Raw genomic sequence first — 61,965 nt, 5'->3', positions numbered from 1 at the left:
GAACATGCAACGTTTAACACTAGACCTCAATTGTCACCTCGTAATGTCATGTGTGTGTTGAACTTCTTTCACGCCGCACGTAGCCCGTGATCTTACATCTTCGACTCGTTTGCTCGCTCTCGTGGAGAATGAGAACGATTCGGAGGAGTGGAGGAGGAGGAATCACAGACGAGCGGAAAGGCAGCAGCAGTCAGCCACGCGGCCTCAAATTATTACACAAGCTCTGCGGTCCTCCACATATGGAGGCGGCACGCCGGGGCCACAGCGCGCCCCTTCCATTCCATCTCCTGACGCGGCAGTTCAATGAAGGGGGCACGCTTCTCAAGTCCCTCCCAACGCAGTCTACGCTCGGCAGTTCGCATGAGGTGGGGTAAAGTGTGGGTACTGCGACGCCTTCCAAGAGGCCAACTTTCTAGAGGGGCTCCCTGGAGCTCCTCTCTTCCCCGCAGGTCGCCCCCTGCTCGTCCGAACCCCAGCAGCTCCGACTGGGGTCCGGCTCCGGGGGGGGGGGGGGAGGGTGCTTGGGGTCCGCGGGGACTTTCGCCCCCTCTGGCGGGCCATGGAGAGACGAGATGAAGAAATGAGAGGATGATGAAAAATACGAGATATGGAGAGACGAGACGGAGAGATGAGATACATGAAAGATAACGAGATGTATGAAGGGAGAGATGGACACAGAGATGGAAATATAGATATTGAAGACGCTAGATGGGTAGAGATGGAATGAGAGAGGTTCAAGAGATGGAGAGGGTTCCGAACATTGCTCGGTCTCGTGTGGGAAATTCCCCCACACCCCAAACAGTGAATCGTGAAGTCCTCGCGATGACTCTGAGCCACTCTCTCCGCCTCTCTCCCTCCCTCTCTCTCCCTATCTCCTTCCCGCTCTCTCTCCCTCCCTCTCCCCGCTATTGCCCCTCCTCTCCCTGCTTCTTTCTCCCCTCCCTTTCCCCATCCCTCTCCCCGCCTCTCCCCTCCATCTCGCTCCCCTTTCCTCCCGCCCTCTCCCTGCTTTTCCCTCCCCCTCTCCCTCCCCCTCTCTCCCTCTGCCCCACCCTCCCCCCCTCCCCCTCTGCCCCGCACTCTCCCTCCCCCCTCCCCCTCTGCCCCGCCCTCTCCCTCCCCCCCACCCCCTCTGCCCCGCCCTCTCCCTCCCCCCCACCCCCTCTGCTCCGCCCTCTCCCTCCCCCCCTCCCCCTCTGCCCCGTCCTCTCCCTCCCCCCCTCTTCCTCTGCCCCGCCCTCTCCCTCCCCCCCTCCCCCTCTGCCCCGTCCTCTCCCTCCCCCCCTCCCCCCCTCTTCCTCTGCCCCGCCCTCTCCCTCCCCGCCCTCCTCTCGGCGGCGCTGCTCCGGAAGCGATCTCCGCCGTCGCCCCGGCACCGGACGACGAGGAGAAGCCGCGAGCCCCACACAGAGAGACAGAGAGAGCGGAGAGACGAGGACGAGGAGCAGCGGGAGACGAGGACGAGGAGAGACGAGAGACCGGGAGACGAGGAGGAGCAGTGGGAGACGACGAGGAGGAGGAGGAGATGGCTGAGGAGGCACTCGCCTCCTTCATGGCGGTGACCGGCGCGGACGAAGCGCGGTCCCGGTTCTACCTCGAGCTGTCGGGCGGGGACCTGCAGGTGACCAGCAGGACGCGGGGGGCCTGGAGGATTAGGGGGGTCTGGGGGGAAGAGAGGGGGCCTGGGGGGATGAGGGGATACTGGTTAAGGGAGACGAGGGGACGAGGCACCCCAATTCCTGACTCATTGTGGCCTAGCGTGAGACGCGGGCGTCCGTTGTGCTTGGGGGGGGAGTCACCTGAGTTCGATGCCAACACCAGTGGATAGCGATCGTCCTGCAACGGTCGTCTTAAGCCTTCCCCTAGGTCGACTCGGCCTCTAAACGAGTACCTGGTCCGGCGTGTAAAAAACATCGCCTCTGGGGAGACAAAGGCGGCCGGGAGTGGTGTTGGCCACCCTCCGCCGGCCTTCATAGGCGCTCTCGAACAGCACTGGGCCCCAACAATCTGTTACAGGCCACGCGGGGGGGGTGGGGGGCATCTTTGTGTTGTGACTGTGAAGGGGTTTTCCACCGATTGTTCAAAGCCCCCCAATAGCCGTGGTAGTCGAGCTTGTGGATAGGACCACACAGGTGCCTCCCGTGTACGGCTTTTACATTTGCCAACAAATCTGCCGCATCATGCCCCAGGCATCATCAGTCAGTCGGTGCGTGCCTTTATTAGCATATCCCACTAACTCCCAGCGGCATGGCTCTCAAAACCCCTAATCCTGACCACAATAACCCGCAAACCGTCTACGCCTGCTGTCAGAAGTGGCGTGGGCCAAGCGACTCTAGCTGGACGTGCCAATGAACACGGTGGCGACAGCATTAGAGATGCAACTGTATAGCATGCTTGATTGTCAACAATGTGCGACGGTGATATCGTATTAATTGAATAAGCATATACTTGCTTTTTATGTAATCATTTATAACCTGGGCTTGTAACGCTCTGCCATGCAGTATTTCCTTACTCTCGGAATCGAGAGCGAGAGAACGACTCGGAGCAATTACAGACGCGGGAAGGCGGTAGCAGCCAAGTGGTGACTAATAGTTGCCCAACCTCTGCGTTCCTCTATTTGCGAAGATGTTTCAAGTAATTTAAAGCGTGTTATACGTCTATATATATATGTTGAACTTTCGCACCGTACAAAAGCGATATTTGTGTGATCCACCAACCCTCGCTGCCTCCACAGTGCCGGATTACAGAAAGCCACGTGCAGCGTAACCACCAGCACCCAGCTGGTGCGCGGACGTTTCAAACCTTGGCGTTAAACTGGAGGCTGACCTGGGAGATGTAAAAATAGGGACATAGTCGGTTCTATTGAGGTGACGAAAGAGGCAATGCGCAAAATCATTTGATTCGAGGCAGAATCTTTAGCAGAATCTTTATTTAGACTGGGGGGGAAGAATCCGATTAGCTACCAAGCTCTTTACTTCAAAGATGTCCAGCAGGGCCCGGGTCAGTAAGTTACAACAGCAGTCGAAAACAAGTGGTGGCCTTTTAATCTGTCGAGTAAAGAGTTGACAGTTTTCGTACGTGGGGGGCGCAATTATGGGGATGGGGGGATGGCAGCGTTATGCAACGTATAGGGACACAGTGGGCAGAAAGGGTGCCCCGAATCAACAGATAAACACTGGTACAAACATGTTAAGTACAATTATTCAAACAAAAAAATATTCCAACGATTAACCGTAAATGCCCAAAAAACATTGTTACTAATGAGAGAAGAATATTTCTGAAAAAAAGACCTCGTGTAAAATATAGTGGTAGCGCTACTGCTGGTGTTTGTTACTGAACACCAGGCTTGTATGCTAACTGACATGCGCATGAAAGCAAGATGCATGATAACTTAATTGTGAGTATTGTTACCTTGAAATATTTTTTATTAATACTTTCACCGTGAGACTGTCTTCCTCTAAACCCAATACATGTTGCAACCAAAATAAAATTAGTTATAGCCTTCATATAATTATATACGGGTTAAAAACATCCGTAGCCATTTAAGTAGAAGTGAATCTGGAAAAAGGAGGGCCCCCACAGTCGTATCTTGCATAGCCCCCCCCATTAAACGTTTCGCCCCTGTGGAGGTGTAGATTGTTTGGTCTCTGAGCATCAAACATGGAGGTGTAGGTTCCAAAGGGGAACTAAAAACAGGTCGCTGAAGCCACATTAATAAATATACCTCGCATGTAAACCCCAACAAGCCATGCAGGTGTGAACAAGTCAACCGACATTTAAATCAACGCAAAACATACCACACACTCACGGTGGGAGACTTTAATTACAAGGGCAAAAACAAACGGAGTGAGAGTGATGGGAGGGTAATTGGTGAACTCGGCATAGGAGAGGGGAGACATCAGTTAGATCCTGCAACCGGCACGGCCTGACGATAATCATCACGTCGTTTTTTTTAAAGGAGTGAGCCAAAATCGAAAACCCACCGCTCCCTCAACGGTGGATTTCTCCTTGCGTAACGGCAGACTCGGCACCAAAAACAGCACTCTCGTTGCCTAACAGCAGCCGTCACATGAGAACAGCAGACTCGCAGCAGCAGACCTGTCAGGAACACCAGCAGTGGGCCCTTGCCCAGACTTTGTCTTGGCTCGGTGACAGGTGATGCTTCTTCATCGGTGTTGAGCCCACAGAGAAACCTGTCAGGATGCAATCTGCATTTTGTGACCGGTAGCCTGCGATGTTCAAGCTGTTTGATTTTTTTTGTTAGTTTTACAACATAGTGATGATTAACCAGGTGAGAATTCAGGGGAACAGGAGAGTCTCATTTGCAAGTGACCTGTGTCACCAAAAACTCAGGTGTGTGTGTATGAATTCCACCGTGGGGAGCTGTAGCGATGTGGTTGGCGTATTGAGCTATGTATCTGGCAACTCAAGTTCGATTCTTGCTCTCACAGCCAACATCCGTGAAGAATATCTGAACTGGTACTGGGCTCCCCCGAGGTCAACGCACCTTTAAATGAGTACCTGGCACTGGGGAGACAAAGGCGGACAGGCGTGGCGTTGGCCACGCACCTCCTTGTGCGCCGTGCCAGCATTTGTAGGTGTTCGTTAACAGCGCTTGCCTCAACAGCCTGTTAAAGGCAACATGCGGGAATCTTTGTCTTTGTGTGCTGCTGCTTGTGCTGTGCAGATGGCCCTGGCGAGTTTTTACGAGGAAGCAGATGAGGGGGAGGTGGTGGTCCCCCCCGCTCCTCCTGCAGGCGGTGGCAGCAGCAGCAGCGGTAGCGGTGGAGGTGGTGGTGGTGCTCCTCAGCCGGCGCCTGTTGTTGCGTGAGTTACCTCTGCATGGCACAAGCGCACAGGATTGGGCACGAGACGTCACGGCTCGACGGGAGGATGGCCAGTGGTCGAGACTTAACGACGGAGTTGCAGCAAAGGAGGAAACGTGCCCTGGAGGACTTCCACCGCGGAGATGGAGACGATGAAATCGTCTCGTGTGCAGGAGCCAGAATGTGTTGTTACCTGGCTTCATGGAGCAGTGGATAGAGCTTGATGATCTGTGTGGCATATATACTGCACAATGTGATTGCCTGCTGAAATTAACATGTCTGTGGTGGTCATCACGGTGGTGAGATCTTAACTGCTAACTACCTCGTCTGGTATACAGGAGGTCGTGGGTTCGATCCTGATCCTGACGCCTGTGTGTTTGCAGTTTGCATGTTCTCCTCATGGTCGTGTGTATTTTTCTCCGGATCCTCCGGTTTTCCCTCCACATTTGGAAACATGTGTTTTAGAGTATTTTGCTGATAGAAATTTCCACGTGATAAGCCACTTCGTTGAGCTATTATTTGTGCCCAGGTCGCTTCTGAAAAAGAGCTACATAGCTCAGTGGGCCTTACCTGGTAAAATAAAAAGTTTAAGTTTAGGCTTGTTTACAGACTGTGGTGGGGGTGAGTTTTTCGAAAGGATAACCACTGGTGCTTTTCCCTCAACGTGGTACCGATTTTATATGATTCCGGAGGGATGATTGTCCGAGTTAAACCCAAAACAGACTTTAAACTTGGCAACCATCCGATTACGAGCCGCTCGCTCTACCACTCAGCCACCAGGTCTGAAATACGTAGAGATTTCATTAAATTGGACGCTGGATATAGCTATATATAGTGGAAACAGGTGGTGTCTTGGATTGTCTGGCCGATGCGTATGTGTGTGCACTGTTGTCTGCGTGTGGTTGTCTGTGGGGAGCGGTAGCATAGCGGTTAGCACGTTCTGCTATGAATCCGGCGACCCGAGTTTGATTCCCACTCGTGGCCATCACCAGTGACGATTATCTGAACTGGTCATGGGCCTCTCCTAGGCAGACTGAGCCTCAAATGAGTACCTGGTGTGCTGTGTAAACATCGCCACTGGGAAGGCAAAGGCGGTCGGGCGTGGTGCTGGCCATCCACCTCCTTTGTGGGCCGTGCCGGCCTTTATAGGTGCTCGCTAACAGCACCATGGGGGGGCATGTTTGTCTGTATATGTCTTCTGTGTGTGCGTGTTGTCCACTTGGTTGACTGCGTGTGTTGTTTGTGTGTGGTTGACTGTGTGCTTTGTGTTGTCTGTGTGGTTGTCTGTGTGTGGTTGACGGCGTGTGTTGTTGTCTGTGTGTTGTTGTTGTCTGTGTGTTGTTGTCTGTGTGTTGTTGTCTGTGTGTTGTTGTCTGTGTGTGGTTGACTGTGTGGTTGACTATGTGTGGTTGTCTGTGTGTTGTTGTCTGTGTGTTGTTGTCTGTGTGTTGTTGTCTGTGTGTGGTTGTCTGTGTCTGTGTTGTCTGTGTTGTTGTCGTTGTTGTCTGTGTTGTGGTTGTCTGTGTTGTTGTTGTCTGTGTTGTTGTCTGTGTTGTTGTTGTCTGTGTTGTTGTTGTCTGTGTTGTTGTTGTCTGTGTTGTTGTTGTCGGTTGTTGTTGTCTGTGTGTTGTTGTCTCTGTGTTGTTGTCTGTGTGTGGTTGTCTCTGTGTTGTTGTCTGTGTGTGGTTGTCTGTGTGTTGTTGTCTGTGTGTTGTCTGTGTGTTGTTGTCTGTGTGTTGTTGTATGTGTGTTGTTGTCTGTGTGTTGTTGTCTGTGTGTGGTTGTCTGTGTGTGGTTGTCTGTGTGTTGTTGTCTGTGTGTTGTTGTCTGTGTGTTGTTGTCTGTGTGTGGTTGTCTGTGTGTTGTTGTCTGTGTGTTGTTGTCTGTTTTTGTTGTCTGTGTGTTGTTGTCTGTGGTTGTCTGTGTGTTGTTGTCTTTGTGTTGTTGTCTGTGTTGTTGTCTGTGTGGTTGTCTGTATGTGGTTGTCCGTGTGTTGTTGTCCGTGTATTGTTGTCTGTGTGTTGTTGTCTGTGTGTTGTTGTCGTTGTTGTTGTCTGTGTGTTGTTGTCTGTGTGTGGTTGTCTGTGTGTTGTTGTCTTTGTTGTTGTTGTCTGTGTGTTGTTGTCGTTGTTGTTGTCTGTGTATTGTTGTCTGTGTTGTTGTTGTCTGTGTTGTTGTTGTCTGTGTGTTGTTGTCTGTGTGGTGTTGTCTGTGTGTGGTTGTCTGTGTTGTCTGTATGTTGTTTGTGTGGTTGTCTGTGTGTTGTTTTCTGCGTGTTGTTGTCTGCGTGTTGTTGTCTGCGTGTTGTTGTCTGCGTGTTGTTGTCTGCGTGTGGTTGTCTGCGTGTGGTTGTCTGTGTTGTTGTCTGTGTTGTCTGTGTGTGGTTGTCTGTGTTGGTGTCTGTGTGTTGTTGTCTGTGTGTGTTGTTGTCTGTGTGGTTGTCTGTGTGTTGTTGTCTGTGTGTGGTTGACTGTTGTCTGTGTGTTGTTGTCGTTGTTGTCTGTGTGTTGTTGTCTGTGTGTTGTTGTCTGTTTTTGTTGTCTGTGTGTTGTTGTCTGTGGTTGTCTGTGTGTTGTTGTCTTTGTGTTGTTGTCTGTGTTGTTGTCTGTGTGGTTGTCTGTATGTGGTTGTCCGTGTGTTGTTGTCCGTGTGTTGTTGTCTGTGTGTTGTTGTCTGTGTGTTGTTGTCGTTGTTGTTGTCTGTGTGTTGTTGTCTGTGTGTGGTTGTCTGTGTGTTGTTGTCTTTGTTGTTGTTGTCTGTGTGTTGTCTGTGTGTTGTTGTCGTTGTTGTTGTCTGTGTATTGTTGTCTGTGTTGTTGTTGTCTGTGTTGTTGTTGTCTGTGTGTTGTTGTCTGTGTGGTGTTGTCTGTGTGTGGTTGTCTGTGTTGTCTGTATGTTGTTTGTGTGGTTGTCTGTGTGTTGTTTTCTGCGTGTTGTTGTCTGCGTGTTGTTGTCTGCGTGTTGTTGTCTGCGTGTGGTTGTCTGCGTGTGGTTGTCTGTGTTGTTGTCTGTGTTGTCTGTGTGTGGTTGTCTGTGTTGGTGTCTGTGTGTTGTTGTCTGTGTGTGTTGTTGTCTGTGTGGTTGTCTGTGTGTTGTTGTCTGTGTGTGGTTGACTGTTGTCTGTGTGTTGTTGTCGTTGTTGTCTGTGTGTTGTTGTCTGTGTGGTGTTGTCTGTGTGGTTGTCTGTGTGTTGTCTGTGTGTTGTTGTCCGTGTGTTGTTGTCTGTGTCTTGTCTGTGTTGTTGTTGTTGTTGTTGTCTGTGTGTTGTTGTCTGTGTGTTGTTGTCTGTGTGTGGTTGTCTGTGTTGTCTGTGTGTTGTCTGTGTTGTTGTCTGTTTGTTGTTGTCTGTGTGGTGTTGTCTGTGTGTTGTTGTCTGTTGTCTGTGTTGCCTGTGTGTTGTTGTCTGCGTGTTGTTGTCTGTGTGTTGTTGTCTGTGTGTGGTTGTCTGTGTGAGGTTGTCTGTGTGTTGTTGTCTGTGTGTGGTTGTCTGTGTTGTTGTCTGTGTGTTTTTGTCTGTGTGGTTGTTTGTGTGTTGTTCTCTGTGTTATTGTCTGTTTTTGTTGTCTGTGTGTTGTTGTCTGTGGTTTTCTGTGTGTTGTTGTCTGTGTGTTGTTGTCTTTGTGTTGTTGTATTTGTGTTGTCTGTGTGTGGTTGTCTGTGTGGTTGTCCGTGTGTTGTTGTCTGTGTGTTTTTGTCTGTGTGTTGTTGTCTGTGTGTTGTTGTCGTTGTTGTTGTGTGTTTGTTGTCTGTGTGTTGTTGTCTTTGTTGTTGTTGTCTGTGTGTTGTTGTCTGTGTGTTGTTGTTGTCTGTGTGTTGTTGTTGTCTGTGTGTTGTTGTCTGTGTGTTGTTGTCTGTGTTGTTGTTGTCTGTGTGTGGTTGTCTGTGTTGTCTGTGTTGTTTGTGTGGTTGTCTTTGTGTTGTTGTCTGCGTGTTGTCTGCGTGTTGTTGTCTGCGTGTTGTTGTCTGCGTGTTGTTGTCTGGTTGTCTGTGTTGTTGTCTGTGTGTGGTTGACTGTGTTGTTTGTGTGTTGTTGTCTGTGTGTTGTTGTCTGTGTGTTGTTGTCTGTGTGTGGTTGTCTGTGTGTTGTTGTCTGTGTGTGTTGTCTGTGTGTTGTTGTCCGTGTGTTGTTGTCTGTGTCTTGTCTGTGTTGTTGTTGTTGTTGTTGTCTGTGTGTTGTTGTCTGTGTGTGGTTGTCTGTGGGTGGTTGTCTGTGTGTGGTTGTCTGTGTTGTCTGTGTGTTGTTGTCTGTGTTGTTGTCTGTTTGTTGTTGTCTGTGTGGTGTTGTCTGTGTGTTGTTGTCTGTGTGTGGTTGTCTGTGTTGTCTGTGTGTTGTTGTCTGTGTGTTGTTGTCTGTGTTGTTGTCTGTTTGTTGTTGTTTGTGTGGTGTTGTCTGTGTGTTGTTGTCTGTGTTGCCTGTGTGTTGTTTTCTGCGTGTTGTTGTCTGCGTGTTGTTGTCTGTGTGTTGTTGTCTGTGTGTGGTTGTCTGTGTGTGGTTGTCTGTGTGTTGTTGTCTGTGTGTGGTTGTCTGTGTTGTTGTCTGTGTGTTTTTGTCTGTGTGGTTGTTTGTGTGTTGTTCTCTGTGTTATTGTCTGTTTTTGTTGTCTGTGTGTTGTTGTCTGTGGTTTTCTGTGTGTTGTTGTCTGTGTGTTGTTGTCTTTGTGTTGTTGTATTTGTGTTGTCTGTGTGTGGTTGACTGTGTGGTTGACTGTGTGTGGTTGTCTGTGTGTTTTTGTCTGTGTGTTGTTGTCTGTGTGTTGTTATCGTTGTTGTTGTCTGTGTGTTGTTGTCTGTGTGTTGTTGTCTGTGTGTTGTTGTCTGTGTGTTGTTGTCTGTGTGTTGTTGTCTGTGTTGTTGTTGTCTGTGTGTGGTTGTCTGTGTTGTCTGTGTTGTCTGTGTTGTTTGTGTGGTTGTCTGTGTGTTGTTTTCTGCGTGTTGTCTGCGTGTTGTTGTCTGCGTGTTGTTGTCTGTGGTTGTCTGTGTTTTGTCTGTGTGGTTGTCTGTGTTGGTGTCTGTGTTGTTGTCTGTGTGTTGTTGTTGTCTGTGTGTGGTTGTCTGTGTGTTGTTGTCTGTGTGTTGTTGTCTGTGTGTGGTTGTCTGTGTGTTGTTGTCTGTGTGTGGTTGTCTGTGTTGTCTATGTTGTTGTTGTCTGTGTTGTTGTCTGTGTGTGGTTGTCTGTATGTGGTTGTCCGTGTGTTGTTGTCCGTGTATTGTTGTCTGTGTGTTTTTGTCTGTGTGTTTTTGTCTGTGTGTTGTTGTCTGTGTGTGGTTGTCTGTGTTGTCTGTGTGTGGTTGTCTGTGTTGTCTGTGTGTTGTTGTTGTCTGTGTTGTTGTCTGTGTGTGGTTGTCTGTGTGTTGTTGTCTTTGTTGTTGTTGTCTGTGTATTGTTGTCTGTGTTGTTGTTGTCCGTGTTGTTGTTGTCTGTGTGTTGTTGTCTGTGTGGTGTTGTCTGTGTGTGGTTGTCTGTGTTGTCTGTGTGTTGTTTGTGTGGCTGTCTGCGTGTTGTTTTCTGCGTGTTGTTGTCTGCGTGTGGTTGTCTGCGTGTGGTTGTCTGCATGTGGTTGTCTGTGTGGTTGTCTGTGTTGTTGTCTGTGTGTGGTTGTCTGTGTTGTTGTCTGTGTTTTTGTCTGTGTGTGGTTTTCTGTGTTGGTGTCTGTGTGTTGTTGTCTGTGTGTGTTGTCTGTGTGGTTGTCTGTGTGTTGTTGTCTGTGTGTGGTTGTCTGTGTTGTCTGTGTGTTGTTGTCTGTGTGTGGTTGTCTGTGTGTTGTTGTCTGTGTGGTGTTGTCTGTGTGTGGTGGTCTGTGTTGTTTGTGTGTTGTTGTCCGTGTGTTGTTGTCTGTGTCTTGTCTGTGTTGTTGTTGTTGTTGTCTGTGTGTTGTTGTCTGTGTGTTGTTGTCTGTGTTGTCTGTGTGTTGTTGTCTGTGTTGTTGTCTGTTTGTTGTTGTCTGTGTGGTGTTGTCTGTGTGTTGTTGTCTGTGTTGCCTGTGTGTTGTTTTCTGCGTGTTGTTGTCTGTGTGTTGTTGTCTGTGTGTTGTTGTCTGTGTGTTGTTGTCTGTGTGTGGTTGTCTGTGTTGTCTGTGTGTTGTTCTCTGTGTTATTGTCTGTTTTTGTTGTCTGTGTGTTGTCTGTGGTTTTCTGTGTGTTGTTGTCTTTGTGTTGTTGTCTGTGTGTGGTTGTCTGTGTGTGGTTGTCTGTGTGTGGTTGTCTGTGTGTGGTTGTCTGTGTGTGGTTGTCTGTGTGTGGTTGTCTGTGTGTGGTTGTCCGTGTGTTGTTGTCCGTGTGTTGTTGTCTGTGTTTTTGTCTGTGTGTTGTTGTCTGTGTGTTGTTGTCTGTGTGTTGTTGTCGTTGTTGTTGTCTGTTTGTTGTCTGTGTGTTGTTGTCTTTGTTGATGTTGTCTGTGTGTTGTTGTCTGTGTGTTGTTGTCTGTGTGTTGTCGTTGTTGTTGTCTGTGTGTTGTTGTCTGTGTGTTGTTGTCGTTGTTGTCTGTTTGTTGTCTGTGTGTTGTTGTCTTTGTTGTTGTCTGTGTGTTGTTGTCTGTGTTGTTGTTGTCTGTGTTGTGTGTGTGTTGTTTGTGTGGTTGTCTGTGTGTTGTTTTCTGCGTGTTGTTGTCTGTGTGTTGTTGTCTGGGTGTTGTTGTCTGCGTGTTGTTGTCTGCGTGTTGTTGTCTGTGGTTGTCTGTGTGTTGTTGTCTGTGTTGTTGTCTGTGTTTTTGTCTGTGTGGTTGTCTGTGTTGGTGTCTGTGTTGTTGTCTGTGTGTTGTTGTTGTCTGGGTGTGGTTGTCTGTGTGTTGTTGTCTGTGTGTGGTTGTCTGTGTGTGGTTGTCTGTGTTGTCTGTGTTGTTGTCGTTGTTGTCTGTGTGTGGTTGTCTGTGTGTTGTTGTCTGTGTGTTGTTGGCTGTGTGTTGTCTGTGTGTTGTTGTCCATGTGTTGTTGTCTGTGTCTTGTCTGTGCTGTTGTTGTCTGTGTGTTGTTGTCTGTGTGTTGTTGTCTGTGTGTGGCTGTCTGTGTGTGGTTGTCTGTGCGTGGTTGTGTGTGTTGTTGTCTGTGTGTTTTTGTCTGTGAGTGGTTGTCTGTGTTGTTGTCTGTGTTGTTGTCTGCGTGTTGTTGTCTGCGTGTTGTTGTCTGCGTGTGGTTGTCTGCGTGTTGTCTGCGTGTGGTTGTCTGTGTTGTTGTCTGTGTTGGTGTCTGTGTTGTTGTCTGTGTGTTGTTGTTGTCTGTGTGGTTGTCTGTGTGTTGTTGTCTGTGTGTTGTTGTCTGTGTGTGGTTGTCTGTGTTGTCTGTGTGTTGTTGTCTGTGTGTTGTTGTCTGTGTGTTGTTGTCTGTGTGTTGTTGTCTGCGTGTTGTTGTCTGTGTGTGGTTGTCTGTGTTGTTGTTGTCTGCGTGTTGTTGTCTGTGTGTGGTTGTCTGTGTTGTTGTCTGTGGGTTTTTGTCTGTGTGTGGTTGTCTGTGTTGGTGTCTGTGTTGTTGTCTGTGTGTTGTTGTTGTCTGCGTGTTGTTGTCTGTGTGGTTGTCTGTGTGTGGTTGTCTGTGTTGTCTGTGTGTTGTTGTCGTTGTTGTCTGTGTGTTGTTGTCTGTGTGTGGTTGTCTGTGTGTTGTTGTCTGTGTGTTGTTGTCTGTGTGTTGTTGTCGTTGTTGTTGTCTGTGTGTTGTTGTCTGTGTTGTTGTTGTCTGTGTGGTGTTGTCTGTGTGGTTGTCTGAGTGTTGTTTGTGTGGTTGTCTGTGTGTTGTTTTCTGCGTGTTGTTTTCTGCGTGTTGTTGTCTGCGTGTTGTTGTCTGCGTGTTGTTGTCTGCGTGTGGTTGTCTGCGTGTGGTTGTCTGCGTGTGGTTGTCTGCGTGTGGTTGTCTGTGTATTGTTGTCCGTGTGTGGTTGTCTGTGTTGTTGTCTGTGTTGTTGTCTGTGTGTTTTTGTCTGTGTGTGGTTGTCTGTGTTGGTGTCTGTGTGTGGTTGTCTGTGTGTTGTTGTCGTTGTTGTCTGTGTGTTGTTGTCTGTTTGTTGTTATCTGTGTGTGGTTGTCTGTGTGTTGTTGTCTGTGTGGGGTTGTCTGTGTGTGGTTGTCTGTGTGTTGTTGTCCGTGTGTTGTTGTCTGTGTCTTGTCTGTGTTGTTGTTGTTGTCTGTGTGTTGTTGTCTGTGTGTTGTTGTCTGTGTGTTGTTGTCTGTGTTGTCTGTGTTGTCTGTGTTGTTTTCTGCGTGTTGTCTGCGTGTTGTTGTCTGTGTGTGGTTGTCTGTGTGTGGTTGTCTGTGTTGTTGTCTGTGTGTTTTTGTCTGTGTGGTTGTCTGTGTTGGTGTCTGTGTGTTGTTGTTGTTGTGTGCGTGTTGTTGTCTGCGTGTTGTTGTCTGTGTGTTGTTGTTGTTGTCTGCGTGTTGTTGTCTGCGTGTTGTTGTCTGCGTGTTGTTGTCTGTGTGTGGTTGTCTGTGTTGTTGTCTGTGTTGTTGTCTGTGTGTTTTTGTCTGTGTGTGGTTGTCTGTGTTGGTGTCTGTGTGTTGTTGTCTGTGTGTGTTGTTGTCTGTGTGGTTGTCTGTGTGTTGTTGTCTGTGTGTGGTTGTCTGTGTGTTGTTGTCTGTGTGTTGTTGTCTGTGTGGTGTTGTCTGTGTGGTTGTCTGTGTGTTGTTGTCCGTGTGTTGTTGTCTGTCTTGTCTGTGTTGTTGTCTGTGTTGCCTGTGTGTTGTTGTCTGCGTGTTGTTGTCTGTGTGTGGTTGTCTGTGTGTGGTTGTCTGTGTGTTGTTGTCTGTGCGTGGTTGTCTGTGTTGTTGTCTGTGTGTTTTTGTCTGTGTGGTTGTTTGTGTGTTGTTCTCTGTGTTATTGTCTGTTTTTGTTGTCTGTGTGTTGTTGTCTGTGGTTTTCTGTCTGTGGTTTTCTGTGTGTTGTTGTCTGTGTGTTGTTGTCTTTGTGTTGTTGTATTTGTGTTGTTGTCTGTGTGTGGTTGTCTGTGTGTGGTTGTCTGTGTGTGGTTGTCCGTGTGTTGTTGTCTGTGTGTTGTTGTCGTTGTTGTTGTCTGTGTGTTGTTGTCTGTGTGTTGTTGTCGTTGTTGTTGTCTGTGTGTTGTTGTCTGTGTGTGGTTGTCTGTGTTGTCTGTGTGTTGTTTGTGTGGTTGTCTGTGTGTTGTTTTCTGCGTGTTGTTGTCTGCGTGTTGTTGTCTGCGTGTTATTGTCTGCGTGTTGTCTGCGTGTTGTTGTCTGCGTGTGGTTGTCTGTGTGTTATTGTCTGTGTTGTTGTCTGTGTTTTTGTCTGTGTGGTTGTCTGTTTTGGTGTCTGTGTTGTTGTTGTCTGTGTTGTTGTTGTCTGTGTGTTGTTGTCTGTGTGTTGTTGTCTGTGTGTGGTTGTCTGTGTTGTCTGTGTTGTTGTTGTCTGTGTTGTTGTTGTCTGTGTGTGGTTGTCTGTATGTGGTTGTCCGTGTGTTGTTGTCCGTGTATTGTTGTCTGTGTGTTGTTGTCTGTGTGTGGTTGTCTGTGTTGTCTGTGTGTGGTTGTTTGTGTTGTCTGTGTGTTGTTGTCGTTGTTGTTGTCTGTGTGTTGTTGTCTGTGTGTGGTTGTCTGTTTGTTGTTGTCGTTGTTGTTGTCTGTGTGTTGTCTGTGTGTTGTTGTCGTTGTTGTTGTCTGTGTATTGTTGTCTGTTTTGTTGTTGTCCGTGTTGTTGTTTGTCTGTGTGTTGTTGTCTGTGTGTGGTTGTCTGTGTTGTCTGTGTGTTGTTTGTGTGGTTGTCTGCGTGTTGTTGTCTGCGTGTTGTTGTCTGCGTGTTGTTGTCTGCGTGTTGTTGTCTGCGTGTTGTTGTCTGCGTGTTGTTGTCTGCGTGTTGTTGTCTGCGTGTTGTTGTCTGCGTGTGGTTGTCTGCGTGTGGTTGTCTGCGTGTGGTTGTCTGCGTGTTGTTCTCTGCGTGTGGTTGTCTGTGTTGTTGTCTGTGTTGTTGTCTGTGTGTTTTTGTCTGTGTGTGGTTGTCTGTGTTGGTGTCTGTGTGTTGTTGTCTGTGTGTGTTGTTGTCTGTGTGGTTGTCTGTGTGTTGTTGTCTGTGTGTGGTTGTCTGTGTTGTCTGTGTGTTGTTGTCTGTGTGTTGTTGTCTGTGTTTGGTTGTCTGTGTGTGGTTGTCTGTGTGTTGTTGTCTGTGTGTTGTTGTCTGTGTGTTGTTGTCGTTGTTGTTGTCTGTGTGTTGTTGTCTGTGTTGTTGTTGTCTGTGTGGTGTTGTCTGTGTGGTTGTCTGAGTGTTGTTTGTGTGGTTGTCTGTGTGTTGTTTTCTGCGTGTTGTTTTCTGCGTGTTGTTGTCTGCGTGTTGTTGTCTGCGTGTTGTTGTCTGCGTGTGGTTGTCTGCGTGTGGTTGTCTGCGTGTGGTTGTCTGTGTATTGTTGTCCGTGTGTGGTTGTCTGTGTTGTTGTCTGTGTGTTTTTGTCTGTGTGTGGTTGTCTGTGTTGGTGTCTGTGTGTGGTTGTCTGTGTGTTGTTGTCGTTGTTGTCTGTGTGTTGGTGTCTGTTTGTTGTTATCTGTGTGTGGTTGTCTGTGTGTTGTTGTCTGTGTGGGGTTGTCTGTGTGTGGTTGTCTGTGTGTTGTTGTCCGTGTGTTGTTGTCTGTGTCTTGTCTGTGTTGTTGTTGTTGTCTGTGTGTTGTTGTCTGTGTGTTGTTGTCTGTGTGTTGTTGTCTGTGTGTGGTTGTCTGTGTTGTGTGTTGTTGTCTGTGTGTGGTTGTCTGTGTTGTGTGTTGTTGTCTGTGTGTTGTTGTCTGTGTGTTGTTGTCTGTGTTGTCTGTGTTGTCTGTGTGTTGTTTTCTGCGTGTTGTCTGCGTGTTGTTGTCTGTGTGTGGTTGTCTGTGTGTGGTTGTCTGTGTTGTTGTCTGTGTGTTTTTGTCTGTGTGGTTGTCTGTGTTGGTGTCTGTGTGTTGTTGTTGTTGTGTGCGTGTTGTTGTCTGCGTGTTGTTGTCTGTGTGTTGTTGTTGTTGTCTGCGTGTTGTTGTCTGCGTGTTGTTGTCTGCGTGTTGTTGTCTGTGTGTGGTTGTCTGTGTTGTTGTCTGTGTTGTTGTCTGTGTGTTTTTGTCTGTGTGTGGTTGTCTGTGTTGGTGTCTGTGTGTTGTTGTCTGTGTGTGTTGTTGTCTGTGTGGTTGTCTGTGTGTTGTTGTCTGTGTGTGGTTGTCTGTGTGTTGTTGTCTGTGTGTTGTTGTCTGTCTGTGTGGTGTTGTCTGTGTGGTTGTCTGTGTGTTGTTGTCCGTGTGTTGTTGTCTGTCTTGTCTGTGTTGTTGCTGTTGTCTGTGTGTTGTTGTCTGTGTGTTGTTGTCGTTGTTGTTGTCTGCGTTGTCTGTTTGTTGTCTGTGTGGTGTTGTCTGTGTTGCCTGCGTGTTGTTGTCTGTGTGTGGTTGTCTGTGTGTGGTTGTCTGTGTGTTGTTGTCTGTGCGTGGTTGTCTGTGTTGTTGTCTGTGTGTTTTTGTCTGTGTGGTTGTTTGTGTGTTGTTCTCTGTGTTATTGTCTGTTTTTGTTGTCTGTGTGTTGTTGTCTGTGGTTTTCTGTCTGTGGTTTTCTGTGTGTTGTTGTCTGTGTGTTGTTGTCTTTGTGTTGTTGTATTTGTGTTGTTGTCTGTGTGTGGTTGTCTGTGTGTGGTTGTCTGTGTGTGGTTGTCCGTGTGTTGTTGTCTGTGTGTTGTTGTCTGTGTGTTGTTGTCGTTGTTGTTGTCTGTGTGTTGTTGTCTGTGTGTTGTTGTCGTTGTTGTTGTCTGTGTGTTGTTGTCTGTGTGTGGTTGTCTGTGTTGTCTGTGTGTTGTTTTCTGCGTGTTGTTGTCTGCGTGTTGTTGTCTGCGTGTTATTGTCTGCGTGTTGTCTGCGTGTTGTTGTCTGCGTGTGGTTGTCTGTGTTGTCTGTGTGTTGTTGTCTGTGTGTGGTTGTCTGTGTGTTGTTGTCTGTGTGTTGTTGTCTGTCTGTGTGGTGTTGTCTGTGTGGTTGTCTGTGTGTTGTTGTCCGTGTGTTGTTGTCTGTCTTGTCTGTGTTGTTGCTGTTGTCTGTGTGTTGTTGTCTGTGTGTTGTTGTCGTTGTTGTTGTCTGCGTTGTCTGTTTGTTGTCTGTGTGGTGTTGTCTGTGTTGCCTGCGTGTTGTTGTCTGTGTGTGGTTGTCTGTGTGTGGTTGTCTGTGTGTTGTTGTCTGTGCGTGGTTGTCTGTGTTGTTGTCTGTGTGTTTTTGTCTGTGTGGTTGTTTGTGTGTTGTTCTCTGTGTTATTGTCTGTTTTTGTTGTCTGTGTGTTGTTGTCTGTGGTTTTCTGTCTGTGGTTTTCTGTGTGTTGTTGTCTGTGTGTTGTTGTCTTTGTGTTGTTGTATTTGTGTTGTTGTCTGTGTGTGGTTGTCTGTGTGTGGTTGTCTGTGTGTGGTTGTCCGTGTGTTGTTGTCTGTGTGTTGTTGTCTGTGTGTTGTTGTCGTTGTTGTTGTCTGTGTGTTGTTGTCTGTGTGTTGTTGTCGTTGTTGTTGTCTGTGTGTTGTTGTCTGTGTGTGGTTGTCTGTGTTGTCTGTGTGTTGTTTTCTGCGTGTTGTTGTCTGCGTGTTGTTGTCTGCGTGTTATTGTCTGCGTGTTGTCTGCGTGTTGTTGTCTGCGTGTGGTTGTCTGTGTGTTATTGTCTGTGTTGTTGTCTGTGTTTTTGTCTGTGTGGTTGTCTGTTTTGGTGTCTGTGTTGTTGTTGTCTGTGTGTTGTTGTCTGTGTGTTGTTGTCTGTGTGTGGTTGTCTGTGTTGTCTGTGTTGTTGTTGTCTGTGTTGTTGTTGTCTGTGTGTGGTTGTCTGTATGTGGTTGTCCGTGTGTTGTTGTCCGTGTATTGTTGTCTGTGTGTTGTTGTCTGTGTGTGGTTGTCTGTGTTGTCTGTGTGTGGTTGTTTGTGTTGTCTGTGTGTTGTTGTCGTTGTTGTTGTCTGTGTGTTGTTGTCTGTGTGTGGTTGTCTGTTTGTTGTTGTCGTTGTTGTTGTCTGTGTGTTGTCTGTGTGTTGTTGTCGTTGTTGTTGTCTGTGTATTGTTGTCTGTTTTGTTGTTGTCCGTGTTGTTGTTTGTCTGTGTGTTGTTGTCTGTGTGGTGTTGTCTGTGTGTGGTTGTCTGTGTTGTCTGTGTGTTGTTTGTGTGGTTGTCTGCGTGTTGTTGTCTGCGTGTTGTTTGCGTGTTGTTGTCTGCGTGTTGTTGTCTGCGTGTTGTTGTCTGCGTGTTGTTGTCTGCGTGTTGTTGTCTGCGTGTGGTTGTCTGCGTGTGGTTGTCTGCGTGTTGTTCTCTGTGTGTGGTTGTCTGTGTTGTTGTCTGTTGTTGTCTGTGTGTTTTTGTCTGTGTGTGGTTGTCTGTGTTGGTGTCTGTGTGTTGTTGTCTGTGTGTGTTGTTGTCTGTGTGGTTGTCTGTGTGTTGTTGTCTGTGTGTGGTTGTCTGTGTTGTCTGTGTGTTGTTGTCGTTGTTGTCTGTGTGTTGTTGTCTGTGTGTTGTTGTCTGTGTGTGGTTGTCTGTGTGTTGTTGTCTGTGTGGTGTTGTCTGTGTGTGGTTGTCTGTGTTGTTTGTGTGTTGTTGTCCGTGTGTTGTCTGTCTTGTCTGTGTTGTTGTTGTTGTCTGTGTGTTGTTGTCTGTGTGTTGTTGTCTGTATGTTGTTGTCTGTGTGTGGTTGTCTGTGTGTGGTTGTCTGTGTTGTCTGTGTGTTGTTGTCTGTGTGGTGTTGTCTGTGTGTTGTTGTCTGTGTTGTCGGTGTTGCCTGTGTGTTGTTTTCTGCGTGTTGTTGTCTGTGTGTTGGTGTCTGTGTGTGGTTGTCTGTGTGTTGTTGTCTGTGTGTGGTTGTCTGTGTTGTTGTCTGTGTGTTTTTGTCTGTGTGGTTGTTTGTGTGTTGTTCTCTGTGTTATTGTCTGTGTGTTGTTGTCTGTGTGTTGTTGTCTGTGTGTTGTCGTTGTTGTTTTCTGTGTGTTGTTGTCTGTGTGTTGTTGTCGTTGTTGTCTGTTTGTTGTCTGTGTGTTGTTGTCTTTGTTGTTGTCTGTGTGTTGTTGTCTGTGTTGTGTGTGTGTTGTTTGTGTGGTTGTCTGTGTGTTGTTTTCTGCGTGTTGTTGTCTGCGTGTTGTTGTCTGGGTGTTGTTGTCTGCGTGTTGTTGTCTGCGTGTTGTTGTCTGTGGTTGTCTGTGTGTTGTTGTCTGTGTTGTTGTCTGTGTTTTTGTCTGTGTGGTTGTTGTCTGTGTGTGTTGTTGTCTGTGTGTGTTGTTGTCTGTGTGGTTGTCTGTGTGTTGTTGTCTGTGTGTGGTTGTCTGTGTGTTGTTGTCTGTGTGTGGTTGTCTGTGTGGTGTTGTCTGTGTGGTTGTCTGTGTGTTGTTGTCCGTGTGTTGTTGTCTGTCTTGTCTGTGTTGTTGCTGTTGTCTGTGTGTTGTTGTCTGTGTGTTGTTGTCGTTGTTGTTGTCTGCGTTGTCTGTTTGTTGTTGTCTGTGTTGTCTGTGTTGTCTGTGTTGCCTGCGTGTGGTTTTCTGTGTGTGGTTGTCTGTGTGTTGTTGTCTGTGCGTGGTTGTCTGTGTTGTTGTCTGTGTGTTTTTGTCTGTGTGGTTGTTTGTGTGTTGTTCTCTGTGTTATTGTCTGTTTTTGTTGTCTGTGTGTTGTTGTCTGTGGTTTTCTGTCTGTGGTTGTCTGTGTGTTGTTTTCTGTGTGTTGTTGTCTTTGTGTTGTTGTATTTGTGTTGTTGTCTGTGTGTGGTTGTCTGTGTGTGGTTGTCTGTGTGTGGTTGTCTGTGTGTGGTTGTCCGTGTGTTGTTGTCTGTGTGTTGTTGTCTGTGTGTTGTTGTCGTTGTTGTTGTCTGTGTGTTGTTGTCTGTGTGTTGTTGTCGTTGTTGTTGTCTGTGTGTTGTTGTCTGTGTGTGGTTGTCTGTGTTGTCTGTGTGTTGTTTTCTGCGTGTTGTTGTCTGCGTGTTGTTGTCTGCGTGTTATTGTCTGCGTGTTGTCTGCGTGTTGTTGTCTGCTTGTGGTTGTCTGTGTGTTATTGTCTGTGTTGTTGTCTGTGTTTTTGTCTGTGTGGTTGTCTGTTTTGGTGTCTGTGTTGTTGTTGTCTGTGTGTTGTTGTCTGTGTGTTGTTGTCTGTGTGTGGTTGTCTGTGTTGTCTGTGTTGTTGTTGTCTGTGTTGTTGTTGTCTGTGTGTGGTTGTCTGTATGTGGTTGTCCGTGTGTTGTTGTCCGTGTATTGTTGTCTGTGTGTTGTTGTCTGTGTGTGGTTGTCTGTGTTGTCTGTGTGTGGTTGTTTGTGTTGTCTGTGTGTTGTTGTCGTTGTTGTTGTCTGTGTGTTGTTGTCTGTGTGTGGTTGTCTGTTTGTTGTTGTCGTTGTTGTTGTCTGTGTGTTGTCTGTGTGTTGTTGTCGTTGTTGTTGTCTGTGTATTGTTGTCTGTTTTGTTGTTGTCCGTGTTGTTGTTTGTCTGTGTGTTGTTGTCTGTGTGGTGTTGTCTGTGTGTGGTTGTCTGTGTTGTCTGTGTGTTGTTTGTGTGGTTGTCTGCGTGTTGTTGTCTGCGTGTTGTTTGCGTGTTGTTGTCTGCATGTTGTTGTCTGCGTGTTGTTGTCTGCGTGTTGTTGTCTGCGTGTTGTTGTCTGCGTGTGGTTGTCTGCGTGTGGTTGTCTGCGTGTTGTTCTCTGTGTGTGGTTGTCTGTGTTGTTGTCTGTGTTGTTGTCTGTGTGTTTTTGTCTGTGTGTGGTTGTCTGTGTTGGTGTCTGTGTGTTGTTGTCTGTGTGTGTTGTTGTCTGTGTGGTTGTCTGTGTGTTGTTGTCTGTGTGTGGTTGTCTGTGTTGTCTGTGTGTTGTTGTCGTTGTTGTCTGTGTGTTGTTGTCTGTGTGTTGTTGTCTGTGTGTGGTTGTCTGTGTGTTGTTGTCTGTGTGGTGTTGTCTGTGTGTGGTTGTCTGTGTTGTTTGTGTGTTGTTGTCCGTGTGTTGTCTGTCTTGTCTGTGTTGTTGTTGTCTGTGTGTTGTTGTCTGTATGTTGTTGTCTGTGTGTGGTTGTCTGTGTGTGGTTGTCTGTGTTGTCTGTGTGTTGTTGTCTGTGTGGTGTTGTCTGTGTGTTGTTGTCTGTGTTGTCGGTGTTGCCTGTGTGTTGTTTTCTGCGTGTTGTTGTCTGTGTGTTGGTGTCTGTGTGTGGTTGTCTGTGTGTTGTTGTCTGTGTGTGGTTGTCTGTGTTGTTGTCTGTGTGTTTTTGTCTGTGTGGTTGTTTGTGTGTTGTTCTCTGTGTTATTGTCTGTGTGTTGTTGTCTGTGTGTTGTTGTCTGTGTGTTGTCGTTGTTGTTGTCTGTGTGTTGTTGTCTGTGTGTTGTTGTCGTTGTTGTCCGTTTGTTGTCTGTGTGTTGTTGTCTTTGTTGTTGTCTGTGTGTTGTTGTCTGTGTTGTGTGTGTGTTGTTTGTGTGGTTGTCTGTGTGTTGTTTTCTGCGTGTTGTTGTCTGCGTGTTGTTGTCTGCGTGTTGTTGTCTGCGTGTTGTTGTCTGTGGTTGTCTGTGTGTTGTTGTCTGTGTTGTTGTCTGTGTTTTTGTCTGTGTGGTTGTCTGTGTTGGTGTCTGTGTTGTTGTCTGTGTGTTGTTGTTGTCTGGGTTTTTTTGTCTGTGTGTTGTTGTCTGTGTGTGGTTGTCTGTGTGTGGTTGTCTGTGTTGTCTGTGTTGTTGTCGTTGTTGTCTGTGTGTTGTTGTCTGTGTGTGGTTGTCTGTGTGTTGTTGTCTGTGTGTTGTTGGCTGTGTGTTGTCTGTGTGTTGTTGTCCATGTGTTGTTGTCTGTGTCTTGTCTGTGCTGTTGTTGTCTGTGCTGTTGTTGTCTGTGTGTTGTTGTCTGTGTGTGGCTGTCTGTGTGTGGTTGTCTGTGCGTGGTTGTGTGTGTTGTTGTCTGTGTGTTTTTGTCTGTGAGTGGTTGTCTGTGTTGTTGTCTGTGTTGTTGTCTGCGTGTTGTTGTCTGCGTGTGGTTGTCTGCGTGTTGTCTGCGTGTGGTTGTCTGTGTTGTTGTCTGTGTTGGTGTCTGTGTTGTTGTCTGTGTGTTGTTGTTGTCTGTGTGGTTGTCTGTGTGTTGTTGTCTGTGTGTTGTTGTCTGTGTGTGGTTGTCTGTGTTGTCTGTGTGTTGTTGTCTGTGTGTTGTTGTCTGTGTGTTGTTGTCTGCGTGTTGTTGTCTGTGTGTGGTTGTCTGTGTTGTTGTCTGTGTGTTTTTGTCTGTGTGTGGTTGTCTGTGTTGGTGTCTGTGTTGTTGTCTGTGTGTTGTTGTTGTTGTCTGCGTGTTGTTGTCTGTGTGGTTGTCTGTGTGTGGTTGTCTGTGTTGTCTGTGTGTTGTTGTCGTTGTTGTCTGTGTGTTGTTGTCTGTGTGTGGTTGTCTGTGTGTTGTTGTCTGTGTGTTGTTGTCTGTGTGTTGTTGTCGTTGTTGTTGTCTGTGTGTTGTTGTCTGTGTTGTTGTTGTCTGTGTGGTGTTGTCTGTGTGGTTGTCTGAGTGTTGTTTGTGTGGTTGTCTGTGTGTTGTTTTCTGCGTGTTGTTTTCTGCGTGTTGTTGTCTGCGTGTTGTTGTCTGCGTGTTGTTGTCTGCGTGTGGTTGTCTGCGTGTGGTTGTCTGCGTGTGGTTGTCTGTGTATTGTTGTCCGTGTGTGGTTGTCTGTGTTGTTGTCTGTGTTGTTGTCTGTGTGTGGTTGTCTGTGTTGGTGTCTGTGTGTGGTTGTCTGTGTGTTGTTGTCGTTGTTGTCTGTGTGTTGTTGTCTGTTTGTTGTTATCTGTGTGTGGTTGTCTGTGTGTTGTTGTCTGTGTGGGGTTGTCTGTGTGTGGTTGTCTGTGTGTTGTTGTCCGTGTGTTGTTGTCTGTGTCTTGTCTGTGTTGTTGTTGTTGTCTGTGTGTTGTTGTCTGTGTGTTGTTGTCTGTGTGTTGTTGTCTGTGTGTGGTTGTCTGTGTTGTGTGTTGTTGTCTGTGTGTTGTTGTCTGTGTGTTGTTGTCTGTGTTGTCTGTCTTGTCTGTGTGTTGTTTTCTGCGTGTTGTCTGCGTGTTGTTGTCTGTGTGTGGTTGTCTGTGTGTGGTTGTCTGTGTTGTTGTCTGTGTGTTTTTGTCTGTGTGGTTGTCTGTGTTGGTGTCTGTGTGTTGTTGTTGTTGTGTGCGTGTTGTTGTCTGCGTGTTGTTGTCTGTGTGTTGTTGTTGTTGTCTGCGTGTTGTTGTCTGCGTGTTGTTGTCTGCGTGTTGTTGTCTGTGTGTGGTTGTCTGTGTTGTTGTCTGTGTTGTTGTCTGTGTGTTTTTGTCTGTGTGTGGTTGTCTGTGTTGTTGTCTGTGTGTGTTGTTGTCTGTGTGGTTGTCTGTGTGTTGTTGTCTGTGTGTGGTTGTCTGTGTGTTGTTGTCTGTGTGTTGTTGTCTGTGTGTTGTTGTCTGTGTGGTGTTGTCTGTGTGGTTGTCTGTGTGTTGTTGTCCGTGTGTTGTTGTCTGTCTTGTCTGTGTTGTTGTTGCTGTTGTCTGTGTGTTGTTGTCTGTGTGTTGTTGTCGTTGTTGTTGTCTGCGTTGTCTGTTTGTTGTTGTCTGTGTGGTGTTGTCTGTGTGTTGTTGTCTGTGTTGTCTGTGTTGTCTGTGTTGCCTGTGTGTTGTTGTCTGCGTGTTGTTGTCTGTGTGTGGTTGTCTGTGTGTGGTTGTCTGTGTGTTGTTGTCTGTGCGTGGTTGTCTGTGTTGTTGTCTGTGTGTTTTTGTCTGTGTGGTTGTTTGTGTGTTGTTCTCTGTGTTATTGTCTGTTTTTGTTGTCTGTGTGTTGTTGTCTGTGGTTTTCTGTCTGTGGTTTTCTGTGTGTTGTTGTCTGTGTGTTGTTGTCTTTGTGTTGTTGTATTTGTGTTGTTGTCTGTGTGTGGTTGTCTGTGTGTGGTTGTCCGTGTGTTGTTGTCTGTGTGTTGTTGTCTGTGTGTTGTTGTCGTTGTTGTTGTCTGTGTGTTGTTGTCTGTGTGTTGTTGTCGTTGTTGTTGTCTGTGTGTTGTTGTCTGTGTGTGGTTGTCTGTGTTGTCTGTGTGTTGTTTGTGTGGTTGTCTGTGTGTTGTTTTCTGCGTGTTGTTGTCTGCGTGTTGTTGTCTGCGTGTTGTTGTCTGCGTGTGGTTGTCTGTGTGTTATTGTCTGTGTTGTTGTCTGTGTTTTTGTCTGTGTGGTTGTCTGTTTTGGTGTCTGTGTTGTTGTTGTCTGTGTGTTGTTGTCTGTGTGTTGTTGTCTGTGTGTGGTTGTCTGTGTTGTCTGTGTTGTTGTTGTCTGTGTTGTTGTTGTCTGTGTGTGGTTGTCTGTATGTGGTTGTCCGTGTGTTGTTGTCCGTGTATTGTTGTCTGTGTGTTGTTGTCTGTGTGTGGTTGTCTGTGTTGTCTGTGTGTGGTTGTTTGTGTTGTCTGTGTGTTGTTGTCGTTGTTGTTGTCTGTGTGTTGTTGTCTGTGTGTGGTTGTCTGTTGTTGTCGTTGTTGTTGTCTGTGTGTTGTCTGTGTGTTGTTGTCGTTGTTGTTGTCTGTGTATTGTTGTCTGTTTTGTTGTTGTCCGTGTTGTTGTTTGTCTGTGTGTTGTTGTCTGTGTGGTGTTGTCTGTGTGTGGTTGTCTGTGTTGTCTGTGTGTTGTTTGTGTGGTTGTCTGCGTGTTGTTGTCTGCGTGTTGTTGTCTGCGTGTTGTTGTCTGCGTGTTGTTGTCTGCGTGTTGTTGTCTGCGTGTTGTTGTCTGCGTGTTGTTGTCTGCGTGTGGTTGTCTGCGTGTGGTTGTCTGCGTGTTGTTCTCTGTGTGTGGTTGTCTGTGTTGTTGTCTGTGTGTTTTTGTCTGTGTGGTTGTCTGTGTTGGTGTCTGTGTGTTGTTGTCTGTGTGTGTTGTTGTCTGTGTGGTTGTCTGTGTGTTGTTGTCTGTGTGTGGTTGTCTGTGTTGTCTGTGTGTTGTCGTTGTTGTCTGTGTGTTGTTGTCTGTGTGTTGTTGTCTGTGTGTGGTTGTCTGTGTGTTGTTGTCTGTGTGGTGTTGTCTGTGTGTGGTTGTCTGTGTTGTTTGTGTGTTGTTGTCCGTGTGTTGTCTGTCTTGTCTGTGTTGTTGTTGTTGTCTGTGTGTTGTTGTCTGTGTGTTGTTGTCTGTATGTTGTTGTCTGTGTGTGGTTGTCTGTGTGTGGTTGTCTGTGTTGTCTGTGTGTTGTTGTCTGTGTGGTGTTGTCTGTGTGTTGTAGTCTGTGTTGTCGGTGTTGCCTGTGTGTTGTTTTCTGCGTGTTGTTGTCTGTGTGTTGGTGTCTGTGTGTGGTTGTCTGTGTGTTGTTGTCTGTGTGTGGTTGTCTGTGTTGTTGTCTGTGTGTTTTTGTCTGTGTGGTTGTTTGTGTGTTGTTCTCTGTGTTATTGTCTGTTTTTGTTGTCTGTGTGTTGTTGTCTGTGGTTTTCTGTGTGTTGTTGTCTTTGTGTTGTTGTCCGTGTATTGTTGTCTGTGTGTTTTTGTCTGTGTGTTGTTGTCTGTGTGTTGTTGTCGTTGTTGTTGTCTGTTTGTTGTCTGTGTGTTGTTGTCTTTGTTGATGTTGTCTGTGTGTTGTTGTCTGTGTGTTGTTGTCTGTGTGTTGTCGTTGTTGTTGTCTGTGTGTTGTTGTCTGTGTGTTGTTGTCGTTGTTGTTGTCTGTTTGTTGTCTGTGTGTTGTTGTCTTTGTTGTTGTTGTCTGTGTGTTGTTGTTGTCTGTGTTGTCTGTGTGTTGTTTGTGTGGTTGTCTGTGTGTTGTTGTCTGTGTGTTGTTGTCGTTGTTGTCCGTTTGTTGTCTGTGTGTTGTTGTCTTTGTTGTTGTCTGTGTGTTGTTGTCTGTGTTGTGTGTGTGTTGTTTGTGTGGTTGTCTGTGTGTTGTTTTCTGCGTGTTGTTGTCTGCGTGTTGTTGTCTGCGTGTTGTTGTCTGCGTGTTGTTGTCTGTGGTTGTCTGTGTGTTGTTGTCTGTGTTGTTGTCTGTGTTTTTGTCTGTGTGGTTGTCTGTGTGTGGTTGTCTGTGTGGTTGTTTGTGGTCTGTGTTGTTGTCGTTGTTGTCTGTGTGTTGTTGTCTGTGTGTTGTTGTCTGTGTGTGGTTGTCTGTGTGTTGTTGTCTGTGTGTTGTTGTCTGTGTGTTGTCTGTGTGTTGTTGTCCGTGTGTTGTCTGTGTGTTGTTGTCCATGTGTTGTTGTCTGTGTGTGTTGTTGTCTGTGTGGTTGTCTGTGTTGTTGTCTGTGTGTGGTTGTCTGTGTTGTCTGTGTGTTGTTGTCGTTGTTGTCTGTGTGTTGTTGTCTGTGTGTTGTTGTCTGTGTGTGGTTGTCTGTGTGTGGTTGTCTGTGTGGTGTTGTCTGTGTGTGGTTGTCTGTGTTGTTTGTGTGTTGTTGTCCGTGTGCTGTTGTCTGTCTTGTCTGTGTTGTTGTTGTTGTCTGTGTGTTGTTGTCTGTGTGTTGTTGTCTGTATGTTGTTGTCTGTGTGTGGTTGTCTGTGTGTGGTTGTCTGTGTTGTCTGTGTGTTGTTGTCTGTGTGGTGTTGTCTGTGTGTTGTTGTCTGTGTTGTCGGTGTTGCCTGTGTGTTGTTTTCTGCGTGTTGTTGTCTGTGTGTTGGTGTCTGTGTGTGGTTGTCTGTGTGTTGTTGTCTGTGTGTGGTTGTCTGTGTTGTTGTCTGTGTGTTTTTGTCTGTGTGGTTGTTTGTGTGTTGTTCTCTGTTATTGTCTGTTTTTGTTGTCTGTGTGTTGTTGTCTGTGGTTTTCTGTGTGTTGTTGTCTTTGTGTTGTTGTCCGTGTATTGTTGTCTGTGTGTTTTTGTCTGTGTGTTGTTGTCTGTGTGTTGTTGTCGTTGTTGTTGTCTGTTTGTTGTCTGTGTGTTGTTGTCTTTGTTGATGTTGTCTGTGTGTTGTTGTCTGTGTGTTGTTGTCTGTGTGTTGTCGTTGTTGTTGTCTGTGTGTTGTTGTCTGTGTGTTGTTGTCGTTGTTGTTGTCTGTTGTCTGTGTGTTGTTGTCTTTGTTGTTGTTGTCTGTGTGTTGTTGTTGTCTGTGTTGTCTGTGTGTTGTTTGTGTGGTTGTCTGTGTGTTGTTTTCTGCGTGTTGTTGTCTGCGTGTTGTTGTTTGCGTGTTGTTGTCTGCGTGTTGTTGTTTGCGTGTTGTTGTCTGCGTGTTGTTGTCTGTGTTGGTGTCTGTGTTGTTGTCTGTGTGTTCTTGTTGTCTGTGTGTGGTTGTCTGTGTGTTGTTGTCTGTGTGTGGTTGTCTGTGTGTGGTTGTCTGTTGTCTGTGTTGTTGTCGTTGTTGTCTGTGTGTTGTTGTCTGTGTGTTGTTGTCTGTGTGTGGTTGTCTGTGTGTTGTTGTCTGTGTGTTGTTGTCTGTGTGTTGTTGTCTGTGTGTTGTCTGTGTGTTGTTGTCCGTGTGTTGTCTGTGTGTTGTTGTCCATGTGTTGTTGTCTGTGTCTTGTCTGTGCTGTTTTTGTCTGTGTGTTGTTGTCTGTGTGTTGTTGTCTGTGTCTGGTTGTCTGTGCGTGGTTGTGTGTGTTGTTGTCTGTGTGTTTTTGTCTGTGTGTGGTTGTCTGTGTTGTTGTCTGTGTTGTTGTCTGCGTGTTGTTGTCTGCGTGTTGTTGTCTGCGTGTGGTTGTCTGCGTGTTGTTGTCTGCGTGTGGTTGTTTGTGTTGTTGTCTGTGTTGTTGTCTGGGTGTGGTTGTCTGTGTTGGTGTCTGTGTTGTTGTCTGTGTGTTGTTGTTGTCTGTGTGGTTGTTGTCTGTGTGTTGTTGTCTGTGTGGGGTTGTCTGTGTGTGGTTGTCTGTGTTGTCTGTGTGTTGTTGTCTGTGTGTTGTTGTCTGTGTGTTGTTGTCTGCGTGTTGTTGTCTGTGTGTGGTTGTCTGTGTGTTGTTGTCGTTTTTGTTGTCTGTGTGTTGTTGTCTGTTGTTGTCTGTGTGTTGTTGTCTGTGTGGTGTTGTCTGTGTTGTTGTCTGAGTGTTGTTTGTGTGGTTGTCTGTGTGTTGTTTTCTGCGTGTTGTTGTCTGCGTGTTGTTGTCTGCGTGTTGTTGTCTGCGTGTGTTTGTCTGCGTGTGGTTGTCTGCATGTGGTTGTCTGTGTGTTGTTGTGTGTGTATTGTTGTCCGTGTGTGGTTGTCTGTGTTGTTGTCTGTGTGTTTTTGTCTGTGTGTGGTTGTCTGTTGGTGTCTGTGTGTGGTTGTCTGTGTGTTGTTGTCGTTGTTGTCTGTGTGTTGTTTGTTTGTTGTTATCTGTGTGTGGTTGTCTGTGTGTGGTTGTCTGTATGTTGTTGTCTGTGTGGTGTTGTCTGTGTGTGGTTGTCTGTGTGTTGTTGTCGTTGTTGTCTGTGTGTTGTTGTCTGTTTGTTGTTATCTGTGTGTTGTTGTCTGTTTGTTGTTATCTGTGTGTGGTTGTCTGTGTGTGGTTGTCTGTGTGTTGTTGTCTGTGTGGTGTTGTCTGTGTGTGGTTGGCTGTGTGTTGTCTGTGTGTTGTTGGCCGTGTGTTGTTGTCTGTGTCTTGTCTGTATTGTTGTTGTTGTCTGTGTGTGGTTGTCTGTGTTGTCTGTGTGTTGTTGTCTGTGTGTTGTTGTCTGTGTGTTGTTGTCTGTGTTGTCTGTGTGTTGTTTTCTGCGTGTTGTCTGCGTGTTGTTGTCTGTGTGTGGTTGTCTGTGTGTGGTTGTCTGTGTTTTTGTCTGTGTGTTTTTGTCTGTGTGGTTGTCTGTGTTGGTGTCTGTGTTGTTGTCTGTGTGTTGTTGTTGTTGTCTGCGTGTTGTTGTCTGTGTGTTGTTGTTGTCTGCGTGTTGTTGTCGTTGTTGTCTGTGTGTTGTTGTCTGCGTGTTGTTGTCTGCGTGTTGTTGTCTGCGTGTTGTTGTCTGTGTTGTTGTCTGTGTTGTTGTCTGTGTTGTTGTCTGTGTGTGGTTGTCTGTGTGTGGTTGTCTGTGTGTTGTTGTCTGTGTGTGGTTGTCTGTGTGTTATTGTCCATGTGTTGTTGTCTGTGTCTTGTCTGTGTGTTGTTGTCTGTGTGTTGTTGTCTGTGTTGTCTGTGTGTTGTTGTCTGTTTGTTGTTGTCTGTGTGTTGTTGTCTGTGTGTTGTTGTCTGTGTGTTGTTGTCTGTGTTGTCTGTGTGTTGTTGTCTGTGTTGTCTATGTGTTGTTGTCGTTGTTGTTGTTGTCTGTGTGTTGTCTGTGTGTTGTTGTCTGTGTTGTTGTTGTCTGTGTGTGGTTGTCTGTGTGTTTGTCTGTGTTGTTGTCTGTGTGTGGTTGACGGAGTGTGTTGTTGTTTGTGTGTGATTGACCGTGTATGTTGTAGTGGGGGAGGCCGCGGATCACGAATCGCCGGGCTACGCGATTTGCAGCAGCAGCAGGATGACGATAGTGACGAGGAGGAGGGACAGAGGTGACTCCACATCCACCAATAAGTGTCCACTCTACTTTACTTCATCAACATATTTAACTTGGATAATCCCTTGGGAGCACCTCACTTGTGTAGTGAGTCCAACTGAGTCACAGACGTTGTCTTGGGAGCAACACTATTTATTACATCAACTCAACACAACATAACGTAACCTACACTCGGGTGTTGAACGCCCATCTAAACACGCTACGGCAGAACTAGACACGGTCCCGCTATCCCAGTCCGGACCATGAGCTGGGTCCCGTACCGCGTGGCTAGAGGCTTTTCAACCCGACGTGGATCTTCTTCACCAACAACCCGAAGAACCCCGAGCCCCTCACGGGGCCCCCGTTATGTCGGCCTGGGCTGGGGCTGGCTCCGCCCCTCGCCCCGCCCACCTTCTAGATCTCTAGAGCTCTTTCCCGAAGGCTCCCGAGAGCTCCTTTATACCACGTGACTGCCCAGGGCCCCCCCGTCCACCGGTGGTCCCCCTCCAATATCAGCCGGTCACGTGTCGGCAGGTCAACCATCGTATCATACCCCAACGTAACCCTGGCTGGCTGACACTCTCTCTCGCTCCCTCACCGGGAGCCCGCACCGCACACTGTACGTGGTGCTATTGCGCTAACCAGCGCTCACCCAAGCCCCGCTAGGGCTGTTACGACGCCCAGTAACCGGGCTGCACATAATGACAACACATTATCTGCCGTGGCCTCGCAAGCCCGGCACCACACAGTGACATTCACAGTCACTACACTTGGGTGTCAAGTGACACCACGCTAATGACACATCTGCAAACGTTTCAAATTGAACAAAAAGTCTTAGGGATTTTCTGCTCTAATGGGCATTGAAGGGGTGATCATCTCCCGTTTACAGTCCTGAACCGGTGGTAGAAATTCCACATTCCTATGGTGGGGGCAAGTGATCCAACAGATAACCACTGTTGACTTGCCCACAAAGTGATCACGGAATCTTTAACGTCTACCGTGAAGGAGACAGCGCCTGGCGTTTTGCGATTAATGCACCCGTAGAATTTACCGGGGCAGCCCAACCGGAACTCAGGAGCCGCCGCTTTTGTTGGTGCCAGGTTTTATGCCGGCGGGTCGGAGCACAGTGGGCAGCAGATCGTTGGGCCGCCTCGCAAGCGGAACCCCAACGAGATCGTGGAGAACCTCTTCAAGGAGGCGAAGGAGCATGGCGCGGTGCCCGTGGACAGCGCCGCGCGGGGCGGCGAGCCCAGCGGCTCCCGGGTGAGGGGGGCCGCCGCTGCCGTGCACCACTCTCACATGCGGGGCGCGGGCGACCAGAGGGTTGGCCAAGAGTTGGAACGCCACTGATCGTTAATTCCATGGGTCTGTTGTTTCTTCTCTAGCTCATCCCACGACCCCTTAATCTCCTTCCCCTTTTAATCACTACCGTTCCTGTTCCTTTTTCATAATCTTCTCCCCATGGCTCAGTCCCCCATCCATGCAATCCGTTATTTATAAAGGACTCTCGTATTCACCACGTACATTGTGGATTTTAAATACTGATTTTTTTGTTTAACGAATTAGTAAAAGATGGCTCTTGTTTTTTTTGGTTTCGAATATTTGGCTGCTATAAACTTTCACACGATAAGCTAGCACTTTGTTGAGCTATCATTTGTGGCCAAGTCGCTTCTGAAAAAATCTATATAGCTCAGTGGGTCTTACCTGGTAAAAAAATAGAAATATGTCCAATTAATACTGCTAATGTAAGTCCAGCAGCATTTTCAATGATAGATTTTTTTGGGGTGTAGATCGCGTAAATATAAATGTGTTGTTAAACCTGCCACCACCCGACACAGCCAATTAGTATGGTTTGTAATGTAAACAAAACATGCAAATGAGTTACTAGTTCAGCACACCGCTTGTGTGTTGTAGAGTAAACATTTGCCAGTATGTGGCCAGCTAATGCTGGCACGTGCTCGGTGCCGATGTGCTTTGGCTACTGTTGCTGTGCCACTGATCGCTTTGTTTGCCGTCAGCTACAGGCTTTCTCTGGGGGCGGCTATCGTCTTGGGGCGTCTGGCTCGGAGGAGTCGGCCTATGTGGCCGGGCAGAACCGTGCTGAGGCCGCGCAAGACGTGAGTGGGCGGCGCTTCCCCCCCCTCCCCGCACTCCGCTGCGTTTCCACACCGCGGGCGTGCAGCGAGGCGTGCGATCGTTTTGAAAACATCGAGCGTCACGTTTGAACCAGTTTTTTCGCCGTTGGAATTGACTTCGGAAGTGATTGGCAATCTTGATTTAAAGCTTCCGTGACTGCAGGAATCCATACTCTTTGGTTCTTTCGATCAGGTGAGCCTTCTTGTCTCAGAGTCTGTTAAAAGCTCTAACAGATATGTGGAAACCCCCCCCCCCCCCGTAGAGGCGGTTCAATCTTGATTTGAAGCTTTCGTGACAGCAGACCATGCTTTCCCACCTGATGACGGACGCTTGTGTTGCACCCGAAACGTCGTGATTTATTTTATTACATACCCACGTGACTTTACCGAAAGAACCAAAGAGTAAGTGACGGGCACTCGTGGACATCTTGGCGAGCGCGAACTGCCATTTGCTCCCCACAGGTGAACGTGGTGCTCAAACTGTGGAAGAACGGATTTAGCATCGACAACGGAGACCTCCGTGACTACGGAGACCCCGCGAGCGCACAGTTCCTGAGCGCGATAAAGAGGGGGTACATCTCTGCGCACACATGCACGTTCAGATCGGCGTTGAGCAATACACTGCGTCTGTCCACTCACACTGTACGATATACACAGTGCTGGAGCCAGTTAACACTTTGTGTAGTATTAGGTGAGAACAAATTGTGAGATTGTTTATAGCCTTCAAAGCGAGTAGTACATAAAACTTAGACAAAAAAGCTTATACCATTGTCATGAAGCAACCTACCAGATGCCATCTTGGTAACATGTACTGTCAATACCATCACATCAATTATCACCACCATAACCGTGTTGTCTCTGACCCATAGGCAAATGCTCACATTGCAACTGTGGGGGTAACTGCGTGCATGGCTACATCACCAGTCGTAGCTAAAGTCACCTCATTCCACTCGGTCTCCGCAGACCCCAAAAGTCAAACAATGAATTAGGAGTGGGAATACATCAAGAGGGTAAATGTTACCGAGTACAGATGTGTGATGCTCACAGATTGCGACTCTGCAAACCGCTTGCTGTGGTCCAGGTGGATTGTCAAGCAGCAGCAACAGCAGCTTTCCGGTTAATTAATTTTTAGTTAACGTACGAACTTTAATCAAGGCTGTGGAAGCCTCAGGTGAACACCGTGTTTTCCTGCACACAGCCAACCACCCCGTGATGTTCAATGCCCTCTTTATTTATGAGACATGTCTGGGCTCTTTGGTTAAACAAAGTCTCACACTCGTTCTCCACTGTCGGGGCACAGGGAGATCCCGCTGGAGCTGCGACGCATGGCCCGCGGAGGGCAAGTCAACTTGGACATGGAGGACCACAGGGATCTTGACTACGTGAAGCCCAAATCCAAGTTCAAAGCCTTTGGTGGAGAGGGCCAGAAGTTGGGGAGGTGAGCAACGCGGCGGCACGCGTGAGTCGGAGAGAGCAGCCGTGGGGTTGGCAGGGAGGCGCCCGCGTGGAAGTGTGCCGGGTCGGGGCGTCACGGAGATGGCTACGTGGGAACACAGGAGCCAGTGGGAGATGCAGCGGGCAAAGCTGGGCTCTTTTCCCTTAAATAAATGTAAACATTTTTTTGTTATTAGGGCCCCATAGTGCAAAGGCTTTTTTTCTTTGAGGAAGACAAAGACAAACAGAGATGAGACTGTGGGTGTGTGTGTGTTGCTTGCGTACGTGTGTGGAGTGGTGGGGTACGCTGCAAATCCGATGCCCACATTCGATTTCCAGGCAAATGTCAGCAGTGTGTACACATCAGCACTGGGGAGACAAAGGCAGCCAGGCATCATGCTGGCCAAACCAACTGCTTGTGCGTTGTGCCTGCCTTCATGTGCTACTCGCTAGCAGCACTTGCCCCAGCGGTCTGTTCAAGGCTACACAGGGGATCTTTGTCTCTGTGTGTTGCAGCCCTACCCCGCACGTGGTGACCGCGCCAGCGGGGGCGCAGCCCGTGGCTGCGACGGCAGCGGCGGCGGCCGACACGGAGAGCGACGCGCCGCTTGTGCAGGTGGATGAGACGGCACCCACCACCAGCCTACAGATTCGCCTGGCCGATGGGGGGCGGCTCCTGCAGAAGTTTAACCACACGCACAGGTGACCCCCCACCACGGACCGTGCTCGCACGTGTCCAGTGGTTCCCGTCTCCCGGTCTGTAACCCCTCCCCCCACTCACCCACCCCCTGCACCTTAACCCACGGAGTAGGCGTTCTCAGCGGAGCCATGCAGGTATGTCGTGACCGCCAGCGCATGCTGCTGTGGGTTGAGGTTGCCCACGAGGGTCTCCTCTTGGTGGCTTCAAGTTGAGTTTGTGTGACGAGGTGAGGACTGCGGGGCGTTGAAACGCGCATGCTTGCGTTTGCCTAGCCATTAGTGATGAATGTGCCGATTAGATTTGATCGTTTTTTCCTTTTTTGTTTCGTATCGAATTGCACCCTTTTGTTTTCGTTTTAAAAGCAGCGGCAATTGCTGGCCACGACAACAACAAAAAACGCATTTTGACGTGAAAACGACGGGACGCTGGGACGACGCGGCGACGTTGAACGGTGCGAGGGAAAGGTTCGTTTTTATTTGGTCCGTCATTCTGATGCCACTCTGCGCCGGCGCGCCACAGGCTACGTGATGTGCGGCAGCTCATCGTGCAGTCGCGCCCAGCCATGGCGGCGTCGCCCTTCGTGCTCATGACGACGTTCCCGAGTCGGGAGCTGACGGACGAGGAGCAGACGCTGGGGGAGGCGAACCTCCTCAACGCCGTCATCGTGCAGCGCATCAAGTGACTTCCGCACCGGCCGCCTTGGGGGAGCACCGCGTCGCTACGGGCGTGCCACGCCGTGCCAGGTGCCGTGTCCCGCGGACCGCAGTGGGCGCCCCCCATCAGCGTCGCACCGCCTCTCGGTGGCACGGCGCGGCGCTACCATCGCTCGTCACCCAGCGGCGTTCCGCGGCTTGGGTTCGCTTCACACAACAAAAAACCCTGTGCGGCCTCTTCGGGCGCATGCGCACACACACAGCACACAGGTTGACACAGACCACACATGTTGTTACACACAGTTGGACACGCAGTTTAACACACACAGCACATAGCTGGACACACACAGACCTCACAGGTTGTTACACAGACCACAGATTGTTAGACGTACACATCACAGAGGTAGACGCACGGAGCACACAGAGGTTGACACACACACACACCACACACACCACACAAGGTGCGCCCTAATTATAAGCAGTGAAATGTGCCACGTTTGAGGATTGTTGGCTAGGAAAGGCCGATATGCTTCCAGATGCTCGCAGTTTCCATGTAGGCAGTGCAGGTGCATTGTGTAGCAATTGCCCACACTTCACACACCAGCACCCTCTCATTACTTACCTGCATCTGGTTGCTTCTTTGGGTTAATGCTGAGTTAATAGTCGTAGATTCACAAAGGGAAGCATTTTTCTCTACCCAGTTTGAAAAAAGCCTGGTTACGCAATTTTGCGAAATCAGAAGGAGAAAAAACACTGGTACCGTTCAAATTATTTCTCTTCCCGTGCTAGATTTAACAATGAATTGTGGAGCATGTGTTTCGGCAGTGCCCACTGAAGGTTGATGTGATCTATTGTATGGTTCATGTTTCACACGTGACCTCGTTCCCCATTGCTCTGCCCGACACTAACATTACGAAATAAGTAACGAGGCATGACCATTCATCGCGTCAATCTCGGAAATAAATTGGCGAAACAATTTTGTCGTCGTGGTCTTAATTCGTTTTTGCATTCGTGAGGAAGGTGCCTGCGTCATCGTACGACAGCAGCAGTGCGGTGTCGTCGATCCGTCCGTCCTGCCCTCGCCTCGTTTGCCTCATGCGAGTTCTTTGATCGGATGTGGGGCAAAGCGTTGTCTGCTTGCGGCGATGCCCGCCCGAAACTTCTATTTGGTCAGATTCCCAACACTGGCAAAACACTGCAGGAGCCCGACCCCTGCCAATGCCGTATCCCCTCAGTGTGGATTTGCCGTCACACAGAATAGCGCAGTGTTGCAGGTGCAGCAGCTCCTCTTTGGCCCCTATGTATTGGTCCTTGTTTCACTGTTGCCTGTTGGGATGGCCACAATTTCCCCTCTTACTGATCGAGAGTGGTGGTGGCTCGGAGACCCGATCATGGAGCTGACACCGCTGAGACATAGGTTACGGTCCAGATAGCCGTCTGTGATGAAACCGATTACTCCACCAAAGAAAAATTATCACTGAGCCACCCACCACCTCTCAATGTTTTTTTATTTATTGTTGATGACTGCTATTTTTATTGTCCAAGAAAGCGATCTGCACTGGTGACAGGTCAAACTTTTCTATCCATCGAGTGACATCCGTGACTTAATTTCGGCCTGCTTTTCTCATACGACCAAATATTGCAAGGTGCTCGGTGAATTCGGTTTGCAAGTGGGTTGGTGAATAAAGCTGAGCGTTCGGCCAACTCGGGTGAGAGGCTGCGGCGATAGCGAGCTCGCAACTGCGATCGTTCGTACACTTATAACCTTTTCCTGTTCTGAGAGGACTGCAAGTTGCAGGGTGGTTCCCGGTCATCGCTGAATCTCGGAACGCACGAGCGGTTCGGCGTTAATTTTATTTAGAGAGGTGTAGCGCCATTTTTAAAGGCATTGTACTCACCGCAGAGAACTGTAGCGACGCAACCGCACTCTTCGATAGCCGGTGCCAAACTGTGCCACATGCCCCCCCGCATGGCCTTGTACGTACCGATAAAGATATCTTATATATTTTTTTCTGACATACACGTACGTCATCAGAATGGCAAATTATTCATTCGTGGCTCTCGCTTGTCCTGGTTTTTGATGTAGCTGCTCACCTTGAAAATGTATGAAGTCTGCTCTGGGCTTTTATTATAATAAAATTAACAAATAGACTATTACTACACCACTCTGAACAAAGCATTTACACGAGGGTCACAACGTTTCACGCAAACCAACCTGGATACGTTCATCTTGTGATAAAGTTGAAGACGATACCGATACCAGAACACCGGTGTCGATTCCCACACTGGGGGTAACACGAATTTTGAGCCTCTGGGCCTCTGTGCTCCGCAGCTGTGATAAAAAATTATCTCGCTGTCGAGTTAGATTTGGGATCTGTGAAGTTCTGACAAATGTGGTAATAAGGTTTCCAAATTGGCAGAACATTTCTTTGAGGTTTTTTTTCCAAAGTTTGCACCGATTTTCAAAAACGACTATTGTGACGACACGAAGCAGAGGCCCTTCAGTGTAAGGACTCTGTGGATGTGACCGACTTGAAGGTTGGGGGTGAGCCCCCTCTCTGTTGGTTCGCGTGTTCTCACGGTGAAGCATTTTAAAATCGGCAGGGAGCATGTGAGGCAGAGTGGTGGTGCAACGGTTACTGCCACGACCTTCAGCCAGGGCCTGCAATATCCAAACCAATTCCAGATGCTCCCTTCACTTCACCTGCACTGGCCTCATCTCGCAGTGGATTGACAAAGCTGTCACTTATAATAATTATGATGGGGCACATATATAAACCACATCAAACGTATAACGGTGCACCAATACTGGAGTGGCAATGCCAGCAGCCTTGGATCACTCGCCATGGCGAATCATTGGATCATCACCAGAGCAGACGTAAATAATCATTCAACATTACAGGGACTCCTCTACTTACGAACGAGTTAGGTTCTCATGATATTGTTTTTTCCGAGACTAAGGTGCTCTGCAAACCCTCTGGCTACCATCAAAGGTTTGTACACGAAGCCATTCAGATATACAAACACCGACATAATTTCAACCGTGATGATGGGTACAAACTTGGTAATCATTGGAAAGATGTTATTAACCATGTAAAAAAGATTTCACTACACATTTTTGGACCATCTTATCTGACAAGCACTATTTTACTTTACCGAATGTCAACATCCCCAGTGTTTAAAAGTACTCTCTTTATTGTCAGCCAACACTGGTATAAACATGGGCATTTTCGTTCTTTTCTATCATGTGTATCAACAGGTGCTTGTACATAGACATGTCCACGTACACTTGCACCCCGTACTCTCTTTTAGCCCCCCCCCCCTCGTCCAATACGTTAGCATGTGCAACAATAGTTACTTGCGCACAAACACGTCCACGTCGTCGACGCCTACGAGCACTTCGTGCCTTCTTTTAGCCCCCCTCTCCTCCCCCCTCAACTTGTATTTAAGGGCTTGCATCTTTAATCCCTGCCTCACTTGATGCAGCAAATCTGGCTGTGACGGTCCCACTTGATGACGGAGACTTGTGTTGCCTCCGAAACGTCATGATTTTTATTTTATTATTATTGTTTAATTTCATTTTTTTACCTACGTGACTTTACCAAAAGAACTAAGAGTATGAATCCTTGCAGTCACGAAAGCTTCAAATCTAGAATTAGGTTCCAGAGGTTTGTTCGTTAGTCGATTTGTTCGTAAGTCCAATTTTACTATCGATTCCAAACATGGACAGCATGTACACCAAACACGGGGAATAGCTCTAAAAGTTGTATAATCTCCTGTAGATGTCACTGGTTCTTCACGTTCTGCAGATGTAGATGCCACCACCGCCATCTATTGCGTGGCGGTTGAACTTACGACTCGGTCCGAACAGAAAACTGGACATACGGACAGGTTTGTACTGATAGGAACCACCTGGTTCCACTAGCCCACGGGATTATTGTGTCCGTCCATCGTGCATCCAAAAATGGGAGGGGTCGGGCTGGGTGGAGAGGCGCTGGGTGGGGAGGGTGGGGAGGGGCTGGGTGGGGAGGGTGGGGCTGGGTGGGGGGTGGGAGGGGTGGGACTGGGTGGGGAGGGGCTGGTCACCCCGTGGTGCCCTTATAAAACTCAACGTTTAACCTACTTATGCCGGCTTGTGCCCGCCCTCACAGTCGGGCACATTTGCGGACTACACCACGCGGCCGTTGACCATGGCCATTTACCGAGCAACCCAACGTTCCTACCAGCTCCCTCCGCAGGAATGTGTTTCATATCTCTGGAAGTTCGTTGGTCGAATGTTCGTAAGTAGAGTCCCTAAAGGAGTATTTTCAAAACTTTCCAGATCGTTATTTTGTCATGAAAAAAGCTTCGTGTTTCGCAGGTGCAGTGTCTAAATAATAAAAATGGTGTCCATCGCGTGATGTAAACTAAACCGAGACATCTTTAGATGATAGCTTCGGTGACTTACAAGCTATCTCTGACGTTGGGTGTAAGTGGATTGTGATGCGGCCTCGCGGTGGCGCCTTTGCCACTTGTTGCAAGAGATTTATGGTTCGAATGTAGTGGCTGCCCTGGTCAATACTGCGGGTGTAATAACCGAGAAAAATACAAGCCATCTCTTCTTCACACTGGACGTTAAAAATCCCGTGAACTCAATTGCAAGAATAGGCCATTGTGTGCCGGTGTCATGGTCCAAATATGAACAATTTCCTGAAAATTACCCAATTGGAAAATCTTTGCATGGCCATGCTCAATGAGGGTGAGTGTCGGTGAACATGGGCTGCAAGACAAATAGGGTCTATGGTGGCACTTCCATATTGCCATTGAGCCCACCTTGTGTGCGTGTACAGAACACGGTTGTAGGAATTGGGAAGAGCTGTGTGCACAATGCTCCATATATATGCCTACCTCTTCGCATTTAAATTTACCCATATCGGCAATATATCTACAGGGGCTCTCTGGAGCTCCCTCTAGCGGAGGCTCCTTGCGCCAGCAGTGGTGCGAGCGACCACTTTCAGGTCTGCACCTTCACAATTTTACCTCCGTTGACAATTATCTACGTTACCATTTCTAAACCCACGATTGGGGTCGCAACCTTTCGACCGTAGGCCAAGGCGGACAGATTTCTTAATCGGCACTCAGTTGTAAAGTAAAGTTCAAAACGATGCGACCAGAATCTCGCGCAAATCGATATGTGCCACCCCGAACGATGCCCCGGCTGCTTGAGTGAAATCCAGCCAGGTGGTAGCCCAACCCCGAGAGTAACGCATACGATTCACAAACACCAAATGTAACTCAACTTTTTATTTTACCAGGTAAGGCCCGCTGAGCTATATAGCCACAAATGATAGATAGCTCTACGAAGTGGCTTATGTGGAAATGTATAGCAGTAAAATACTCTAAACGCATGTTTCTAAATGTGGAGGGAAAAACTAGAGGACCCGGAAAAAAATCAATGCGACCACGGGGAGAGAGAGAGAGACAGGCAAGCTCCAAATATACAGCAGGCGTTTGGGTCAGGATCGAACCCACGACATCCTGCACACCAGGCGAGGGAGATAACATCTCGCCACCGCGGCGCCCTAGCGTTAGCGTGTGAGCCAGGTGTCTGCGTTCAGCAACTGTGGAGGCTCCACTGTGCTGGGTCCACGGGCCCTGCGAGTTCCGCTGAAGGGGGCCCCGCGCCGGGCCCAGGCCGGAACGCGAAGGCGTGCGCGTCGCAGCGTTTCACGGTGAGCAGCGTCACCAGCAGCACGAGCAGCGAGAAGCCCAGCAGCCCTCCCAGGACGGCAGACATGGCAGCTTCGGTCCCGTCCCCTGCTGGCAGCAAGCGGGAAATGGCACGGTACGTACGACGGTGACGTGAGCACACGGTGCAGCACCCCGTACTGCTGCGGGCTCGTAAAGCCAAAAGTGGCTTCCTTCACAAATGAGCATTGAGGAGGTGTTGATCTCCTGTATACAGCCCTGAGCCAGTGGTGGAAGTTCCACGTTCCTATGGTGGGGCCGAGTCTATCCACAGGACAATCACTGTTGACTTTGTCACAAATTATGCAATTGTGGAATGCTTTGATGTGTGCCAGCCGAGTCGCTCTTGACAAAGAGCTTTTTAGCGCGATGAGCTTCACTCGGGAAACACATTTCTGATTCTGATAGTTGTACTCGTTTTATTGACCTGAGAGGGGTGATGGGGCTGAGTTAAACCTCAGCCAGGATTTGAACTTGCGACATTCCTATTGCAAGAGCTGCTCGCTCTTCCGCCGACGTTATCTGTTGGCTCCCACGGCACAGTGCGGGAGCCAACAGCTGGCGTGGTTTATTCCAAGGCCGTAATTATAATATATATTGGGGGGACACACATCCCCCAATATATAAATATGCTCAAAATGTCCCCCCCAATATATTTCTATAAAATAGATTTCTGTTTATATGATTGTGGTTATGGTTGTACTTTATTAATCCCTAATCTCAAACATAACATACAATGAAACAATAAAAGGTTAAAAATAAAAAACAGAGCAATGTAATACAATACACCATTACACATTATTGTAAAAAATAAATCAAAAGTCCATCCTATGTGTTAGTGAATTTTTTTTTAGATTTTAGGCAGGAAATGAGTTTTCAAATTAAGATTTTTTTTTTCTGGGGGGGACCCCCAGACACCTTGGAAGATTTGGTCCCCCCAATGTTGACTCCATGGCTATGGCCTTGGTTTATTCTGTTCACTGTTCAAAGGTATCGGAAGCTGAGCGCAATGTGTAGTTATATTCTTTGGGTCTTTCGGTAAAGTCACGTAGATATCTTACCGAAAGACCCAAACAATATGAATTCCTGCAGTCACAAAAGCTTTCAGTCAAGATTGAATGTGTAGTTAGTTCGCCAACAGCAAATACTGACGATTCCCACATTGTTTTATCCATACCTTCTCTTCAAGAATTACATTTTATTCTGTTTGTCAAAATTTCCCATTGATTTTCCTTGAATGTTTAAAAAAAATTGTTGACCTTGTCTACTACGCAAGGAACAGCCAATATTAATGCGAGTGAGACTTTGACCTGAGACCAACTCAAACTGGACGCGTCCAATCGCGTCAGATCTCGGCATCTCAGCAGAGCCGAGCCTGTACAGCGCTTGGACGGGCGAGTGGCACGCGGCATAACAGCGCAGCGGCAACGGTCGCTGCGCTGCGGCAGTTGTAGGCAGAGGGCGGCGCGACAAAGCCGCCCTCCGCTCCGGCGTCGAAGCTGCCCGCCTTCGACCCGCGCCGACCGGCGTGATGAAGTACGGTCAAATCGGCCCCCCCACACGAACCCCCACACGGCGTCGGGAGAGCATCGTCGCCCGGCAGCGGATCGACAAGCGGGCCAGGAACACGTGGGGAGGGTGAGGATCACCATGGGCGTGGGAGGGAGAGTCACGCTTCACCCTCTGCACGGGGCCCAGAGTCACGACGTTGTGCACCGCCGTCGCTGCTGACGATCGCCGGTCCCAGCGGTCCCACCGCAAGAGTCTCGCCGAGTTTGTCCGACTGCAGTCCTGACACACACGGCCACGCGCAGGCCTCTTGACGCCGTGGGGGTAACGGCGGCGGCGCTGGGGGTCGCGAATTTCCCCCCCGAGTTCGATTCCCGAACGTGGTTAACATCAGCGGCGAGCGATGTCTGAACTGATCTCGCAAACTGCATAGACTACACAAGCTGTTAGGAGTGTAAGTGCTGTTACCGAGGACCTATAAAGGCCGGCATAGCTAGCATCCACACCCGGCCGCATTTGTCTCCGCAGTACCGATGTTTTACACACCCCACCATGACTGGATCAGATGTTGCCACTAACGGCCGTGAGCGGGAATCAAATTCAGGTCGCCAGGTTGGCAGCACAGGCTGTTAACCACTGTGCCACCGCTCCCCCCCATGGTAAAAAACAATCCGCATGGTTAGCACGACGTGGGAAGGCCTGGATCTAGCAGTGGATTGACAAAGGACTGTGGGTTGTTATATTTTACTCAGCCAGCGGTGACTCTGTAAGTTACGCAGGCGCCTCACAGAAACTTGGATTCGAGAACGAAAGCGTCCCGGGGAGAATCATTAAATGACATGGGGATGTCTTCTATACCATTCGGAAAATTACCAAAATGATCAGATTTCAATCGGGTCGAAGCAGATGGAACGGATTGGTCGTGGTCGACGTGAACAAAACATTTCCGCTCCTCCAAAGAGTTGGCCCCGGCCGTGCTGCTATCGGGGTCACGATACGGGGAGTCCATTCGGAAATCTCACTGAGCAGCCCAAGCATCCGTCGTTCATTCAAATTGGATCTCATAATAGCTGAGGAACCACAGACAAACCTGGAAGGCTGCAGGCAGGCGGTGAGCTGGCGCCAACAATTGTTATGCACTGAGATCTCTTTTACCAGTGGCAAAATATAGTAGTAGGTTTTTACCCTTTTAAACTGGTACAAAACTGACACCTTTATTCAAGGCATCATGTTTGCAATAACCACAACACAAGTAGTCAAAAAAGCAAACAAAAAGAAGCAACTCTGATAATGATAATAATATGCACTGTCCTTAAAGTTGATTGGTCCACACCCGAGACGGCTTTTTTTAGAGCCTAGTCCCCATTGGTGTTGGACCAGATGACACCAGAAGGCGTACAACTCAAACGCAGTGCAATATCAGAGTATTGAGAGCTCGGGGTAAGCATTTACACTATGAGATCTCTTTTACCAGTGGCAAAATATAGTAGTAGGTTTTTACCCTTTTAAACTGGTACAAAACTGACACCTTTATTCAAGGCTTCATGTTTGCAAACATTATGCCTTGAATAAAGGTGTCAGTTTTGTACCATGTTTGCAAACATGATGCCTTGAATAAAGGTGTCAGTTTTGTACCAGTTTAAAAGGGTAAAAACCTACTACCAGAGGTGGGACAAAGTCATTGTTATGCAAGTCCAAGTCGAGTCGCAAGTCATCAAATTCATGACTCGAGTCTGACTCGAGTCCAAGTCACATGACTCGAGTCCACATCTCATAGGTGGGACAAAGTCATTGTTATGCAAGTCCAAGTCGAGTCGCAAGTCATCAAATTCATGACTCGAGTCTGACTCGAGTCCAAGTCACATGACTCGAGTCCACACCTCTGCCTACTACTATATTTTGCCACTGGTAAAAGAGATCTCATAGTGTAAATTCTTACCCCGAGCTCTCAATACTCTGATATTGCACTGTGTTTGAGTTGTACGCCTTCTGGTGTCATCTGGTCCAACACCAATGGGGACTAGGCTCTAAAGAAAGCCGTCTCGGGTGTGGACCAATCAACTTCAAGGACAGTGCATATTATTATCATTATCAGAGTTGCTTCTTTTTGTTTGCTTTTTTGACTACTTGTGTTGTGGTTATTGCAAACATGATGCCTTGAATAAAGGTGTCAGTTTTGTACCAGTTTAAAAGGGTAAAAACCTACTACTATAAATTGCTATGCAGTTTTCTATTTAATAAGATGTTTTCAGCCAATGAGGGAGTGTTGCGTATACACGTGGGAGGAAACCCACGCATGCGAGGGGCAACACTCAATTATGTTCACAAGGGACAGACGATATCGGTCCACACTTTGCTGGACTTCATTCTGCTGGCAGGCCAGGGTATGGCTCTGCGATGCCCACGGTAAAGGAGTATACAACACTTGCCATTTGTGCTGCTCAGCCACGTGCAGCGTAGCAACCACCGCCCGCTGCGTGTACATACGTGCGTGTGTACATGTGTGCATACGTACGGTATCGCATGTACGAACACATGTAGTGTAGCGGTAGCTACACTCGTAACCCGGCTATCCGAGTTAGATACCCGCTCACGGCCAACCACGGTTATCTGAACCGGTCCTGGGCCTCCCCATAGGTCGACTCAGCCTCAAATGAGTACCTGGTGCGATGTGTAAACATTGCCACTCGGGATACAAAGGAGGTCGGGCGTGGTGTTGACCACCCACCCCCTCAGTGTGCTACTCGCGAACAGCACTTGTCTATTAAGTCTACACGGTGGGTTATGTTTTTGTATGTGCGTGCGTACGTACGGTGTCGCACTCGGCCTCCACGCACACGCGCAGCTGGCAGTGAATGAAGAGCGACGCCGTTTCCTCCAGCAGGCGGAACACGCGCACGCGGAACCCCGCGCGGCTCGAGCTCCCGTTCTCCGTGATGGTCAGTGTCTCCGCGGCCGTCGGGCACCTGGGATGCGAGCGTTGGGAAACCGTCGCGGCTGGTAACGCCATTCAATTCCTGATTTTTTGGGGGGGGGGTGGGGGGGATGGTTGACTCGACCCATCATCCCTCTGGGGTCGATAGAAATAGGTACCGCTTTGTGGGGAAATCGAAGGTGGTTGTCCCGTGGAGAATCTCTGCCTTGCTGTAGGAATGTGAAATTTCTGCCAGGTTTGGGGACATCGCCTTGACTGTTAACACATACGGGGGTTGGGCAGGGCTGTGAATATATTTTTTATATATATAATAAAATATCAAACACGTATTTTTTAAGTAAGTGATTTCAATAATTTTATGGAAGTCAAAGTATTAATTTAATAGTTTGAACATCAAATTTAAATTTCACACTTAACTTATAATTTAGCAATCTCTGGAAGAACGTAATCAACCAGGCCATGCGTCAATTGTGTGTTGACCGACTCTCTGTGTTGCATTGCATTACATTTCCAATTTTCACTAAGTTTGTTTGATTTAGTGTGTTTTCTCTCTCTCTGTCTCCGCTCTTTTTAAATCCTTTATATTAAGTTCGCTTGCTTGCTTGCGTGCTTGCTTGCTTGCGTGCTTGCTTGCGTGCTTGCTTGCTTGCTTGCGTGCTTGCTTGCTTAGGACCGTGCACATTTTTCGGTCGTTTTTTAACCCACTTCCCGTGATCCAATCGAGCTGACATTTTGCACACAGACTCGTTGTGCCAGACAATTATTGTTCGTGAAAAAAATTCCCAAAATTTTACACTTTTTAGGCAAAAAAAAATTATTTTACATATATTCAAATAGAACTCATTCATGGCTTTGGCTGAACGTCAGAGTGTAAGAGCCCAGAGCGTAACCCCTCCACAGGCCGTGGCAGAGTAGCGCAGTTGGTAGCGCCCTCGCTTCCCATGCCAAAGGTCGCGGGATTGATCCCCGCGTCCTCCACAGGCGAATATATTTTTAAATCCTTTATATTAAGTTCGCTTGCTTGCTTAGGACCGTGCAAATCTTTCGCTCGTTTTTTAACCCACTTCCCGTGATCCAATCCAGCTGACATTTTCCACAGACTCGTTGTGTGTGACAATTAATTTTCGTGAAAAACAAAAAATCCAAAATTTTACACTGTTTAGGGAAAACAAATTAAATATTTAATTACCAATTGCTTAATGGTGGCAGACAATCATCTGACCCATAGGTGGCAGCCATCTCAAGCCAGAGGACGAGAGGACTCTAGCCGCCACGCATATAAAGGATTTATAGTGAAAAACTTTGTTTTTACGGGTTTACTTGTATTCACTGCAAATGAGCAGTTTATTGTTGTTTAGTTGGATAAAAGTGCATCGGCCGGGAATCGAACCCGGGCCTCCCGCGTGGCAGGCGAGAATTCTACCACTGAACCACCGATGCCTCGTGTGCCTGGTGTGATTTTACATGAGATGCATGAATACTGATCTTCTTTCAGTAGCGTGTGAGTGAGACTTTTCTGTGTTTCTTATGCTCCTGACTTTCCCATTTTCATGAATATCCGAAGATGAAGATGGACTAAATTGATAATATGCAAGTTATTGGGATGTTGTTAAAATATTTCTTCACCTGTTATAAAAATTTGGTAGAACCGCTTTCCGCAAGAGAAATCCTTCGTCACTTCTCGTTTCCAATACTAGTTATTGCATTTCGTTGTAAAATAACTGCGACCTGATTTCTGCAGCTGAATGTGACCTCACAGTGTTTGTTTCTGAAAGTATACAAGGGAATTAATTTTATGCGATTAATATTCTTCATTGACATGGAAAGTCATTTTCTTGAAACCACTCCACGTGCATTTTAATCGGTTATGATGTTGCTTATCTGGATAAAAGTGCATCGGCCAGGAATCAATCCCAGGTCTTCCACGTGGCAGTCCAGAATTCTTCCACTGAAACATCTATACCACATTCCATACCACATTCCACTCGAATTTTTTAAAGTGAGATGCATGAATTCTCTCCTTTTATCATCCTCCAAAATTGCGTTTTCTCTGTGTATATAGAATCTGACTTTTGACATTTTTCATCACGATCTGCAGATGATGGTGGGTTCTTTTTTTATATTCACTACAAATGAGCAGTTTATTGTTGTATAAAAGTGCATCGGCCGGGAATCGAACCCGGGCCTCCCGTGTGGCAGGCGAGAATTCTACCACTGAACCACCGATGCCTCGTGTGCCTGGTGTGATTTTACATGAGATGCATGAATACTGATCTTCTTTCAGTAGCGTGTGAGTGAGACTTTTCTGTGTTACTTATGCTCCTGACTTTCACATTTTTCATGAATATCCGAAGATGAAGATGGACTAAATTGATTATATGCAAGTTATTGGGATGTTGTTAAACATATTTCTTCACCTGTTATACAGATTTGGTAGAACCGCTTTCCGCAAGATAAATCCTTCGTCACTACTCGTTTCCAATACTAGTTATTGCATTTCGTTATCAAAATAACTGCGACCTGATTTCCGTAGCTGAAAGTGACCTCATCGTGTTTTTTTCTGCAAGTATACAAGGGAATTAATTTTATGCGATTAATATTCTTCATTGACATGGAAAGTCATTTTCTTGAAACCACTCCACGTGCATTTTAATCGGTTATGATGTTGCTTATCTGGATAAAAGTGCATTAGCCAAGAATCGATCCCAGGTCTCCCACGTGGCAGTCCAGAATTCTACCACTGAATCACCTATACCACATTCCACTGGAATTTGTTTTACGTGAGATGCATGAATACTCTTCTTTTTTCCATCGTCCAAAATTGCGTTTTCTGTGTATATGGAATCTGACTTTTTACTTTTTGCATCACGATCTGCAGATGATGGTGGGTTCTTTTTTATATTCGCTACAAATTTGCAGTTTATTGTTGTTTAGTTGGATAAAAGTGCATCGGCCGGGAATCGGACCCAGGCCTCCCGCGTGGCAGGCGAGAATTCTACCACTGAACCACCGATGCCTCGTGTGTCTGGTGTGATTTTACGTGAGATGCATGAATACTGATCTTCTTTCAGTCGCGTGTAAGTGAGACTTTTCTGTGTTTGTTAGGCTCCTGACTTTCCCATTTTTCATGAATATCCGAAAATGAAGATGGACTAAATTGATTATATGCAAGTTATTGGGATGTTGTTAAAAATATGTCGTCACCTGTTATAAAGATTTGGTATAACCGCTTTCTGCAAGAGAAATCCTTTGTCACTACCCGTGTCCAATACTAGTTATTGCATTTCGTTGTCAAAATAACTGCGACCTGATTTCCGCAGCTGAAAGTGACCCCACCGTGTTTTTTCTGCAAGTATACAAGGGAATAAATTTTATGCGATTAATATTCTTCATTGACATGTAAAGTAATTTTCTTGAAACCACTCCACGTGCATTTTAATCGGTTATGATGTTGCTTATCTGGATAAAAGTGCATTGGCCAGGAATCGATCCCAGGTCTCCCACGTGGCAGTCCAGAATTATACCACTGAATCACCTATACCACATTCCACTCGAATTTTTTTTACGTGAGATGCATGAATACTCTTCTTTTTTCCATCCTCCAAAATTGCGTTTTCTCTGTGTGTATAGAATTTGACTTTTTACTTTTTTCATCACGATCTGCAGATGATGGTGGATTCATTTTTTATATTCACTACAAATTTGCAGTTTGGTGTTGTTTAGTTGGATAAAAGGGCATCGGCCAGGAATCGAACTCGGGCCTCCCGCGTGGCAGGCAAGAATTCTACCACTGAACCACCGATGCCTCGTGTGTCTGGTGTGATTTTACGTGAGATGCATGAATACTGATCTTCTTTCAGTCGCGTGTAAGTGAGAATTTTCTGTGTTTCTTAGGCTCCTGACTTTCCCATTTTTAAATCATTTATATTAAGTTCGCTTGCGTGCTTGCTTGCTTGCTTACGACCGTGCAAACCTTTCGGTCGTTTTTTAACCCACTTCCCGTGATCCAATCGAGCTGACATTTTGTACACAGACTCGTTGTGCGAGACAATTAATGTTCGTGAAATTTTTTTTCCAAAATTTTACACTGTTTAGGGAAAACAAATTAAATATTTAATTACCAATTGTTTAATACTGCAGACAATCATCTGACCCATAGGTGGCAGCCATCTCAAGCCAAAGGACGAGAGGACTCGAGCCGCCACGCATATAAAGGATTTAGAGTGAAAAACTTTGTTTTTACGGGTTAATTTTTTGTTTTGTTTCCTGCTGTTGCGCCTGGTCTCTCATTGACATGCTAATTTCTCTACCCCCCCCTCTCTCTCTGCCCCCCTCTCTATTTAAGGCCTCGACACAGAGGCGTCGTTTCTCTGTGTTTATCTCTCTCTCTGTGTCTCTGTGTTATCTCTCTCTGCTTACGTGTCTGTCTATGTGTCTCCGGTTCTGTGTTTAATCTCTCTGTTAAATTTAGCAATCTTTGGAATAACGTAATCAACCAGGTAGGGTGTTGACTGTTATGTTAGCCGACTATCTGTGTTGTATTGCATTATATTTCTAAGAATACTAGATTTTGTTTTCTATTTCATTTGTACCTGATGATGATTGCTTGTGTTGCAATCGAAACGTCGTATGCTATTATTTAATTTATAATTTTCTCTTTTTACGTGACTTTACCGAAATAACCAAAGAGTAACATCAACTTTATACGGATATGGGCGTCGTGGTGGCGAAATATTAACTCCCTCGCCTAGTATACAGGAGAACGTGGGTTCGATCTCGACCCTGACGCCTGCTGTACATTTGGAAGTTTGCATGTTCTCTCCGTGGTCGCATGGAATTTTCTCCGGGTGCTCCGGGTTTTTCGTACACATTTAAAAATATGCTCTTAGATTGTTTGGCTGCTAGACATTTCCACGTGATAAGCGACTTTGTTTGAGCTATCATTTGTAGCCTGGTCGCTTCTGAAAAAGAGCTGCATAGCTCCGTGGACCTTAGGGGCCATCCCCGTCCATTGAGTACGTACGTGTAATGTAGTAACTCGGCGGGAGACGACTTCACGGGTAACACACTCTTTATTTTATCAAACTCGTTCACAGGTGACTAACACCTACTTTGTATCTCGGGTGACAAACACCCACTTAGTATCTCGGGTGACAAACACCCACTTAGTATCTCGGGTGACAAACACCCACATAGCTACTTGGCGACTAACGCCCACTGAGCTACTCGGATGACCAACATCCACTTAGTATCTCGGGTGACAAACACCCACTTAGCTACTCGGCGACTAACGCCACTGAGCTACTCGGATGACCAACATCCACTTAGCTACTCGGCGACTAACGCCCCTGAGCTACTCGGGACACTCCCTGCCCGGGGTATCCGTCTCGACTGTGGGTCCCCAGCCCGACCCACGGGGGCGTCGGACCCCGGGTCCCACAGCCTCGCCTCCGAGCCACACAGGGCCCCGGTCCCCACAAGGACGGCGGGACTAGGGGTCTCGTGGCACTAGGTCTTCAGCTCCGTCTTCGGGTCTTCAACTCGGTAACTCTCCCCGAGTGCTCTCGCGCGTCCCCCTTTATACCCCACCTGCGGACGTCGCTGCGAGCACCCACTTATTCGACCAATCGCCGGGCGCTGGCTACGATCCTCTTTTCCCCCATCTCATCGTGCCTCACCACTCACGCCGCGCCGCCCCGTCATCTGTCACTCCCGGCGCGCGCGTCCACACCACGCCCACAACGCGTGCCCAACCCCGCACCCCGCGCCGCCCCGTGATCCATCACTGTCACAGTCGGCGCACGTCAATACCACCACTACATCACCCCCTACCACATAGCTCGCAGCCGCCCCGGCTGCTATAAAAATATACAAACCCCCCTGTGTGCCCCGTAACACAACACAACAACAAGAACAACAACTAACCTAACAACACAACACGACGCGAACACTACCATCCGCAACCCTCAACCAATGCCACCGCGACAATAGAACAATATATACAAACCGGCGAGTGACAATAGCAATGTGTATGCAAAAAGGAAAATAAATGGAAATTTTTTTTTTTTTCTTTCGACTCGTGCAGTGTCCCCTTTTTCTTCCGAGCGTCCCTACAACGGGACATTACCCCGGCAGAGGGGAACACCGGGCGAGCTCGGTGTAGAGCAAAAAACGTCTTCATGAAAATTGTTGAGACCTAGCCCGAGTCCGCCTTGCCGGTCCGTCGTACGGCACCAGACGCGGTTGAACGTCCGGTGGTGCCGGCGGTTCAGGAAGACATCGGCCAGGCATCGAGGACTCGTGCGTGCCCCGGGGTTCAGGCTCTCGACGGTCAGCAGCCGTCAAGCCCGAGGCACCTGGGGGTGGGTCAGGTGGAGACACGTGAGGATCAGCCTGCGACACCTCCCTCCCCGAGTCGACGGTCACATCACACGCCCGGTCGTCACGGCACAGAACGGGGTCACACGGTGCCGCATAGGGCTTCAGTCGGGAGGGGTGCACGTACCAACGGCGTTTCCCCCATTTAATCTGTATACTCTGGGGTCGTGCAACCCGCACAATTTCCACCGGTCCCCTCCAAGGTCTCAACAACTTGGGGGACGTAGCCAACGGTGCATGTGGACAATGCAGCCAGGCCTTATCGCCTGGTTTCCAATCATGCGTATGCACCCTCCGCTCATGCAATTTCTCGTTTGCAATTTGCCGCGACCGCGAATTCAACCTTGCCGCCTCCCGCGCTTCAGTCAATTTGGCGATATTAAATTTGATGTGGTCTGCCAATTTAGATTTTGCACGTGGCTGGGAAATCCCCAGTTGGACGTCCATGGCCGGATCGGCCTCCCGCCCATACATAAGAAAAAATGGGGAAAACCCCGTCGCCGCATGAGGGGCCATTCGATAGGCCGCGAGTACCCCCGGCACCTGTAAGTCCCAATCAACCTGATCGTCGCAGACCTGTTGGCACAACATAGACGTAATCGTCCTGTTCAGACGCTCAACCATCCCGTCAGTCTGCGGGTGGTAGGGGGAAGTACGCACTTTCTTTGTACCCAACAGGTCGCACACCTCGCGCAACAAAACGCTCGAAAAATTCTTCCCTTGATCCGTCAGCAAGCGTTCGGGGGCGCCCTTGTCCAACACATAACCCTGGACAAAGGCGTCCGCCACCGCCGCAGCCGACTGGTTGGCGAGCGGCCATGCCATAGGCCATCGGGTGAAGTATTCCACGCCAACCAGCAGGAACCTATTTCCCCTTGGTGTAGCCGGAAAGGGCCCCAAGATGTCCAACGCTACCAATTCGTTTATACGCGAAACCTGAATGGATTGCAGCGGTGGATTAGCTGCCAATGGTGGCGGTTTCCTTTTGGCGCACCCTACGCATCCCTTAAGAATATTCGCCACGTCGTTACCCATCCCCGGCCAATAATAGTCTCGCTGGATTAGGGCGAGCGTTTTGTGAAAACCCAGATGCATGAGCCGTTCATGAGCTGCCAGAACAACCCTACCCCGCATAGCAACAGGCACAACGAGCACGTGACGCCGGGACATGTTGTCCCACCTCATCAAAAGGCCCTGTCTGCACACCCAGGAACCGACCCGCGCCTCCCCTTCTTCGGGAGCGCCAACTTTCCGACGTAGCGTAAGTAGGGAGCTGTCGGACATCTGGAGGCGGCCCCACTCAATGAGGGGCAATGACAACAGCGAATCCCTCCCCGTGGGGGCGTCCTCTCCCGGGGTGTCAGTGGCGGCGAGCGCAACTCCCGGGGTGCCGGCGACCGGGGGTTTGCACCGCGCCGATCCCAACAAACATGTGCAGTCCGTGCACGGCGGCAACCGCGACAAGGCGTCCGCGTTTGAGTGTCGCAACCCCTTGCGGTAAATCGTCGTGAATTGGTAGTCTTGAAGGACCTCCAACCATCGGGACAATTGGCCCGATGGCTGTGCCACGCGCATAGCGTATTGTAGAGCCGCATGGTCCGTCCGGACCGTAAAATGACGGCCGTAAAGATACGGCCTGAATTGCTGTGTAAAAAACACAATGGCTAACAATTCACGACGAGTTACGCAATAGCGTTGTTCTGCGGGGGAAAGAACCCTACTACCGTAGGCGACCACCCGTTCAACCCCCCCGACCACCTGTGAGAGCACCCCCCCGATACCCGTATTGCTGGCGTCCGTGTCAAGCAAAAACGGTTGTGTGAAATCGGGGTAACACAAGGGGGGAGCCTGCACCAAGGCGTCACGGAGGGAGCAGAACGCAGCCTCCTCTTCCGCCCCCCAGTGAAACCTCACACCCTTAGCCGTCAAAGCGTGCAGGGGCTTGGCTATGGTGGCAAATTGCTTGACAAAACGACGGTAATAGGAGGCAAAACCAATGAAACTACGAACCTCCGTGACCGAGGTTGGCGTTGGCCATGAGCTGACGCAATGCGTCTTAGCAGGGTCCGTCGAGATCCCTGAACGACTCACGATATGGCCCAAATACCTGACCGATTCCCGAAGCAGAAAACATTTAGCCGGTTTAAATTTAAGCTTAGCGGAACGCATCCTGAGGAACACCGCTCTCAGTCGCTGGAGGTGCTCCTCGAAAGTCCGACTAAAGACGATGATATCGTCAAGATAAATCAAACAGGTATCCCATTGGAGGCCCGACAAAACCAATTCCATGAGTCTCTGGAACGTGGCGGGAGCGGAATGTAAGCCCATGGGCAAACGGTTGAATTCAAATAGGCCCCCAGGTGTCCGGAAAGCAGTTTTAGGTTTAGACTCGTTATCGAGTGGCAATTGCCAAAATCCAGAAAGCAGATCGAGTGTGGAAAAAAACTGCGCTCCCGCCAAGGCATCCAGCGACTCATCCATCCTGGGGAGCGGATACGCATCCGCCATCGAGATTTTGTTTAAGCGGCGGAAATCGACACAAAACCGCAAGGACCCGTCCTGTTTCTTTACTAGGACAATAGGAGCACCCCACGGACTAGAAGAGGGCGAAATGATATCGGCCGCCAACATATCATTAACCGCCGATTGCACATGTTCCTTCTCGGCTGGGCTGAGCCGGAAGGGATTCTGACGAATAGGGGCCGCGTCCCCTGTAGCTATGTGGTGGCGCAACAGGTCAGTGCAGCCGATATCGTACTTATGTTTGCTGAACACGTCAGCAAACTCGATGAGCAAACCCCTCAATGCTCCCAATTGCACCCCGGACAAGTTAGCAGAACCCGCACACAGCGAGTCCAACCACTCAGTCCCCTCATCACTTTGAGGATGCGACTTGACAGTGAAATCTGCTTGAGCCACGAGCCGTTCCTCAACGGGTAGCGGCGCGGCGTGAGCCAGCACCGTTCCCTGCGCAATTACGGCCGGCCGCGACCCCGTATTCAGGACCATTACGAACGGCTCACTGTCCCCTCTCACCATGGTTTGAGCAACCGCTAAGTCGAGGCCCTTACTGGCTCTGTTTGACGGCCCCAACAGCACCCCCTGTGCCTCCGCACCCACCTCGAGTGGCTTCCTGAACCGAAGGGGTACTAACATTTGCGATCCCGGGGGCACCCGTACAGTGTGAGTCGCCAGCGCCTGCACCGTCGCACAAACCGTGCGCACTTTGGTAGGGCTCGACAAGAACGCAACCCGCCGACCTGACGGAAGCTCTATGCAGGCCTGATCTATAAGAATTTTGATGGGCATTTTGGACAAAAAGTCCGTACCTAGCAAACAGGGAACGGCCAGCGATGATGATACAAAAATAGGGCCCGCTAATTTAATGTCACCAATGCAAATAGTCGCCCGAATCTGGCCGATGATCCCCAGGGATCCCCCATTCGCCGCATAAAATGGCACGTCTACTGGCAGAAGGGGTCTACTTTGGACGGGAAGAATGTTATAAATAAGGTCCGAGATGATGGTGGCCGACGCACCCGTGTCAACAAGCACCCGGACCTCAACCCCGTCAATGAACCCCGTTACCACGGACGACCCGGCCGACGCAGCCACGATCCTGTGGGCCAATTCGGACCACTCGACTGCTTGCGGGCCGCGTACGGACCCCCCTCACCGAATTGAACCCCCGGCACCCAGCCGCGAACCCCCCACCGCGAAGCGGCGACCCGAATGTGCCGTGTTTGTGGACCGAACGTGTGAGGTGCCGTGACTTGCCGGGTTTTGTTGGGATGACTTGTGGCCCTGGTCGTCGTCCCGACGTGGTCCTGTGGCGCGCTGACGCGGGGCCCGGCACCCGGCTGCGACGTGACCCCGAAGGCCGCAGTTGTAGCAGACGACGGACGTCGTAGGTTTCGGTTGCTCCAGCTTGCGGGGCGAACGTGTGGGCGAACGACCTCCCGTTCTCCACTCCCCCGGACGCGATGCAGCGAAGGCCTGCTCCTGCACCGCAGCTGGCTGAGGTTCGGCGATCGTGGCGGCCAGTGCCGCGTTCCCCGCCCATTTGCAGACGACCCCCGGCTTGCGTTTGAGGACCTCGTACGCGTGAATGCTCGTGGCGATCGCCAGGGAGCAGATATCCATCTCGTCTGCCACGTTGATGGGGACCCCCAACTCGTGGGCCAACACCAGCAGCTGCTCCGTCACCATGGCGTCCTTCCCCTCCTTATCCATGCGGGGAAAAGCTGCGTCCGCCAAGGCGAGTAGTGCCGTGCGGTAGGCTAGCGTCGTTTCCCCAGCCACCTTCTGCCGATCGTAGAACTGGTGGCGACACGTGGAGGGCGGCCCGAACACCTTCGCCATCAGGTGTAGTGCGGCCTGGAGCGTAGAGCGGGACGACCTTGCAGCAGATGTGAAGGCTGCAAGCGCGTCGTCGTCAAGCATCGCTGGCAACGCACGCAGGGCAGTGGTGTCGGACCACCCCGACATCTCCTGATGAGCGAGGAACCTTCGTTGGAAGGCTCCCCAGTCGCCCCCATCCGCCTTGAACGCCGACAGCGCGGGCAATCTTTGCTGGAGGACCCGATCGTCGTCGACGTCGGAGAGATTTTCCCGTGCTCCGCTGGAGTTGTGTAAAATGTCGGCTCGGTTGTCAGGCGCAAAATGGAGGGCTCCGGCGCGCGCTGATGACGTGGGCTGCGCTGCGCGGAGGTGTCCGGCCACGTGGCGTCCGTCTTTCCCGCCAATCGGTGGCGGCCCCCCAAAAACGGCGGCAACTTCCAGACTTTTGGCGCGAAGCGCCTTTTGGCGGGAATCCTCCAACGTCGCTTCCTCCACGACCCCCGCAGCCGTTTTTCCGCTCGCCGGAACGGAGATGTCGGCCAAGACAGCGGCGGCGGCGAGTAGCAACTCCGCCAACCGGGAGTGCGCGTCCTGGAGGCTGGTGTCGGAGGCAAGCGGAGCGTCGGCCATCACCGCGAAGTGCTGCATCGGCGGCAACTCCTCGTCCTCTACTCCCGAGGTCGGTGTCCCCGGTACGCCGTCGTCATCCCGACCTCGCTCGTGGGTACGGGTAGTCTTCCTTGTGTCCATACTTCTTGAAGACAGGTTTACTTCTGACGCCAGTTGTAATGTAGTAACTCGGCGGGAGACGACTTCACGGGTAACACACTCTTTATTTTATCAAACTCGTTCACAGGTGACTAACACCTACTTTGTATCTCGGGTGACAAACACCCACTTAGTATCTCGGGTGACAAACACCCACTTAGTATCTCGGGTGACAAACACCCACTTAGCTACTTGGCGACTAACGCCCACTGAGCTACTCGGATGACCAACATCCACTTAGTATCTCGGGTGACAAACACCCACTTAGCTACTCGGCGACTAACGCCACTGAGCTACTCGGATGACCAACATCCACTTAGCTACTCGGCGACTAACGCCCCTGAGCTACTCGGGACACTCCCTGCCCGGGGTATCCGTCTCGACTGTGGGTCCCCAGCCCGACCCACGGGGGCGTCGGACCCCGGGTCCCACAGCCTCGCCTCCGAGCCACACAGGGCCCCGGTCCCCACAAGGACGGCGGGACTAGGGGTCTCGTGGCACTAGGTCTTCAGCTCCGTCTTCGGGTCAACTCGGTAACTCTCCCCGAGTGCTCTCGCGCGTCCCCCTTTATACCCCACCTGCGGACGTCGCTGCGAGCACCCACTTATTCGACCAATCGCCGGGCGCTGGCTACGATCCTCTTTTCCCCCATCTCATCGTGCCTCACCACTCACGCCGCGCCGCCCCGTCATCTGTCACTCCCGGCGCGCGCGTCCACACCACGCCCACAACGCGTGCCCAACCCCGCACCCCGCGCCGCCCCGTGATCCATCACTGTCACAGTCGGCGCACGTCAATACCACCACTACATACGCATGGAGGGGGGAGGGGGGGTTAACCCAACGTATGCTTGCGAATGGGGGAGTCTACTGACAATGTACGTACGCATAGGAAATGGGGGGGGGGGGGGTGAAGCCTCGATAATAATTAGTCTACATTGGCCTTCAAATGAGTTAGATTGTCCGGCGGTGGACTATCTGTTTGCTTAAACACGTTAATATTATTAATCCTTGATCGTTTCTGCGTAGATTACATATCGGCCGTTCTATAGGATTCGGGGGGGGGGGGGGTGTAAAAAGTACGCGTGCAGGGAGAGGTGGAGGGGTAAAATTTTGACATATTTCTGCGTATGTACAAAATGGATGGCCCCTTACCTGGTAAAACAAAAATAGTTTAGTTTAAATTGTAAACCTCACTCGGTTAAATGGAGTGAAAATTAAAATATTTGTTTTGTCGTACAACTGCAGTGAACACTGATGAATGTACATGACTGATAAGTGCTCATGTGGATGAAACCGGTATACAACTGTCTGTTTTACTGCTGCCTAATTCTAGATTTGAAGTTTTCATGACTGCAAGGATCCATACTCTTGCGTTTTTTCAGTAAAGTAATTGAGGTTAAAAAAACAAATAAATTAAATCACGACGTTTCGGAGGCAACACAAGCTTCCGTCTTCAGGTGGAACAGTCACAGCAAAATTACTGTATCAAGTGAAGAGAGCTCTAAGAGACACGACTTTATATACTGGTTAAGGGGAGGGGGGAGGCGCCAGGATGGGCCGGGGGGTGGGTATAAGCTGGTGAGGTGACGACCTGTTCTGCAGCTGCGGCTATGCCTGGAGCTTTGTGATGTAGATGGCGGAAGTAGATAAGCAAGCTAGGATTAAGCCGCCTCTTGTTATGCTCGCCGGTAGGGTATGTTCCAAAACATGCAAGCAGTGTGTGAAAAGCTAATAAACTACTATGGCTGTACAATTATAAGGCAGCTATAGTTTGGCTTGGTTGATGACATCTTTCCAATGATTGCTTAATTTAAAACCATCCTCTCGGTTGAAGTTGTGTCTATGTTTGTATATCTGGATGGCTTCATGGACAAATCTTTGGTAGTACCCGGGAGGTTTGCAGAGTACTTTGGTATCGGAGAAAACAATATCATGAGAACCCGCTGTGTTGAAACAATGATCAGCTACGGCCGAAGAATTCGTTCTGCTGTGTTTCAAATCTGTTTAGTGCTCGCGAATTCGGTCAGAAATATATCGTTTCGTCTCCCCGATATAGCAGTCACCACAGGTACAACTCAATTTGTAAACACCGGGGTACTGTAAGTCAGGAATGACATCCTTTACGGATGGGATCAGATCACGGATTTTGTGTACTGCATTGAATCGGACCTGGATCTTGTGTTTGTTTAGAATTTTAGAATTATTTTTGGTAACGCCTGCTATGTATGGCAACGTGATGATTTTGATCGGAGTTTCAGGTGGTTCTTTCTGCATGGTGGGAGAAACAGCTTGGCGGATAGTACGGTCAGAGTATCCGTTCATCTTGAGGGCCAGATGTACATGTTTTAATTCACTGGCCAGGTGGTGTTGGTCTGAGTTGGTCTGAGATGCAATGAGCCTTATGGTATAGTTACTGCTGCCTGTTGAGACGGCCACATTTTCTCAACTCCTTGAGATAGTGGTGTAGACGACAATACGGCTTCAGTTATCTTGAGCTGGTGGACTGGACAAGGCCGAGAGCGTTTGTACGTATCATGCTGCACACCTTTGTGTGTTGATCAGTGTTTTCCAGCCCGCACTCATTTTTCGTTGCGTTCGTTTTTCTCATCAATTAGACATATACAGCTAATCTGGCTGTGACGGTCCCACCTGATGACGGAGACTTGTGTTGCCTCCGAAACGTCGTGATTTTCATTGTTTTATTTTATTATTTCTATTTCATTTTTTACCTACGTGACTTTACCGAAAGAACTAAGAGTATGAATCCTTGCAGTCACAAAAGCTTCAAATCTAGAATTACAAGCGTTTTATACACACCCCATCAGCCACATGGCCACCTGGGAGTGCATGTTTTCAGCAGCATTGGCTCAATACAAGGACACCTCTGGTCTAATTTCGACATTCAGTGTTGCATCAACAGAGTCCAGCTTGCTCGAAACAATCAATGCTGGTGAACTGCATATATGGCGTTTATAGGCAGAGTCCCAATTTGACAAAGAAAAAAACTGTGTTAATCTTTATTATGGACGTGTTTGTAAACACCATTGGCCATTCTATGGGAACCTCATTTGCCAGTAAAAATATGATAATTGGTTCTTTACCCTTCTATCTGGCAACAAAACTGACACCTTTTAACAAGGAGTCATGTTTGCATAGACCGCAATACCTGCAGTCATAATACAAACAAAAGAACATAACTCTGATAATGTGCACTGTCCTTAAAGTTGATTGATCCACACCCGAGACAGCTTTCCTTAGAGCCTAGTCCAGGGGTCGGCAACCTGCGGCTCCGGAGCCGCATGCGGCTCTTTTGAACCTTGACCGCGGCTCCGGGGCGGATGCTAGCGAGGGGAGGAGGCGCACTGTGACACCTGCTCTGGCGTTGCCGCTGCTGACAGGTCGCCGCTCCGCTCCACACTGCCCGCCCGGTGACAGGCAATAACGTTGCCGTTGCTTTGTCACATGTTTGGAAGAAGTAAAAACCTTCCTGGGCAGCAAAGAGCTCACCTTTGCTGAGCTGGAACAGCCAGAGTGGCTGGAAAAATTACATTTTATGGTAGACATGACAGCACATCTAAACACGCTAAATACAACCCTTCAGGGGAAAGGAGGCACAGCCCTGCACATGCTGGAGGAGGTTTTGGCATTCGAGCGCAAGTTGACAGTGTTTGTCAAAGATTTACAGAGAGGTACACTGTCTCACTTTCCCTCTTTGAGAGAGTTCAAACAAAGTCATGATACGATAAATTTGGAATATTTCAAGTCTGCAATCACCACAATGCAAAGTTCGTTTGGGAAACGATTCTGTGAGTTCAGAGAGGAAAAAACGACATTATCCTTCCCTGTCACTCCCCTGGCGATCGATCCATCCCTATTGAATATGACTGCATTTGCAGGTGTAAGTCAACCTGATCTTGAGATGGAACTGGCCGATATAGCCGACAAAGATATATGGGTGTCCAAGTTCAAATGCTTGACCGCTACTCTTGAGGATGTTGCCCGTCAGAAGGCCATTCTGGCTCAGAATCATAAATGGAGTGATATTGAAAACCTTCCCAAACAGGACAAACTTGTATTCGAAACATGGAATGCCATCCCCAACACTTATATAAACATGAAAAAGTATGCATTTGGAGTCCTGTCGATCTTCGGCTCCACATATGTATGTGAGCAGGTCTTCTCCAACATGAACTATATTAAAAACAAACATCGATCACGCCTCACAGATGACAGCTTGCAAGCCTGTGTGAAAATGAAGGTGACGTCTTACAGCCCTGATGTGCAGACACTGTGCACTGAGGTTCAGGAGCAAAAATCCCATTAACCAGGTAATTTAGCTATTAATTTGCAAAAATATATTTTACATTGTTAAGTGAAAAAGTCATTTTTTTATTCAGATTGACAGCTGACTGCACGATCCTGTATATAGCAATAAGGTAAGAAACAATATATGCAGTGTTATATTTGTTTTAATAGTTGCAATGGTTTTGCGGCTCCCAGTTTATTTTTTCCTTCGGAAACGGGTCCAAGTGGCTCTTTATGTCTTAAAGGTTGCAGACCCCTGGCCTAGTCTCATATGGGTTGGACCAGATGACGCCAAAAGGCGCACAACTCAAAGACAATGCACCATCAGAGTATGAGAGCTCGGGGCAAGCATCTACACTGTGTGAACCTCATTTGCCAGTAAAAATATGATAATTGGTTCTTTACCTTTACCCTTCTATCTGGTAACAAAACTGACACCTTTTAACAAGGAGTCATGTTTGCATAGACCGCAATACCTGCAGCCAAAAGGCGCACAACTCAAAGACAATGCACCATCAGAGTCTTTGAGTTGTGCGCCTTTTGGCGTCATCTGGTCCAACCCATATGAGACTAGGCTCTAAGGAAAGCTGTCTCGGGTGTGGATCAATCAACTTTAAGGACAGTGCACATTATCAGAGTTATGTTCTTTTGTTTGTATTATGACTGCAGGTATTGCGGTCTATGCAAACATGACTCCTTGTTAAAAGGTGTCAGTTTTGTTGCCAGATAGAAGGGTAAAGAACCAATTACCATTGGCCATTCTCTAGCCATTGCCGGATGAATGCCTCTCCCAATGTCTGGAGGTTGCTTTCACTGAACTAATGCTGCTGAGATAGTGCACTCCCAGAAGGCCGTGTACAAGCGACTTGTGTTTCATCTGCGGGTTGGCGACTCGCCTGTTGATGATGAGCAGCCGGGCGCGTGGCTCGTGGGAGGAGTTGGTGCGCGTGGCCCAGCACGACTCAATGATGAGACGGAGCGGCGGCGCCGCGTTGGCGAGCGCCAGTTCCACATCGAGCTGCTCCGACTCGTGCAGCATGGGCGCCAGGCCCACCGAGTGGCCACCGCCACCGCTATGCGAAAGGCGCACGCTCACCTCGTACTGCCCAGTCCCATGCGCCGTGTCGTTGATCACAAACCTGTGACACGGAGACAAGTCCGGTATCGGGCCGCCACCCGTCCCACCAGAAACCAAACCTGAACAGATTACTCAGTCAGCGCTATGCGGTCTATTATCAACACCATGCAGTTTACTGGAATGTAGTTCAATGCAGCAACACCGGTGCCAGATATCAGTACCAATCAATTCCTGCCGTCCAGAAACAGAAGCCAGTTCCCGGACCCTCCGGGTCCAACCCAGGTTGACAGGTGGCATCCAAAGTGGAAGTGTCTAACAAGGGTCTGACATTCATCGACACACTGTGTTGTGTAAGCGTCATCATCAACGCGAAGGCGAGGAAGGCGCGCCCCAACCAGATTGTCCACCATGTTTCACCGCGCTGCAGAAGGAGGTCTCCTGCAAGGTTTGGCTGGTGTCACGACAGATCTGACGAATGTACAAGTGCCTCGGACGCCCGCCTAGATGGTGCCATAGTGGAGATGGCCGAGATCCGCTCTCCACCCAGAGCGACGGAAGCCGGGCGTGGCATGCTGGAGGAGAGTCGCCCTCCATTCTTGCGACGCGGCCACACAGACGGAGATGTCTCAAGCGGACGATGTCATCGAAGGCAGGGAGACGGGCCCTCGACGAGACCTCTGTGTAGCGAGCGAAGTCAAACTGTGTGATTCCGAGGAGCTGTCGCTGACACCACGTAGTATGGAGGGAAGGCCACCAGCCGGATTGAGTTCGACCACAGGAGAGTTTCAGTCTCGGCGTCATACAGTCGGACTGGCCTCACGCAAGTCTAGTAGATTCGGGTCTTGGTAGATCTGCCGAGTCGACGTTGAGGCCAGATGTTCTATAGAGGCGTCATGATGGACGCAGCCAGGCTGATCCTGAAGAGAATGTCAGGCTCGCAGTGGCCGTCCCATGACTGCTTGCGGCCGAAGGCGAATAGAGTCCTTGA

The 61,965-nt window shown here is 48.6% G+C and overlaps 1 protein-coding gene and 2 non-coding genes across 3 annotated transcripts; 1 reads left to right on the top strand and 2 right to left on the bottom strand.

The window, feature by feature from the left end:
- Positions 1–1,301: 1,301 nt before the first annotated feature.
- LOC144717755 (NSFL1 cofactor p47-like) lies at positions 1,302–34,910 on the top strand. Its single transcript, XM_078593378.1, has 9 exons — positions 1,302–1,621; positions 4,688–4,827; positions 28,942–29,028; positions 30,113–30,275; positions 31,037–31,129; positions 31,610–31,719; positions 32,448–32,585; positions 33,098–33,283; positions 33,801–34,910. The coding sequence occupies exons 1-9, from the start codon at positions 1,526–1,528 to the stop codon at positions 33,961–33,963; spliced, it is 1,176 nt and encodes a 391-aa protein (XP_078449504.1). The 5' UTR covers positions 1,302–1,525; the 3' UTR covers positions 33,964–34,910.
- A 10,564-nt stretch (positions 34,911–45,474) lies between these two features.
- TRNAG-GCC (transfer RNA glycine (anticodon GCC)) lies at positions 45,475–45,545 on the bottom strand. The gene has a single exon. It is a non-coding gene; the product is annotated as a tRNA-Gly (tRNA).
- Positions 45,546–46,263: 718 nt separating this feature from the next.
- TRNAG-GCC (transfer RNA glycine (anticodon GCC)) lies at positions 46,264–46,334 on the bottom strand. The gene has a single exon. It is a non-coding gene; the product is annotated as a tRNA-Gly (tRNA).
- Positions 46,335–61,965: the final 15,631 nt, after the last annotated feature.

The sequence above is a fragment of the Lampetra planeri genome, chromosome 4, assembly GCF_965212315.1.
Source record: "Lampetra planeri chromosome 4, kcLamPlan1.2.h2, whole genome shotgun sequence".
NCBI classification, from domain to species: domain Eukaryota; kingdom Metazoa; phylum Chordata; class Hyperoartia; order Petromyzontiformes; family Petromyzontidae; genus Lampetra; species Lampetra planeri.
The sequence above is the reverse complement of the archived record's forward strand: the minus strand, read 5'-3'. Positions and strand labels throughout refer to the sequence as shown.

What these genes read in the sequence shown, in the direction of transcription:
- LOC144717755 (XM_078593378.1), top strand. Translation starts at nt 1,526, where the DNA reads ATGGCTGAGGAGGCACTCGCCTCCTTCATGGCGGTGACCGGCGCGGAC. An exon ending in TGTCGGGCGGGGACCTGCAG is followed by an intron (nt 1,622 to 4,687) that starts GTGACCAGCAGG and finishes TGTGCTGTGCAG; the next exon opens with ATGGCCCTGGCGAGTTTTTA. An exon ending in GAGGGCCAGAAGTTGGGGAG is followed by an intron (nt 32,586 to 33,097) that starts GTGAGCAACGCG and finishes TGTGTGTTGCAG; the next exon opens with CCCTACCCCGCACGTGGTGA.